The 63,126-nt window shown below is 34.5% G+C and overlaps 7 protein-coding genes across 12 annotated transcripts; 4 read left to right on the top strand and 3 right to left on the bottom strand.

The window, feature by feature from the left end:
• Positions 1-9,437: 9,437 nt before the first annotated feature.
• On the top strand, positions 9,438-10,455 carry LOC144564106 (uncharacterized). Its single transcript, XM_078313629.1, has 2 exons — positions 9,438-9,576; positions 9,911-10,455. Exons 1-2 carry the CDS (start codon positions 9,468-9,470, stop codon positions 10,330-10,332), a joined length of 531 nt encoding a protein of 176 aa, XP_078169755.1. The 5' UTR covers positions 9,438-9,467; the 3' UTR covers positions 10,333-10,455.
• Positions 10,456-10,977: 522 nt separating this feature from the next.
• On the bottom strand, positions 10,978-15,653 carry LOC144564105 (E3 ubiquitin-protein ligase RGLG1-like). The gene is made up of 11 exons (XM_078313628.1): positions 15,533-15,653; positions 14,434-14,518; positions 14,106-14,246; positions 13,716-13,829; positions 13,276-13,373; positions 13,062-13,111; positions 12,865-12,970; positions 12,477-12,604; positions 11,931-12,111; positions 11,456-11,512; positions 10,978-11,243 (listed from the first exon to the last, which is right to left on the bottom strand). Exons 1-11 carry the CDS (start codon positions 15,647-15,649, stop codon positions 11,163-11,165), a joined length of 1,158 nt encoding a protein of 385 aa, XP_078169754.1. The 5' UTR covers positions 15,650-15,653; the 3' UTR covers positions 10,978-11,162.
• A 7,985-nt stretch (positions 15,654-23,638) lies between these two features.
• LOC144564104 (integrator complex subunit) lies at positions 23,639-30,811 on the top strand. Of its 3 annotated transcripts, none has more exons than XM_078313625.1 (11): positions 23,639-23,764; positions 23,839-24,129; positions 24,327-24,544; positions 24,882-25,187; positions 26,245-26,449; positions 26,791-26,883; positions 27,600-27,691; positions 28,453-28,570; positions 28,801-28,879; positions 29,242-29,293; positions 30,056-30,811. In XM_078313625.1, the coding sequence occupies exons 1-10, from the start codon at positions 23,756-23,758 to the stop codon at positions 29,244-29,246; spliced, it is 1,416 nt and encodes a 471-aa protein (XP_078169751.1). In that variant the 5' UTR covers positions 23,639-23,755; the 3' UTR covers positions 29,247-29,293; positions 30,056-30,811. The 3 variants fall into 3 exon arrangements, with proteins under 3 accessions (XP_078169751.1, XP_078169750.1, XP_078169753.1); XM_078313624.1 differs by having other exon boundaries at positions 28,801-28,886; XM_078313627.1 differs by having other exon boundaries at positions 28,801-28,854; positions 30,056-30,196.
• A 2,564-nt stretch (positions 30,812-33,375) lies between these two features.
• Positions 33,376-40,043, top strand: LOC144564102 (uncharacterized). 3 transcript variants are annotated; one of them, XM_078313621.1, is made up of 15 exons: positions 33,376-33,702; positions 34,233-34,418; positions 34,938-35,046; positions 35,599-35,739; positions 36,091-36,195; positions 36,522-36,605; positions 36,987-37,102; positions 37,324-37,425; positions 37,511-37,624; positions 38,096-38,152; positions 38,576-38,642; positions 38,761-38,814; positions 39,113-39,187; positions 39,278-39,313; positions 39,818-40,043. In XM_078313621.1, exons 2-15 carry the CDS (start codon positions 34,387-34,389, stop codon positions 39,926-39,928), a joined length of 1,203 nt encoding a protein of 400 aa, XP_078169747.1. In that variant the 5' UTR covers positions 33,376-33,702; positions 34,233-34,386; the 3' UTR covers positions 39,929-40,043. The 3 variants fall into 3 exon arrangements, with proteins under 3 accessions (XP_078169747.1, XP_078169748.1, XP_078169749.1); XM_078313622.1 differs by lacking the exon at positions 37,324-37,425; XM_078313623.1 differs by lacking the exons at positions 39,113-39,187; positions 39,278-39,313; positions 39,818-40,043 and adding an exon at positions 39,003-39,094.
• A 1,356-nt stretch (positions 40,044-41,399) lies between these two features.
• Positions 41,400-42,633, top strand: LOC144564300 (DUF868 family protein (DUF868)). Its single transcript, XM_078313897.1, has one exon. The coding sequence runs from the start codon at positions 41,554-41,556 to the stop codon at positions 42,523-42,525; it is 972 nt and encodes a 323-aa protein (XP_078170023.1). The 5' UTR covers positions 41,400-41,553; the 3' UTR covers positions 42,526-42,633.
• Positions 42,634-43,673: 1,040 nt separating this feature from the next.
• LOC144564789 (NDR1/HIN1-like protein 13) lies at positions 43,674-44,559 on the bottom strand. The gene is made up of 2 exons (XM_078314390.1): positions 44,290-44,559; positions 43,674-44,128 (listed from the first exon to the last, which is right to left on the bottom strand). Exons 1-2 carry the CDS (start codon positions 44,533-44,535, stop codon positions 43,835-43,837), a joined length of 540 nt encoding a protein of 179 aa, XP_078170516.1. The 5' UTR covers positions 44,536-44,559; the 3' UTR covers positions 43,674-43,834.
• Positions 44,560-49,439: 4,880 nt separating this feature from the next.
• LOC144564101 (DEAD-box ATP-dependent RNA helicase 20-like) lies at positions 49,440-57,093 on the bottom strand. Of its 2 annotated transcripts, none has more exons than XR_013514552.1 (11): positions 56,904-57,093; positions 56,359-56,525; positions 55,827-56,123; positions 55,132-55,311; positions 54,814-54,975; positions 54,277-54,431; positions 53,934-54,026; positions 53,766-53,851; positions 53,080-53,456; positions 50,781-51,014; positions 49,440-49,685 (listed from the first exon to the last, which is right to left on the bottom strand). XR_013514552.1 is itself a non-coding variant. In XM_078313620.1 (11 exons), exons 1-11 carry the CDS (start codon positions 56,957-56,959, stop codon positions 49,618-49,620), a joined length of 1,725 nt encoding a protein of 574 aa, XP_078169746.1. In that variant the 5' UTR covers positions 56,960-57,093; the 3' UTR covers positions 49,440-49,617. The 2 variants fall into 2 exon arrangements, 1 of the variants encoding a protein (XP_078169746.1); XM_078313620.1 differs by having other exon boundaries at positions 53,230-53,456.
• Between the last annotated feature and the right edge of the window lie 6,033 nt (positions 57,094-63,126).

Raw genomic sequence — 63,126 nt, 5'->3', positions numbered from 1 at the left:
TAACCGACACTAATTCTTATTAGTCTCGGTTTTTAATTTAAAGACCGACACTAATACCTATTAGTGTCGGCTGTTTGATTGGACCGACACTAAATTTATAGTCTGACGCTTACCCTCATATTTAAGAATATATTAGTGTCGGCTATATGTTAATCAACCGACACTAATGATTATTAGTGTCGGCCAATTATTTATTAGCCGACACTAATAGGTATTAGTGTCGGATAAAGTATTATTAGCCGATACTAATACCTATTAGTGTCGGATAATTAATTAATAGCCGACACTATTTTTTTTTCTTTTTTAAAAAAATAAATTTTATTATGTGGCCAGCTGCCATATATTTTTACTGGCCTATAATATAAAGAGATCAAATAACACATCCTAAATTAGACATCTAAGTTAAGCTATGTTTAAATTACAACGTTCACCAAATAATACAAATTAAACAACACATCCTATATTGTCAGACTTTTCGCCCCTAACACTTCCTTCAAAAAATATTTACCCCACATTGTTCGCATGTATTCGATGTTTACTCCATTGTACTCTTTGGGAAAGTCCTACATTTTTTAAATGATAAAATATGAAAATTTCATATTTTTGGGGTATGATATATTAATTATGCATACTTTTGCAAAAACAAAATACGCATACCGTGAGGTTCGGAAAAATATCAAGGAATCGAGTTATTATGTCATACACGAATAACATGACATAGTATCCACATTCCCAATGTCCATCTTGTTGTGGGCACTGCATTAAAAAAAATTAAAATTAGGACACTATCCAAAAAGTCGAAAGATACAAACATATATGAAGTCGAAAGATACGAATTCACATCATCTCTTTTCCATTGAACAAATTTGTATTAATTACTATTACCTCAACATTTGAACGCTTCCACCTAGTTTTTCCAGGTCCTCCGGTACATGAATCCGTTATGAATGGGCTGTTAGAAAATAATTCAATTGTGAGAGCGCATAAATAGATTTAGAAAAGAATTACTATTACCTCAACATTCGATGCTTTGTGGGTTGCACTAGTGGAGAACATGTCTTATATATATGTGGTCCTCAGAAATAGATTTAAAGATACGGAATTCAAAATTTTTTTTTACTAAAACCAGACCTGAGGTTACATTGCTAGAAAGAAGGCAAAAAATAAAAAATAGAAAGATTAAACAAAGGAATAAAGAGATGAGAGAAGGAGAGACAGCATGCAGCTAGCCCACACCCTGCTTGAGGGCTTGATTTCTTAATCGATGTTTGCTGGTAAACTGCAGTTTTGCTATTCTGAAAGCCTGATTTGTTATTTTCACCGTGGGTAGACCACTACACCAAATTTCGGTTTATTTACATGGAGATGTTCATTATTAGATAAACTATATGCTTGATTTATTTGGTGGTCTTTGGGATTTTCTTTATCTGTCTGGTATGGAGTTTTATACCATGAACCATATGCAGCAGAAATGAAGAAACAAGAAAAGAAGAATATAAGAAAATTTGAGAGAAGCTGAGATTCAAAAATCCATAACAAATAGCAGAAAAATCGAATTCATACAAACTTTGGGTCTAAACTGTATGGTAGAGAATCCTCTACATGTCTGTGATCTTAGATTTGACATAATAAGAGTCTATATCCTCTGATTTGTCATTTCTTCACAGAAGGGTATTTTGGGCATATTCTTATGACAGAAGGGATCTACATGTCCTTTTCAGCTGTTTTACCATTGAACAAATTTGTATTTTTATGACAGAAGTGATCATCACAGCCTCAGTTTATGGTCATTTTGAGTTTGGACTTTGACATGATTTCACTTCCAAAGAAAACCTTATTTCCTTGCTGGATCACAGAGAAGGCTTCCATATAGCAGCCCCAAATTTAGATTAAAGGTTAAAAATATAACAAGTCCAGTCCTCTAATGCAAGAGAACATGATTTGCAAGTCCAAAACCTCATGGAATCAGAAAAAAGAAAAAAGAGTGCATGATTTACAATTAAACTTAGCGGTTGGAAAAACTTACCCCTCAAGCGCTTTGATGATCTTGTAACCTTTTCTCGGGCTACCCATGGAATCAAACACGTAAAACGTGCTCGCTCTTGGCATCAGCACAATCAACATCCAATGTACACTGCATATTTATGTAAAACATGCTATAATTTTTAATTTCTACAAAATGAAAGACAATACTTTAGCTCGATACCTACCAACTATACATACATTTAATTAACTACATACATTTATCATAATACACATCCATGCACAAAATTAGACATTAGTTTCATATTATACTTACAATTATTTTGGATGCCGGATCGAGTGACATAAAGAGATCGTCGCACCAAATCCCTCGAAATTGTTTGGTCCTATAACGACCAAATGTATTAAAAAGGATTAAAAAAGATTTTTCTACTATTTTTAATGAATTTTTTAAGTTCAATTTTATGAAAATCTGTGATTTTTTCCTTTTTTTTTCTCTTTTCTGTTCATGGTACACAACATTTGGTACTGAAAACCCCCTTACCAACACAAAGTAGGATGATCAGAAAAATACGAAATAAATCACACATGTAATATGGACTAATATGGACATTTTCATGAAAAGAAACCCAAAATACATGTAGCCAATTGCTGAGAATAAAATTCACAATTAAAATAATGAAAATGACCGGCTGATGCCCTTGCATAACAAATTCATGAATCTAAAATAGAAATAAAATCTGTAAAAATGTGAAATTTAACCCAAAAGTCAACATAGTTAAGTAAATGATTAATTATGTAATAAAAATACAAGATCATATTCAAAAATCAAGATTAAATTGATATTCAAAGAGAGGTTTCATTGATATTCAAAGAGCAGCTCCAATTTGATAAAATAATCAAGGTTTCATATGAAGAAATGAGCTCCAATTTGATAAAAAAGAGAGGTACCAAACCAAGAGTTAAGAACTCAAATCTAAACGAAAGACCAAATTGATGTTTCCCTCAAGTTCCCTTTGGTACCGGAGTATGACTTACAACATTACTATTGCAATTATTATAATTTCTTTGTAAAAATGGTTGAATTTAGAGAGAAAATTCTTACCCCGAGATATGGCTGAGAAAATGAGCAACTTGAGAGATATAGTAGCTCAAATGCAAGAGAGCCAAGTAGAAGAAGAGTAAGCCCCAGCCGATGTCTATAAATATGAAATCAAACCAAGAATATATAAATTCACTTTCAATTGCAAATGTGGTCAATTTGAATAGAGTAGAGTAAAGAATAGAATAGCACTTACGTCCAGAAAATGCAGAAAATACAGTGTTTTCGCGCAGAGCTCTCTCAGCGCGGCTGGTTAGAGTGAACCAAAAAACCTAGCTAGAATCGGATATTAATCAGCAAGGAGAAGAATTAGTTTCGGATAAGTAGATATAACCGACACAAATACTTAGTGTCAGCTAATTAACATGAACCGACACTAATAATCAACAATTAGTATCGGCTCTTTATAAATAACCGATACTAATTGTTGATTATTAGTGTCGGTTCAATTAACTTAGCCGACACTAAGTATTTGTGTCGGTTATCTCTTATTATCCGAAACTAATTCTTGATTATTAGTGTCGGTTCGAATTAATTAGCCGACACTAAGTATTTGTGTCGGTTATTTCTGACTATCCGAAACTAATTGTTGATTATTAGTAATGAACCGATACTAAAATATTAGTGTCGGTTTTTTAAGGCGACACTAATTGTATGTTCTCCACTAGTGTGTGTGTTTGTAATCTAGTGGTTAAATCTATATTTGTAATTGAGAGGTTTTGAGTTCAAATTCTACTAATTATAAATTAATAATTAAATTATGCATTGTAAGTTTGAGTCCTCCCTAACTAATTTTTTTTGTTCTATCTCTGACTGTACTCCTCATTTCTTAGATAGACGTACTAGTGATATAATTTTATATTTTTTTATCTCCCTAAAGGGTGGAGTTAGTGTGAACTTATTTTTATTAGGATGGTTGGTAGATACAACTTCAAACAATGAATATAAATCAGCCAATTTATTACACAAGTTGACACATTTACAGTTTGCATTCATAAATCTCCAAATTTAATTAGTACAAAAATTAATAGATGACGAAAATAAAAGTTTACAAGTTATACAATACATTCAATACATTTGATTTTTTTATTTTTTTTATTTTACAGATAAAATTAATAAATTTAGTATATCAATACATCTAAGTTTCAATAGTTTAGAGTTTAGAATTATCGTTCAAGACCTAATAAATTTTAAATTTAAGCTCATCAACCATTTTAGCAAGCTTAAGGCTTAAGCTTTCTTGAACTAATAATATATATATATATATATATATATATATATATATATATATATATATATATATATATATATATATATATATTTAAAGAACATTACCACATAAGATTACCGACAAATATTTTCTTCTCCGTGTCACCGAGGCAGCACAGTGACTCAGTGAGTCAGTGCACAGTGACCCTCTTTTTCCGGGAAATAAATCTACTGTTATTCGAAGAAATAACAGGAACATGTTATTGAGATATCAACCGTTGATATTTGGTAAGATTCGCGTATGAAGAAAAGATGCAAACATGCAGACACAGATGGCATTTAAAATGGTTGGGAGATGCGAACGTCAACTAGAGATGCGAACATGCAGACATGAACCGTCTGATAAAATTCTGCACGACTATTAAAGGGTCATGTACATTTTACTGTGAGGCCAGATTTTCTGATCGGACGGTGCAATCTAAACATGTGTTCCATTCCATGCTTCCATGTTCAAGAAATAAATATGTGATCTATTCCCAGTGCATCCACAATGACAACACGGTTATCTATACTATACAGGCACCGCAAGAGAAATAAATCGATGGAACCAGGCAACCATATAATATACCAGCGCCCAGCGGCATGAGAGAAATTTGTTCATTTTGAAATTTGAAACCCACTGTGCATGTCAGCTTCACTGGACTGGAGAGGAAAAACAAATTAATTGTTATTCAAAAAACTTGAATTCAAACCATTCTAAATTTTTAATTTTGTTAATTTTACTTGGTACTTGTAGAATAACAATAACAGAAGATAGAAAATATATAGTCATTAGTCATAACCAAGTTAACTAAAAAAATGCTTATTTGTACATAAATCATATTCATGTGATAAGTCAAAAGTCAAAGCTACCTTTCACATGCTCCATTATGTTAGGGGGAATTTCATATATCCCCTCAAAAACTTTAATATTACGTATTTCCCCCTCAAAAAACTATAATAACATATTTACCCTTCAAAAGATGAGAAACTCACATATTTACCCAAAATCACTAAACCAGTCAAATTTAATACTTAAAATTAAATAAACAATAGTAATTAATGAAATAGGACCATTTTACCCCTCTCTTCTTTCTATCTTCTCTCTACCCATTTGCTCCAATTTCTAGCGCCAAAACAATGCTTCAATTTCTAATGCCAAAACAGATGCGCCAAAACGAATTTTAATCAAAAAAGCTAGATGACGATGACTGAATATGCATGGCTTGTAAACTCAATGGAGTTGAGTCCGAGTCAACTCTGCCTATACAAATAGAATCTGAAAATGCTTGGGAAATAAATGCCTATACAAATAGTTGAGTTCGAGTCAACTCAGTGGCTTGTAAACTGAATATGCTTAGGAAATAAATCTGAAAATGGTTTTTTTTTTCAAGCTATACCAGTAAACAATATACATATAAAATACAACACAACACATTTCTTTTCAACATATATAAGTCAAAACAACCAATTTCTCATAATCTATATTTTAGTAGATTTCATATAACATTTCATATAACCAACCATAAGCTATTTCAAAGTAGCAAAAAGTAAAATAACCTAAAAATATCTACTACTACGTATGTTCCAAAAGCATCATTGCAATACCAGCAAGTTTTAAACATACAAAGTGCAAGTATTGGCAATTATAATCACAATCAAAATTAGTAGACATCACAACTATTAAACAATCAAACATCATCAACTCATGACATCACACGGCTTTGACTTCTTACTCCGACGTGCTTGTGAATTATTTCCTTGTCCCCTAATTAAAATAAATATTGTCAATATTTACAAAACTATAATAGCATCCATAAATATTGAGATTTAATTTCTAAAAATTAACCAAATGAGAATATAGACACGTTTGATAACCTTTTACTAGTTGATGGTTGAGATGTATTTTGAGAGTCACCAAATTCAGATACTTGAGATGTAGTCACGAGAGGTGCTGGGTTCTTATAGGTCTTTTGATGATGACCGTACATACCACAACGCCGACACTTGTGTTTTCTCTTCGGTTCGTCAGATGGAACAAATCTGCACTTTTTAGGCCGTCCAGGCGGACGTTTGATGGTAGGTGAATATATCTTCTCCTCCTCTGCTCCTCCATGCATCCATTGATCCTTTTCAGGCATTGGAGCAATTTCTATGGCATAAGCGGCTTTGCATTTCTCGATTGTGAAGTATGGATCCACATACTTCTCCCAATTAATATCCCTTGTGAAAGCAATAAAGGATGTTGCATGCGCACATGGAATACCTCTAACTTGCCAAACCTGACATGAGCATTTTTTTTCATCTAAAATAACCTCCCAACGTTTCCCCTTGTACTTGACTTCAGCTCGGTTGTCACTACTTCTACAAACTTCATATTCACCTAAGTTCTACATTAAAATAGAAAAAAAAATACAAATCTTAGAAGTGTTACTAAGATGCAGTTTAGTACTTCTAAACCCAACAATTGAAATTCTGGTACAAGCCCTTCTAAAGTGTAGTACTTTTTCTGGTCAATAGTTTCTGGTATAAGCCCTTCTAGTGCAAGGAGCATTCACATAACACTTATTGCCAAAATTGTACTTTTCTTTTACCAATTCTGTCTCTGAAACGTGTAATTATATCTATTTATATTAATTTCTGTCCTTCTAAATTGAATAAACTTTCGTTTTTCATGATTCTACCAACTTGATCAATATATATTTTTGTTGACATAAAAATTAAATCTACAACAAAGTTAGCATTAAAAATAGAAAGGGGAAACATTAAAGAAGATGACCCTGCTGGTACATGTAAAGCCTGATCAGCAATCTAGTATTTTTTTTTTGGTGCAAGCCTTTCTAAATTATGGTCAACAGTTTAGTATTTTGTTCGGGTACAGATCCTCATGCATTCTCTGTGCTCGACACTAGGATAAACTAATCTGATAGCTGCTTCTAAACTAATCCGATAAACTAATCCTCATGCATCCTCATGCATTCCCCCACTTACCATACATATCGGTATAAGCTTGCTCTTTTCCTCTAAAAACTCTCATGTAAGGCACGTCAACATTGTAATTCTTCATTAGCCATCTTTTGAGCTCGGCAACAGAGACATCCCCATCAGATTTTAACTTATCAACAGCTACACTAGCAATCCATCCTTGAGTGGCAAACTTATTACCACATTTGTTGCTTTGTGTACATGAATGTTTATCAATCAATCTTCTAACCTATGCAAATGAAAAACAAGAGATTGAAAAATAATATTAGTCACAAAAAAAAAAACATCCACAGTACAAAAACTATGAAAACTTGATACATTAAGTACTTACTTCAAAAGTAACACCATCTTGTAGGATAGAGGCATGAATCTGCCATTCACACTCTCTACTTGCACATCTTGCTGTAAATCGTGTCGGCTCACTTTTCTCAATAAAGTACTGGAACTCATTCATCAATGCATGATGATTTAGAACCCTTCTAAATGCAACCACATTTGAAAACTTTGAGTTTACTTCCATGGTTGAATTTTTCTTGCTATCTTCACAAGTTTCACCTTTGTAATTAGGCAACTCATTTTCACTATCAATACTATAACGGCTATGATAGCTTTCTTCAGAGGGGCAATAATCTGAATCGTCATCTCCATGTGTCTCGTTGAAAACTTCATGTTGTTCACTGTACAAAAAATATGCACTTACAATTTAGTAGTGCAACAAAATGCATAATTATATATATTGATTTCAGCCCTTACAAAAAATATGCACTTACCTTTGCAGTAATCCATTTCTATCGATATTTTTTTCAGCCCTCACATAAATGGTTACTTCTTTCTCCTCCTCGTACATGCTAAGCATCACCTTGAAGTTGTCATCAGAATCAAGTTCAATGAAAGATTGTTGGTTGGCATACTTGTCGACAAAAAGTGAGGTAAAAACCAGATTGCTCTTTGAAGGATAATGCTTCATCACCTCGTCAATTAGGTCATTCAAATTGTACGAACAACTCTCCATATATATGCTTTTTTGAGAGCCAAAACAATATCTTTTCCTACAAGAGTTCTTGATTGATCAAAAGAAACCTCCATATTTCAATTTTAGTTTATACTTCGATGAAATTTGCCTAAAAATAACCAAAAACAGTAAACATCAGAGTATATGGATTTAATAAACTTGAACCAACAACTAAATTTCAAAGAAGACAATAAACCTGTATATATAGGTATCTACGTTGATGAAAACCAGAAACTTGATAATTTGCAAGTGTATGGGAGAACTTGATAATTCGACCCCAAATTTCATGCATGTCAGGTTTCAACGGATACAAGGGATACAAGGAAAATAGATTAAATTACTTACTAAGTTTCAACGGCTACAAGGGAAATTGATGAAATTACTCAAATAACAAAAAAAATGCTGATATCAGAGAAGGACAGGGCGCTTATCAGAGAAATGAAAACCTAAATTAGTACTTACTCGATAGTAGGTGAATTAGGCATGTTCTCCCATCTAGGTCTCGAGGGATCGCTCGCAACCAAGTCTACATAATCGGCATTGTACGGAGCAAATAAAGATTGGCCGTTCAAGTCTGATGCTATATCATAGAGGCTCGGAACAAGCGAAGATTGGGGCGACGATGCCATATGCGAGAGGGGTGAGGCTCCAGATTTTCTTTGGAGAAAAAGTTTCTGTGAGAGGAGAAGAGAAATTTATAGCGAGAGAGAGGGGAAAGGATTTGGCGGCATAAATTTTGGGAGCATCTGTTTTGGCGCTAGAAATTGGAGCAGATGGGTAGAGAGAAGATAGAAAGAAGAGGGGTAAAATGGTCCTATTTCGTTAATTACTATTGTTTATTTAACTTTAAGTATTAAATTTGACTAGTTTAGTGATTTTGGATAAATATGTGAGTTTCTCATTTTTTGAAGGGTAAATATGTTATTATAGTTTTTTGAGGGGGAAATACGTAATATTGAAGTTTTTGAGGGGGATATATGAAATTCCCCCCATTATGTTATGTACTTATGTGGCGTTGCACTGTTGCCGTTGTTGAAAAGGGTCTTCCAAGGAAAGATTGCGCATGGGAAAGGAAAGGAAAGAGAAGGAAAAAAAAATAAAAAAAAAGTCGGATAAGGAAAAGGAAAAGGAAAAGAGATGAAGGCGTTGCTGATACCTCAGGTGGTGCTGCTCTGTTCTGGCTTCGCTCTCTCCGACGTGGCCTCTTCTTCGCCCCTTCTTTCCCTTTCCCGCTCCCAATCAACAGGTTATTTACTCACTTCACTTCAGCTCCTTTTATATTCATGCATTGTTAACCAACGCACACCCATTGCTGATCTAATTAGTAAGGCGATCGATGTCCAGCTACTTGTGCTCTGCAAAACTGACATTTGCTGCTGATCGGATTGCAGTTTTTAGTAAAACTCAACTTCCCACAAATATTACTGGTACATGCTGCTAATTTAATCAGTGTACTAAATCAAGCAATTCTTGGATTCAATCTGAGTATGACTCAGCAGTCACAACTTGATTCCTTGCCAATTCTTGAATCAACATATTGAGATAAACATTCCTAAAAAATAATCCTGTTACAACTACAGGTACAGTTCTCACCGCAAGGCGCCCATCCAATGTAATCTTCCATCCATCAACCGGCAACTGCGTGTTGCGTACAACCCTAACTGCACCACTCAAGCTTGGTCCTTGCAATGAATCTGATGCATGGGAATACACCCCGCAAAAATTTCTGACTGTGAAAGGCACTTACTACTGCTTACAAGCCACTGGATCTGACAAGCCAACCAGGCTAAGCATTAACAGCTCTGAATCTGATTCCCAGTGGGACATGAATTCGAGTTCAAATTCGGATACAAAAACTCATGTGTATACGAAATTAGAGAATGGTAATTCATTGTGCTTGGCCGTTGGACCTGAGGATGTGCTATTTGCAGGCCCGTGTCTGAACTCTGATGCGCAACTGTTCGAGTTCACTACTAGAGACAAGGTTCAAACTCTGGGATAAGGGGCTGCATGCAGGTGTGCTGAAATTTGTATTTTAATTACGAGACCTTCTGATGTTATATATATATATTGTATGATATGATATCATGATTGAGAGAATAAAATCGTTTGTATCAAATATATTATTTTGGGGGCCATTAAAGGTTATATTTACTTATTAAGCAAGCCAGTACACCGCGCTAGATTCGCTTATGTGAAACTATTTGGATCCTTGGGGGTGTTTGGTTGCAGAATAAAATTAGATCGGCACAAGTTGTTTATTCCAATTTAATAGAGAGAGAAAAGAGAAGGATTCTTTCACTGACAGCTAGCGGGTTCCAACGGAATAAATTAAATCACCAAATGGAAGGTTAAAACTTAAGCCGGTCTAAAATTGAACTTGCACTTAGCCGAACTAATTATTCTGCATTTCTAGTGACGAGCAGCTTCCTTTTAAGATAATTGGCATTTGTAGTGGCAAAAAGAGAGCATGTTCATTTTCACAATTATGCACTTCTCGAGTTGATTTGTATTACATCTAAAAAAAAAAAAATTCAAAAAAATCTACCAGTAGGGATATGCCTGCAACTAAAAAAAACTTTAAAACCACAAGGAGCTAGCCTTGGACCGAATAGATAAGAATCATAAGATATCCAGTTATTAACAGAAATAAAAACCTCAGTATTACCAGTCTACGAGGAAGATTTAACAAAGTAAATAAATATCCACATTACCCCAATTTCTGCATTGTTTTTCCAGTTTTCTACTCCAGGCTTGTATTTTCTACCTTACTAGCATTTCTTGTCTTCCAAAGTTGTCATTTTTCACAGATAGGTTTTCCATGTTATACATTTAGTATAGTTTAATCCTTGTTTGGATTGGGGTGCGACAAATAGGACAGGTTTGAAGGCTTGGCCCGCAGTCGTGACATGTCTGCATGATGAGAAGACAAGAAACATCGATCAACGCATGCATCTTCTAATGTTTGTGTTATTCAGTACAGCACAAGTACATAGAGAAATTTCTATATATAAAGCTACATCATTAGCACAAAGGACTACTGGGATAAAACTTAATTAGTATCTCACCACCCAAATCACATTTAATATTAAGAAAGCAACTAAATAATAGGAGAGAGAGCACACCTGATGACCACAACCAAAAGCCATATTCTTCAGGTTAACAAAGCAAATAGGGCAATTCTGTCCGCGATAAAACATCCAAATTATTCACCATTAATTGTTTCAAGGGGAAAAAAAAAAGGTTCAATCATTCCTTCAACAACATAATAATATATATGATTAATATCTAAATTACCAGACAACAGTACTTTGATAACAACAGGAAAATATTATAATGTTTGCCTGAAAACCTTTAGCTTGTCTCATGGGTTTGGTATCTGCCTGTATACATACTATACAGATTTTATGTTCCTTAGTAAATACATACTTAGCAGAAACTAGGAATAATAGAGTTAAACAGAATATTGGACAAACATCAGAGTGTAGACCATTGAATCCAACTTCTACCGGTACATACCAGCATGGGCCTGGCTAATGTAGTGGTATGATACAATGAGCAGGTATGATAATGCTTATTTAGTTATGAAAAAATGTGTACCTGATTATCATTGGTAGAACTGGATCCCAAGTCGGTGGAAACTGTTGAGGTGTCCGGATCAGTCATGGTGTAAGAAAGAGGTGGCAAAGTATTCCATTGTAATTTAGTAGATTCGCTGCTTCTAGAAGGACACCTTGGTGGTGGCAGAGCAACACTCTCTGGTGAATTTCCACGCCTACACCTGAGAGAGCAAAAGATAAAAAGAGTTTGAGATCATTACATAAGAGAGAAAAATGGCAACACTATAAATTAATTTTGCCAGTTAAAAAAAATGGAAATGGCTCGTCTTAAACATGAACAGTTTGCAACCCAAAACCAAATAGCACAGTTCCTGGATTGACCTGAACTAGACTGTACCATACCCCTGGTAAGACTATGAGACTACACAAAAAACCCAAGACCTCAAAATGAATGTAACCTAAAGTTGACTGGACCAAAATGAACTCAACCAAGTAGATCTGACCCAACCCCACCAGTGCACCACATCTAGCTACACATCAACATGAAAAGGAAAAAGAAAAGAAGAAAAAGAGACTACTATCTCACCCTAAGAGGCCCAATTCCAATGTCGCTTTGTACTGTACCGGTACTTCCATGAGAGCAGCAAGAGCAAAGGCTGCCTCTTTTCTCGACTGGGGCAAACTCTTCAACATTATCTCAGTGAAATTTACGAACTGTAATTAAAGATTGTATCAGATACATGAGCTGTGCATTTAAAGTTCAATTCCCAAATAACTTCCATTAATAATGAAATTAAAAAAAAAAAAAAGTTTACAGTCATTTCTCTAAAGGATAATGAAATAAATGAAAATTGATATTTGATACCCAATTGGTTAGTGATCATTGTCTTTTGTTAAAGGAATATTTGACTTCTATGTTTTTTCAGATTTATTCTTTCTAGTTATTACAAAAATCAGAAGAATAAAGAGCAAACCTGGAAGTTGTCAAAGCAACGGTTAGGGATGTTATCATCAAATTGCTTCATCGTCTCCCATGGCCCGTCCCCAACTCCAACCAGCACAATTGACAATGGATACTTGCTGCAAATCCAATTTATTTTTAATAACACTACTTGAAGTACCACATCGTATACATTTATTGCTAAAAGGCTTAGACTACAAGAAAAGGTACCTGGCTTCTACAATAGCTTTAATTGTCTTTTTCTCATGCTCACGGCTAACCTGTAAAACACATTGGGGAATATGTCATCATTTTTCCAAAAAATAATTCAAAAGCATGATCAGAAAAGGTAATTATATTAATTCATACCTGTCCATCAGCTATGATGAGTAGAAAAAAATAATTCAAAAGCATGATCAGAAAAAGTAATTATATTAATTCAAACCTGTCCATCAGCTATGATGAGTAGAACATGGTACTGCCCGCCACTCTGTTCGACTATAGTCATGGCCATTTTGATAATTGGCGCAAATGATGTTCGTCCTGAAGAAATAATAATAAGCTTAAGAGCTTTCGACTTCTATGGAATCTAATTTTGGATGTCATGCAGGTCAGCTATATAACAAGAACGTCCTTGGGTTTATTTGAAACTAGCTAATCAGTACACTAAATGCAGCTTTTCTACTAGTAAATTTTATTAGGATGCTCATTATTTTTCATCGAGTACTCGCTATTTTTCAATTCTTAGGTGCTCCTTCTGATTAAAGCGCTATTGTCATTGAACAGGTGGTGTCTTTCTAACATATCAAGTATATATCAAATGACCAACCTGTGATTTAACAAATGTACTGAAATTAAACAAAGTAGGGCAGGATAGTAAATTACCAGACAAGTTTAAGACTGGGAGAAGTTCTCTATATCGATATAGCACCTCCTCAAATCCATTGCATGGCCTCTGGTCAGGAAAAAAACCAAACACATGTTCATCACGCGTCGTTGCTGAAAGGAAAATGAAAAACCATTACAACAAAGAAGCACAAACAAAACCTCTTACTATTCTATAATAATCGGCACCCTGTGCCTAACTTAACAAACCCCAACAATAGAAGATGAAAAATTATCAAACTAAAATAGCTCAAAGAAAATATCTCTAGTAAAAAGAATCATATTATCTATAAATCTGGTACCAATTCACTGCCGTATTGGTTCAATGAGATAGAGTCATGGTCTAATTTTCCTAGAAAGATTAGCTTGAAGAAGGGTTAAGAACCTTACAATCGCCAAATCCAAAGCAAGGGATCAAATTATCATCATCAAATTTTCCTAAAGTTCTCCCAACAATTGAAATTGCAAGCTCATAAGGAGTTGGAGTGTCGCTGATGTGATGCAAGCAACGTCCATTAAATGACTTGTTACCTTTTCTCCAAAAGAAAAAACAGAAAAAAAGCTAAAACATTTAAACCCCTATGAAGTATACTTTGAAATTAACCTTACACTTCAATCAAGCCTCTGAAAATCTTAATAATCCCCAAATAAACAAAGAGAGTACACAATAATGCTGGTTTTTTCTCTCATATAACCTGAAATTGTATCAAATGGGTACCTGTCCATTCATTGCTTTTAGTGAAGTCGATTCCTACAATGAGATTGCAAGATTCTAGACCTGCATTTAATAGAGCTTCTGTAACCTGCAATACAAGGAAATTTTTTATAATATATAAGATACTAATCTTAATTATAAGTTTAAACCAAAAGAATATACTATATTTCTGTAACCAGCCAGGTCCAATTCAGTTTAATTTTATTTTTCAGGAAATCACAACAACTGTACATTTTTTTCCTTTTTTTTATTTTCATTACGCGCCTTACTTTTCCCTCTGTTTCATCAACACAAGAAAAGGTTCGAAAGAAAGTTGCACTGTAGATATAATTGATTCACAGGTGCTAATTTATGTCTTCAAAAAAGAATGACACATATTACATAAGATTAAAATGCATCGCTAGAGAAGCCATCCATAGATTAATTAGGGGCAGAAGAGGCAGGCATTAGTCTTCAAAGAGAGATGTGTAGGGAAAAAAGCAAAGTTTGAGCACCTTTTAAAGAAAATGAAGATGGTCTGTGGGGGATATTTTCATATTTTGTAAATGTTAAGAACAGAAATTTGTGGTTCTATAAGGGCATACATGAAATTGACTTATTTTCATGCATGTGGGACCATGTTTATGTTATTATTGGACTGACAATACCACCTTGGATCAAGGGTTTGGCATTGGCAGTATATCTGAAGAACTATCTATTACTTGACCCTTTTTACAGTTTGTGGGGTCAATTAGGATTTTTCTATTTCAAATTATTCCAAATAAAAGAACCAAAAAGTTGCAATTGATAGTGCAACAATTTGTAAGTTGATTATGTACGTAATAGAGTGTGTTTTAGATTTGTGTAAGAAAAAAAGCGCTAAATATCTTACTCCATCAACAATCAAATGTATAGTACTGTAAAACTGTAATTTGAGAATTTTCCATTGACTAGCTACTTCAAAAAAAGTACTCCAAAATAATAAGTGAACTTTGTTTGTTTTTGAGATAACATGATCCTGCCCTAGTCTGTTTAAATTTACAGAGTACGTAAACAGAAAAGAAACAAGTGTGAATTAATTAATTTAATTAGAATAAACAAGAAACAAGAAACAAGAAGAGACCTGTTCGAGGGAATCGTAGTTATCAGCTATTCTATAATACTTCCTATCCAGGTTCTTTCCCGGCCTAGAATTAGACGCCAAGTTATTTCTCCTCTTTGTAGAACCCCCGCCTCCCATCCTCGATTCTCTAAACAATTAATTAAACAAACCAAACTTGTGGATATATATATATCGGAATTGGGGATCTCTCGAGAGGGGTCGTTAAGTTGCGTTTTCATCAACTTTCTCTTTCATTTTTATTCCCAACGTATATAGCAATTTTGAGGAGGGTCTTGCTCTGCGAATAAAGGTTGCTTTCAAGTTGAGGTATATATCTTTACTTTAGCAATGGCGTTTTAATTAAAATGAAAAAAGCAACAAAAGGACTCGTAAATGCTTCAATTAAATCTATTTCGAGAGAAACACAAGACAAAAATAGGAAAAAAAATAATGCATCACGCTGTTACCGTGTTTGCTTCATAATAGAAATATATTAAAGATAGTACTAGATAGGGTTGCACAAAAAAATCACCATTCGAAACTCAGTTCCGAATCAATTCGGATTCAACTCGCTAATAACTCGAGTTAATACTGACTCGAGTTTGCTGACTCGGTTGATTTATGAGTCGAATTCAAGTTATCTCCAACTTGATTAGAAATCAACTCGGTTGGACTCGCACCAATCTCTAATCCATATATTCCTAATTTTCCCAAATCTTATAATTGTTTCCCACAATCTACTGTATTGATGCTTAAAACTAAAAAAAAAAATCGCCACTTCTCAAATTAATCATATTTGTTTGGTAATTTTTAATTATGTACTATTTTGATATTTTAGTATTTTCATAATTTTTAATGAGAAAAGGTCTTTGTCCACCATCTGTCCACATCCCTTATTCACTTCCGTTTAACTGATTTTAACAGACTCGGTTCCCACATTCCAACGGAAATTCAAAACCTTATCAGATTCCACGTATTTAAAACTTCCTTCCCGATTGTCTCTTTTCTTTTTAAATCTCATTTTCAAAAACTTCTTTTCCGATCAGATTATCTTCCTGCTGAGGCGATTTCCTTCCTCTTTTCTATTTCGTCGCGATTTCTAACTCCGATGAGAACACTAGCGACTGAAGTGCACCAAGTGGTCATAGTTTGTAACATCAATCAGATTTGGTCTTTGGACTCAAAAGATGAGTCGCCTTTGACGTAATATTGATCTACGTAGATATACATATTATTGGCGTATTATTGATCAATCAGATGCCTCTTGTTACTTTGATTCTCTCTCTCTTCGACCTATATTGATCTACGTAGAGAGAAAGAGAGATGGTGATTGAACAACGATATCTATGTTAATCTCTCTAGTTTGGTCTATGGATACTTTTGAATGATCTCCTCGCTTCGATTTTCTATTCAAATTTCGACGACGGCAGCGACAACTTTTGACGTCATCTCTCCACGCGAGACATCGTGCTCAACTCTACTGTGTGAGCAATATCGGATCTCACATTATTTCAATTTTACAATTTTACAATCAGATTTAAAGGTTATGTAGAGTATTTTACCGGATATAGTTTACAATTTTACATGATATATGCATCATTTTACAGTATTTATAATTATTGATGTTTAAAGGTTTACAATATATATATATATATATATATATAATTCACAATTTTACAGGATATAGTTTACAGTTTTACATTATATGTAGAGTGTTTTACAAGATACTAGTATCGTACCCGTGCGTTGCAACGGCTCCGACATATTATAAAAAACAAATATATCAATGAAAATAATAATTATCTAAAAATTAAAACACATGTTAATAGAAAATTTATATGATTTTGTATTTTTAATTAACTTTAATCGTGATCTCTGATAACAATTTGATGATGTGATGATTTTTTATTTTTAAGTACCAATGATATCAAAAAACATAAATAAAAAGTGTTATCGTGTGTATGTATAGGATATATACACACACACGTATTATAAGAAAAATATATATTCACACACACATTCCAATTTATATTCTTCTTTGTTTCTAATTTAGAACACACACACATTGATATATTCTATATCGGAAATATATTCTAAATTGCCCACACCAATATGTATAGAAACAAAGAAAGAGAAATAAGGAAATAAAAAAAAATGATTTTCATTGTGATCCGTATAGAAACGAAGAAGTAAGGAAACAATAAATAAGAAAATGGAAGGTGGAGTCTTCTCAATTGAAGAGGAGAAATATGGAAAAAAAAAAAGGAAACGGATAAATATATCACTAAATTTCAGAATTTATTCAATTGTAATTGTAACGTATCGTGTGGCAACATATGTGGTGGGTATGTTTTTAACTAAATTTAGACTTATATACATAAAACAGATGTATTTAATCAACAGAAGACAAAATATGTAATTGGAGAGCTGAGATCAAATCCGAAGTTTCATATCTCAATCGTAGCCGTTGGCGGATCGGACACCCAACGTGCTTAATAATAGAATAGAGATAGTTCACAGTTTTATAACCTTATTTATTTATTTTTATCTTTTTGCAGGATGGTATTTTGAAGAACGCTAGTTTTTTTTTTATGATATTCTGGATGTTGAATGATATAATTAGGTTTGCTATTTTGTGGTGAATATTATGGTTTGTGTTGAATAGATGTTGTGTGTAGTGAATATTGTTGTTTTGTTGAACAGATGATGTATATATGTTTAGATTCATAAATTTTACAGTACACATGGAATTGATTTATAGTTTAGATTTAGAAATTTTACAGTATTGATTGTTTGTAAGTTATATATTTTATGTTTATAGTTTAAGTTGAAATTTTGTATTTTTTTACAATTTATTTTATCCTTTTCATATGCTTATTTTAAATTATTGTAATTTTATAGTTTTTACGTTTTATTTTCACAGTTTACATTCACAATTTTACAGTATTGAAAATTTATGTTTTTTAATTTGTATTTTAATCGTTTTCATCTGCTAATTTTATATTATTTTAAATTTATAGTTTTTACTTTTTATTTTTACAGTTTAAGTTTACAATTTCACAGTATTGCAAATTGATATTTTTAAAAATTTATTTAATCTGCTAATTTTACAATTTTATAATTTTATAGTTTTTACCTTTTGATTTCACAGTTTAATTTGATAATTTTACAGTATTGAAAATTAATTTTTTTTAACATTTTATTTTATCATTTTCATCTGTGAATTTTGCATATATGTAATTTTATAGTTTGTACATTTTATTTTTATAGATAAAGTAGTCAATTTTACAGTATTCAATGTTTTGATGATTTTATTGTGTGTTCATTAAATCGAGAAAAAAAAAATAATTGGAAAATTTAATTTTGTCATTTTATCACGTTTTTTTGTCAAAATAACTATTAATAACTAACATTAACTGTCAATAACTTCCTATATAACTGCAATTTCTGAAAGTACAGTTTGAAAGTATAACTTTTTTGTCTTGTTGTGCAAGTTGCAATGTGTTTTTAACTATCATGTGACCACTTTAAATAGTTGCTGGATGTTTTGTTTTTAACTGATACATTTTATGTGATATATTGTATAATTATACAGCATGTAGAAGTAGTTTTACAGTATTCGCGCAAGTCAAAGCTGTGGACAAGTGGTGGACAAAAGTCTGTGGACAATTAGACACTTCCATAATTAAATTAGATTGTTTCACTATGTACTACATTATGAGTCACGAGTCGACTCCTCTCAACTTGAATTGCTCGCGAGCTGATTTCAAATTAGAGTTTCTAACTCATAATTGAATTAGCAATTCAAACTCAACTCGGTTTAAAAGTTTGCGAGTTGAATCTAAGTTGTTCTCAACTCGATTCAAGAGCAACTCTAGTACTGGATTTGTTAGGATTTTTCCACGATGGATGCACAGAACTTCCTTTCTTCCTTTCTTGCTTTTGAGCTGTATAGCCTGATTGTTCTGAGAAAATAACAAGTATTTTGCAAAGCTAAGAATTTCTGGAAATAAATAGCAAAAGCTCCAAATTAAGTCAGCAAATTATTAAGCGGAATACAAGAACGAACTGTCCTGGAAATTTCGTCGGCTCCTGGATTAGAATTTCTGAAAGTGAGCAAATTAAGAAAGCACAAAATTAATGGGAAAAAAAAAAGGTGGAGGTATTCAATTTCTATCTAATTTGGGGATAAAGATACTGACCGGTTATTTTGATTCTACATACTTTACTATCTTATTTTGACTATTTCTGAAGTGAGCTTTGGTTTCAAAAAAAAAAAAAAAAAAAAAAAAAAAATCAAAGTTAATTAGTTTATACATTTTGCTCAATTAATTTCCAGGTATTAATTCTATGGATTTTTATGCATGGTTTGATGTTACTTGTTAGATACTGTTTTCGAAACATCATTTACACTTTTAATCATCTAATTGAAATTTGCACAGAATAATTAAACCATTTGGAAAAATGTTTCTTTCAGCCATTTGAAAACTTTTGGCAATTTAATTAATTAACATGTTTGGTCTTTATACATTCGTCACAAATTTCTTCTATAAATATATATATCACTATATCATCCATTAATTCATGACAATTTAATTTACTACAATTCGTTATTAATATTTATTTTGTTGATCTATATATCTGTAAACATGACAAACTTTTGTTTTTTTTAATATTGATTTTTCTTCATTTTGGACAGGGCAAAAGTTGAGATCTGCAGTTAGGGGTGCACAAAAAATTCGAGATTCGTGATTCGATTCGAGTTCGATTCGAAAAAATTCGAAAAAAATTCGATTCGAAAGTAATTCGGTTCGAAATTAATTCAAACCGGTTCGATTCGAAATTAATTCAATTCGAATTCGAACCGGGGATGGTTCGATTCGATAGAATCGCGAATCTGGTAAGGTTCGAATCTCCGATATTAATCTGAACCGTCCATTTAATTTACGCTCTCACTCTCACTCTCCGATATTATTTCTCCCTCTCGCTCTCACTCTCAGTAGTCAGTTCCGATGTTAACCTAGCCTACTTCTCTCAATCTCCTCAGAGACATTCGGAGAGACGGCGGCTGACGCTACGTCTGAGGACGGCGGCGCTTCTCCGGAGGTGGATCGGTGCATCAACGCCTTGAATAGGCTGAGAGAGATCAAGGTCACCACCGCCGTACTCGTCTCTACTCAGGTAGGTTCGTTAATTCTAAAAAAAATTTACATTCTTTTGCCCTTTATGCCATTGTTTGCAATTTCTCAAAGTTTGATTTGAGTTCCAGATTCTAGCACTGAAATGTGACTATTTATTTTTCTTTTCTATTTGGGAATTTTAGGTCTTTAAGCAACAAGCAAGATTGTTCAAATCTCAATGGGAGTCCAACAAAGGTACTTTCGGTAAGTTCCAGTGATTTAATTGACGCTTCAACTTTTTTTTTTCAAGGTGTTTGCTGAATTGCCTGAACAGATACTGTCTTTGTTTTGGCCGCATTATAATGGCCTGAACAGATACTGAGTTGCTGGTTACGCCTCTCTGTTACGAAGCTGCTGGTTAGATATATTCACCAACTGCTGGTTAGGTACATTTTTCTTAAGTTTATGTATATTTATTTTATGTATCATTCCTGTGTAAATATAGTAGGTCTGTTATGTATCATTCCTGGTTAGATATCTTAGGTTTAGGGTTTGTTAATTTCATAAATTTCTTTCATATAGTAGGTCTGTTAAATATTGTTAAATACAAGATTTAATAGTATCATATTGTTACAAGTAGAAAAACTTAGCTTAGTTCCTCAAGTATTGTCAGATCTTCTTAATTATATATATCTAGCAATTTCATCTGCACCAATGAATAGTTTGTTTAAGTTCCCTTCACCAATGAATACTGATCAGGACACTCATTTATTGCAAACTACATTTTGGAACAGTATAATTTAGTTGCAGGTTTAGGGTTTAGGATTTTGATAGGCTGTTTTGAGAACATAAAATAAAGAACAAGGTTGTTTACCAAATTTGTGATAGGCTGATCTGAATTTGCTCCTTAAGATATAAAATAAAGAACAGGGTCTGATCTGAATTTTTATCAAATTTTTGATAGGTTGTTTTGAGAAGGCTGTTTTGAAGATTTCCGAGAAGGCTGTTTTGTAATATTTGGCAAGATTGTAATATTTGGGGGTCATTTTAATTATATTTGCAAGATTGTAATGTTTTGTAATATTTGCAAGATTATTATGTTTTCTGTGACTGGTACATTTCCATGTCGATCTTGTCATGTTTAGCATTTAATTATTTTGTTTTCTGTGTACATTTCCATATTTTAATTATATGATATATTTCCATGTGGACCATGTCGATCTTGTCATGTTTAACCAAATTACTGAAAATTGGAGAGAAATTACTTATATCTTAACCGGAAATTTTATTTTAACCGAAAATTACTGAAAATTGGTTGTCTCTGTCTCAATTTCGAACCAATATCGAATTCGAATCGAACCAGTTCGAATTTTACCGAATCGAATTCGAACCTGCCTTTCAGGTTTGAAATCATTTCAATTTCGAACCCAGTTCGATTCGAATTAATTTCGAATTCGAATTCGAACCTGGGCAGGTTCGGTTTGGTTCGGTTCGTTTGCAGGCCTATCTGCAGTCATGTGATTTAGCGAAAAAGAAATCGATCGAGATGCTTATATTATATTATATTATATTATATACATCAGATAGCAACAACATCGCATCGCTAAATGGGTGTCACGCTGTGCATGTGATGTGGCTAAAACGAACTTTCGTCTTCTCCCATTTTTTTTTTTTTTTTTTAATTTTTTTTTTTATTTAAAAAGCGACATTTTCCAATCGGTGCAGTAAAATTATTCATGCAACAAATATCAATTCAACATCTACATTGATATTAGTGTTAATGCATGTCCCATCATAAATTAATAAATTAATTAGTAGTATCTAAGTAGGAAAATTTCACATAATGTTCTTCTTTTTCAAAACATAGAATAAAATATTGTTCTTCCAAAATTCTTAACAAAATACTCTTGTGAGTCTCATGCCTTTCCTCTCTTCACCTCCCTATCACTCTTCCCTATTTACTCATCTCTGTTCTTTATTTAAATAAAAAAAATACAAATATGATGGCATTCACAATTTGAATCATTTTTTTTTATCTTTTATAACTGATTTAGAAATAACAAATTTAGTGTAAAATTTTATTTGCTAAAATTAGAAAGAAAGGTTATATGTCTTTTCTTTTGTTGCAGAGAATATAAATAACCAAAATTAATATTAGCATCCCCAATTATTTCGATATATATTCATCTTTTTTTTTATATAATTTTTTTATTTTTCTCCGATTTAACAAGTACAATGTCATTATAACATTTCTAGATTTACAATTCCTTTAACACTTACAGTGTACACGTCAATGTTTATCTATTACGTTTTATAATTGGACACATATTTCAAAATTTTACTCAATAGTTATGAAAATATTTTTTAGTTCCGTGTAACAAGAACAATGTAATTATAATTTTTATTAATGTAAAGTTCTTTTCAACAATTTGCTGCTAATTCTTTTACAACTAGACATGATCTATTTTCACTTTGAAAAAATGTGTTATGGAAGAAGGAGTGGGAGGGAGGTGAAAAGAGACAAAAATATGGGGCTCACATGTCATCTTATTAAAATCTAACAAATATAATCACATGTATTATTGGTGATGTGATTGATGTATTCGCATATCAATACATACGGTGTAATAACGCATCAAAGTATATAATTTGTATGATGTAATGTGTTGTATCATTTTTAGAATAGCCACATAAAATAAATAAAATAACACATATTGTAATACGCAAGTCATATCACACACATCATAATGTGATAAATGCAAGTGACGTCATGATATATTTATTTTTTGTTCTAAGGCTGAATCTAAAAATGAGCATAAATTTGTTGTAAACTAGGTGTAAATGAATTCGAGGTACAAAATTGGAAGAATCAAATGTACGGGCCGGGCCAACTTATGTAATAAAGAATCAAATGTACGGGCCGGGCCATCTTATGTAATAATTAGAAGGTTATAAGGTTTCGTTGGACTTGGTTGGTTCCTTCCTTCCTCCTTCCAAAATCCCTAAACCCTCTCCCCGCACAAGTCCCGACGAGGCGACGACCATCGTCCCTTCCCTTCCCTTCCCTTCCCTTCCCTTCCCTTCCCTCCCTTCCCTTCCCTTCCCTTCCCTTCCCTTCCCTTCCATGAAGCTGGTATTATCTCTCTCTCTCTCTCTCTCTCTCAGTCTCGCTCCCACGCCCATCTTATCTTACTTTTTATATGACAGACATGTCTGAGCCAAGGTGGTGGCTTCTACTTTCCGCCATGCCACATCATACAGTTGTGTGGTTTCTCTCTCCTCATGGAGTGCCCAGTCGATCTCTCTGCTCTGGCCCTCTTCTCCCCTCCTTTTTCTCACAACAATCACCTCATCAGAGCTGTCCCATGGTACAAGACAGTTGCGTCTATGCACCTCTGGGACCCATCTTCTTTCGACGCTGTCTTTATTTCTTCTCCTTGGGCGTTGCTAGGGCTTCCCTTTCTCACTAGGAAACCTGCCTTCTCTAAATCTACCAAGGTTCGTCCCCCTTTTGTTTGCTGTTCAATGTAATTTATCTATTTCAGTGGAATTCAATCTTCTATATGTGACGGTTGATTGACTTTTAATTATGCCCAAGTTGCTAATTTGCTTTCACGCTTCCGCTTGGTCCCTTGCTTTATTTTAATATAGGTGGTTGACAAATTATATTTTCTCATATTTTTGTCTTTCTGTAGATTTATGCTACTGAACCAACTGTCAGGCTTGGTCGTCTTATGATGGAAGAGCTGGTCTCCATGCACATGGAGTATGTGGGGTACTATGGATCAGATAAGAAATCAGGTTTGCCAGACTGGATGAACCGGACAGAGCTTGAGAGGCTTCAAATGGAGTGGAAGAAAATGGTCCTGGGAGAAGAAAAGGAGGAGCTAACTGGTTGGATGCCTCTTTACAGGTTTGCTTAGCCTCAAATTGAAACACGTTATACTTCAGGAGCAGTTTGACAGTTGTCATTGCCCAGCACAAATTTCAGGCTCACCAATTGTACCACAACTGCAAGCAGTACTGGTGCTAAGGGCTCCTTGGTTTCCTTTGTAGTTGTGAATTTCTGTTGCCAGTTTATTTTGTTTCATTATTTAAAATGTTAAAATATGGCTTTATTGAACAAGATGTTGAATTAAGCAATGTCTGCACTAACTAGTTGTAATAATCTTTCCTTCAATTGTATACATATTTTTCCTTTTGCAGTTTGTTAACAAATACGGTGTCATAACATATATATTACGTGACAGTGCAGGTGATATAAAAGACTGTATTGACAAAATACAGCCCCTGAGACTGGGCGAAGAAGCATGTTTCAATGGCATTTTGGTGATCAAGGCACTAAGTTCAGGCTTGGAAATTGGGAGTTGCAATTGGTTGATAAAGTGCCCCAAAGGAAGCCTTGTATATTTGTCAAGCTCGGTATTTGGATCAGCTCATGCAATGGAGTTTGACTACGTCTCACTAACGGGACAAGATATCGTCATATTTTCTGATTTCTCATCTCTTAGTAGCATGGATTTGGATGAAGAGAATATTAACAAATGTGCTTTGAGGTACTTTATATTTTTTATAATAGTTGGGTTGAGAAAAAGTGATTATATTCTTTTGAGGTTCTTATTGGCTTTCTACTTGCCAAAGTGGTGAATCATACCAGGATGTGGTAACTAACTAGGGTTAATTTTCTGTGTGCATACTGATATTTGGTCCAAACTCCAAATGGTAATTAAACGATTTCTATAGAGGAGTTTGTTGCCTTATGTTTACAAATAGTTCCTGGTAAATATAAGCTTGATTAAAATAATAGATGGCATATAGTTTTCCTTTTTCCCATTTTGGTGCCTGGATTTTCAAATTGTAACCACTTTTGTTTTCGAAAACTTTGGTTTCTGCCGCCATGATCCATAGAATCTTCATTCAGCCAAAATACAAATACAGAGTAAAAGTGCTTGTTGGCACTGATGAGAAATAAGCTTTCTTTTTTCCTGAAAGATATCAGTAGGAAATTGAATTACTCCATGCCAAAGACTTCTAAATTAATTTCGTCTGAAATAATGATAGCTTGACCAAATTATTCTTAGGGACAAAGTGGGAGAGAAGCTTTTGCAAATCATGCCCGCTCTTTATCACATTTGCAAAAAGTACTCTTATCATTCTCAGACAAAAGCCAACCTTTTTGGGTTTTCTAAAAAAATCAAACCTTTTGCTATAAAATGGTATGTTATAATGGTTGACTACATTACCCCATTCTTTGTCATCTTCTCCCTCTTATTCTTTCCTCATCAGAAAACAAAAACTCAGACCCACAGCATTAAAGCCCTCATTATTTGATTTTAGCTTAGTTAATGTTTTGAATAGATTATGGCTTGTTAGTGGGGCAAGAGTTATCAACATTCGATAAAATGCACCTATTTCATTACTCTCTTATGTCAGTTGCAAAAATGAGATAAATGAGTATTGTCTGCAAATGGTATGAACTAATGTCGTGGTCATTTGCAAAAGATTGAGCAGGAAATTTGTGATATGTTTGCAACCATTTTTTATAATTTACTGTACAAAAGTGTCAAAACCTCTTTGTGTAGCACAACTGAGATAAAAAAATTTGTGACCTAGCGGAGAGAGTGAAGATCTATCTGTGCCAAAGTTAATTGGTGCCGATGAAATTGAGGACGAGGCTGAGAAGATACATTTCATATTGTCATGCATTGTCGATTCAGTGAAAGAGGGTGGTTCGGTCCTAATTCCTTCAGGCCGATTTGGGGTGATTTTTGCCCTTTTGGAGCATATTGGTGACTTCCTCGGTTCTTTGAATTTGAAGGTACATATGGACCAAGTTTAATCACCTACTTGTAACCGCTTAGTCTTGATTGGGTTTATGCCAAGTTCAGCTGCATTGCCCATTAAGATTGATTGGACTAGGTAAGGGTGCAACACTGGCCGCAATTCTTTTACAGAAATTCTTACTTGGGAGTTGTTGATCTAAATGGATATGTAACCACAAAAATGTTTTTGAATTTGTTCATCATTTGTAATGTGCTGCACAATTTTTCGTAGAATTTGAAAAGTAGGCATGAACATCTTCATATGCTACTTATGCTTGCATTTTTATTTACTGCTTTTCTTTGGGGCTCCACAGTTTTAATTTTCTTGTAAAACTAGGTACCAATATATATCATTTCGGAAACAGCTCAAGAAACTTTAGCCTTGACAAATTCATTACCTGAATGGCTTTGTAAGCAGCGTCAAGAAAAGGCAAGTCATTTACATTAAAATGCATAGCCAAATAAACAAAGTCATAAAGTGCATATGCATAGTGATAAATAATGTTGATAATGATTCCTGTATATGTATTTTTTACACCATATTGGCATGAAACATGAACCTGCATGTAGTGGCCACATGGTATTTATTTATCTGGCTAACATCATTGACCACAAAAGGATGAAGTCCTAACATATAGAAGAAATTTTGTGCCTTTTATTATTCATTATATTTGACAATCGAAACACATGGAATAGATAGGTTATTGCACGCTATGTGATAAGTTGATGCTCATTATACTATATGTTGTACAAGATAATGATTTTATTGAATGTGTTTAATAGCATAACAAATACATAAACTTTTGTACACCATTGCTGAATATAGATTTTCCATCCACTAAAGAATTCAGAAAATTTTAGAACTAAAAAATGTTTAGTTACTCTTGGTTTGTAGTTCTCAGTCATTTCAGGTGCTTGTTCAGCTAGTAGTCTGACCAACTTTGTAGCTCCTTCAAATTGTACTTCTTTTGTATTTTTCTGATTTATTTCTGTGCTAAGTGAGATTTAGTTGGAAAATACCTAGTTGCTAATGCAACTTGGGTTAAACTATTAACTGAGGCTTAATAGCACATGTTGATCAGTTTAAACTTAACTGCCTATTTGGCAGTAAATGTTAATTAATACTTTAAGTTGTGTACCTTTCAGCTATTCTCTGGGGAGGCATTGTTTCGTCATGTGGAGCTAATTAAAGAGGGCATGGTTGCCGTATATCCCTTCTTATACTCCAGTGACTTGTTGTAAGTAATCCGGTATTTGACTTTTATTATTGCTACTTAAAATTTTTCTTATTGTATCCCATTTGTCCTCATACATTGGTTAATATATTCATCTAGGTCTCTAATGGTGGGAAGTCTCTAATATATTCATCAGTTTTCTGTATAGAGTATAGACTCTGATCAGACAATCAAAGAAAATCAATGCAGCAATATATCACTGCACACTAAATGTTTTGCCTCTTGTAAATGCTGTGTGAAGTTTTACATTTCGTTCACCAAAACGGACCCTTCTTGTTATGAATTAAGCACCTGACTTTATCGGCAGGAACTAAATACAACCTCCCAAAGTCCCCTACTGCAAAATAAGAAGTGAAAAATTAAAACACACAAATTTGTTAATTATGACCCCTCTTATAAGTGCTTCTTGCTTAATACCCCCTCCTTTATACCAATTTTTTTACTCCTCCCCTATGACAAGTGAAATTAAATGAACTTTACATAGAAAGAAATGCAAATTGTATGTTTTCTGTCAATTTTCCATCAGAAAATTAACAATGCTAACTGATACTAAGGAAAATTAGATTGGTCCTATGTTCGGGTCAAAAAAAAAATTTTGGAGGGAGTGCTCAGTGGGGTTGGAGCAGAAGGGTGGCTCAAGTCCAGAGATTAGCACAGCAGAAATAGTGCAATACAGTTGGCTAAGGATATCATTATCTCTGTTACTCGCTATCTTATTCTTAAATTTAGCAAATGACCTTAAGGCGTTAACTAATTTGTGATAGGGAGAAATGGAAAGAACCATGCATAGTAATATCGCCGCATTGGAGTCTTCGGCTTGGATCTTCAGTTCAGTTGCTCCGCCGTTGGCATGCTGATCCCAAATCTCTCCTTATTCTAGAAGTATGCTAATTTTAACTTTTTGCAATTTTCACCTACTAGCCCTATTTATAATTGCGACCAACCATATCTTCATTATTAATTAAGAGGCACTGTTTGTTGTCGAGTTTTATGTTCTTCAAATGGCCAATAGATACCACTCTTATTTGCAATAATTGTTAAACTACCAAACAGTTAAATTTCAGAAATTTGGGCACTTTACTAAAGTATTACTACATTATTATTATTTTCAGGAAGGGGTGCCTGCTGAGCTGGCACTAATGCCTTTCAAGCCGGTGAAAATGAAGGTGCTTCAGTGTTCTTTCCTTTCTGGTATTCAGTATGTCTATTTCTACTTTCCTCTGCTCTCTTTTTTCTCTGAAGAAAAAGTCTTTATACTAGTATAATAAAATTATAGTATTTGTAGAAGCTGCAGCTATATTTAATATGGATCTAGTGTCTGTAAGGGTTTCTTTGATTTGTTTTATCTGTTATCCCATGTGTGAATGCTAAATCTGTCCAAGTACACCACTAATTCTTTTGTTTTGTCAGTTTTTTTATCTCCCGTGTGTGTGTTCCATCTGATAGGTACAAACATAAAGGCTTATGATTATTTCCTTCCTTTTGTTTTAGTTCTTGTACCGCTTCCATTTTCTATTTTTATTATGAGTAAGAAAACAATATCTTTGTTTTAGGATGAAGAAGGTGAATCCATTGTTTGAAATGCTGCGACCAAAGCTTATCCTGGTACTTGCCGATTTGTTCCTGTTGTACTTATTTTCTTTCTTAATTAAAAAGGAAAAACAAATTCCATTCTTCTTTTGAAGTGAAAAAAAATACGAGTTTACCTTCCACAACATTGGAACATCTTATATTCTATTCCAAAGTGACTGATGGAAATTTGGCCATTGTAGTCCCTCGGTATAAAATCAGAAGGAAACAAATGCGAAGGGACTTCTTGTAGGGCTTGGTTTTTTTTTTATCTGTGGAACATCTTATATTCTCTACTATGAGGGGTGAAATCGATGCTTCAATGTTTTGGATGGGAAAAATGAACAGGTTGAATTAAAACAGGATTGCTATATGAGTGAGGTTACAGTACTTTCCAAAGCATATATCTGTCTGTGCTATGGATCCATATTTTCATTTTCAAAGTCCAAACACTCGATCCGAACCGCTCAACATGATCTGCATATGAAACGAAAATGTACTTGGAGACCAAATTTTACACATCTTATTTACATTTTTTAATAGATATATAGAAATTCACTTGGAATAAAGATTTTGGACCATTCAAAAATAATGATTTTTTACCTATTTAAAAAGATAGTAAAAAAATGTAAAAAATATGGTCTCCAGGTACATTTTCATATGGAGATCATGTTGAGCAATGTAGATTGACTGTTTGAACTTTAAAAATGAAGATGTGTGATTTGCAAAGTATCATAGCCTCACTCTGGATATATTGCTATTTAAACCTTTTGGGTCTCTCTTTTACCTATTTTGCAGTTGCCTGAAAATTTACGATGTCGGTGCCCAATAAAAGAGAGTGAGATATACAAGATCTTGTACTATTCCAAGAACAAAACCACACATATCCCTAGCTTGAAAGAGAAACTTGAGGCCTATTTAGCTAATGGCCTTGCATCGCAGCTGCAACCTACAATATTTCCAGAGAAGAACATTGCTGCTGCTCGATTGAAGGGAAAGCTTCTCCTTAGAAAAGGCGTATATTTCTTGGATTTACCTGATAAACCATTGAACATGTCAATTAAACCATCATTGCACTGGGGCAATGTGGACCCTACTTCCTTGCTTCAAGTCTTGAATGAGAAAAAAATTGATGGATCAATTTTGCACTATGAAAATTCTGATTTTTGTGTTGGCATCACAAAGCCAGCAGAGGCTTTGATTGAAGTAAAGAGTAATAAAATCATGATTTCTTGTAAAGATGAAATCTGTTCAGCCATAATTTATGAAGCCCTAAAGAGCATTTGTAATAGAATCTAAATTATTGAAAGGCTATATGTTGTCTTTTTGGATTAATTATTGGATTTAAGTGTTAAGCATGTAATATGATCTTCATTTCAAATTTTGTTGGGTGGTTAGATAAAAAAAAGAAAATAATAAACGATCATTTCGGTGGGCTTAGGTAGAAGCTCTCAAAATAATTGTGCACAATTGTGCAAGGCTTCGAAAAGATAAACTGTCCGTTTGTACCATTACCATTACATGAAATGGAGATGGGCAACTATTTAACTCTTACACTAATGCACATTTCATATTCGCTAAATCAAACATATTATATTGTGCATAAAATTCTGTCAGAATGTATACATATTTAAGGCCATCAAAACTGACATATACTCTGGTTTATTCTTGAAAATTATGGCATTGCTTTATAAACGACGCTGTGTCAGAACTCAGAAGTATCGTATCCATTCTTCTTCTTTTTTTATGAGAAGCCCGTTTGCTTTCCGTCTTCCAAACCCAGTACCCAGAAAGCCAGAGCCTGAAAAATTTCTCCTTTCAGTCTCTCACTTGCTTTTCTCCGCAATCCGCTCCGATCAATTCGCCTCACTATCCTTTTGAGATCCCTATTCCTCGTATACTTTTCCGAAGACCAAGTCACACGACCTTTTTTTTTCTTTAGTCTGCATCTTTTGAATTTAATGTGTCTCGGCCGTGTGATTCGAATCGGAGTCAATCCGATCCATGTAGGGATGTAAACGGAGAAGATTCGAAGCGGATAATGCTAATACCACATTCATATTCGTCTTTCAATGAGCGGATACAGATATAGATACGGATAGCAAATGGATATTAAAATTTAAAATTAAATTTGCTTTAAATGGATACGGATATAGAGCGAATAATCTACGAATATGGATTCGAATATGGGTACAAAACGAATAATTGTCAAATAATTGAGTTATATACTTTAAGATACAAAAGAATGTCTTATTGTTGCCTTAAAACAATGGCTAAAACCAATTTAACAAAGGCTAAAAGTATACTACATTTACGGGCTAAAGTCTATTGAGAGTAAATAAATGAAGGTAAAAATGAAATAAAATAGCACTATTGTAGCACTATCATCAGTGAAAAAAATATTAAATTGGAAACCAAATCATATTATCATTTATCACATAACTAAAACTGAAATGAATATGAAATAATTATATAACAACTTCTATTCGGAGCAGTAAAGTTGAAGCCAATTGGGACAATTTCGGATCCAAATAATTGCGAATACGGATATGGATATTCACTTTCATAAAATTATCCATACCCGTATCCGTCATTATTTCACCATATGCAAAAATATTTATATCCGTATCCGCAATTATTCATATATGTTTAATCTGGATTCGGATAATCTCCGAATACGAAGCCAATTATTTACACCCCTAGTTCCATGCCTATGAAGCACAGAGCCCTTTAATATTAGCGTAGATCTCAATTAGATGGTTCAGATTTATTAACGAACGTTCCGTTGATGCAGAGAATGCGAATTCCTTTTTTTAAGTCCATCCGGTAAGAGGATATTACATGATTTTACAAACAAATTGTCAGAATTTCTTGAGTTTTCAAATTCGGCCTTGAGAACCACAACTTTCATGCCGCACCGGAAAATGAGCCAGACTTACATGGTGAATTTTTTTTTCATGTAAGAAGTTTCTACTTACAGCTCAATTTGAAGGAACATACTGACAATCAGGGGCGGATTCAGGATTTCTGTCAGGGTATGGCACTAATTGGATTCAAACCTATTAACTTGTCGGGTATACAATTGCAACTCAATTTCTATAACTATGTTTATTATAAAATCTGTTATAATTATAAAATCGATTAGCACAGCATTGAAATATTTTTTGTAAGTCAATTAAAAATTTGATTGGCACAATTCAAAGTGGGACTATTTTTAGCCAATTAGCAAATCAAAGTCAAAGCTTAGATAAAAAAAAATCAACTGAAATATAAGTAACAAATAATAAAAGGCACAAAAATTCCGACCGACCCATCTCCTTAGAATTGTAATAATAAGTCTCACTATCAAATATTTCTTATTCTCTTGTTCTCTTTCATTCTATTTACAAAATAGAATATCGTAGATCCGAAAAAATAAAATACACAGAATTGATCAAAACTCAAAATGAATCGGTTCAAGAATTGAACTAACTCTGGTCAAGGATAGACACTACATCAAACTAGAGATATACACACTGAACAATTAGTACTAGATCAAAATTAAAAAAAAAAAAAATAATAATCTAGGAGTAGGCATATCTACCGCAATAAGCATGTGGATCCGCCAGAGCTGACAATCACTATTTTCTCAGCGCTTACCTTGCACAGGTAAGAGCATGAGAGCATTCACAACCTGTCAAAGAAATTGTACCTTCTTAATTAATAAAAGCTCAAATAAGTTATTATACAGAGATCTATTATATAATTTTCATTATATGTATGGTAACAATTTTACAGTACTTAATATTTTGCTGTAAACTTTATTAAAAATGATGTATAAGCATAGACATTTAAAAAAATGGATGAGGTCATCATTTACTAAATAATACTGAATCTGCCACTGTACCATACAGTTTATATACCGGGCACAACACAAGTGCTAGAGAGTAAAAGAATTTCAAAAAATGTAAAATTTGGTCTTCAAACACATATTAAGCTAGAGAGTAAAAGAATTTTAAAAAATATAAAATTTGATCTCCAAATACATATTATATTAATATGAAGAACAAGATGAATGATTCGGATATAGTACCGCAGACTCACTCGAGATGGAGAATGTATGTGACATTCCTTTTTGGAAACTTGGTTGGAAGATTCCAGCCGTCTCTTTTTTCCTTTTTTGTAATTTTTACTCCTTAGTCCTCACCTAAAAATAAAATTAAGAGAAACAGGAAAAAGGAAGTACCAAATCAGAACCTGTCAATAGCATATAAAAGCTGCGACTTGATCCCATTCCCAACAGAAACCCAACAAATTAAAATATATCGACTACATAATCAACATCGGAGAAGAGAGAAAAAGGGAAAAAGAAAAGGGGACTTCGTTTTCGCCGCTTGACTCCTCTTAAGATCTGTTTCCGCGTAGCTCGATAGACAAATTTCTAATTTCTAATTTCTTTTCTCAAGGTAGAATTTGCTTCCTTAATTCAGATCTTAGTCCAGGTTTACATGTTCTCGTCTAATTTTTTATTTTTCCTATTTACAATCGACCAATTGGCTGCTAGGGTTTAATTTATTTATTCCTATCGAGGATTGCTTCTTTTCAGTCGATAACCATAACTTTTAGGCTAGCTATTCTTCAGAAAGAGTGCTCTCCTTTCAATAAATACGCTTTCAGGTCACTTTGAAGTTGTCAGAAATTCTGGTAAACTAATGAATTTATGCATAAATGCCCAACCCACAACCCATTTATTGGCGTTAGACCAGTGGGGCTTCTCCCATGATATGCTGTTTTTCATGGCCTAGGTCATACACTCATATTCCATTTCAAATTGGTGCCAATTCTCTACTTTATTCTCAGTCATACAGTGCCAACTAGATTTTGAGATTGTTTAACAACTTAGTGCTTAGTGGTATGGGGTATGGGGATTGATCATTACAACATCAAAATCTAAAGCTGTTCTTTCTTCTCCTTCTTCTGTTTCTTTTATTCACAGATTGGGCAGCTACTGGCTTTGCACTTCTATTGAAAAAATCAGCGCAGGTACTATTTCGGCCCAACGAATTGAAATTAGCATAGTGGCTCCCTATGTGGAAGGCCTTGGTGCTAGAAAAGTCTGTCTATGTATGAAATTTTGAAACTGCAAACAAATGGCAAAACTCGGAGGAAATTTAGGCCGTAGGTACGTCATCTATCTTCTGTTTGTTAAGTGAGTTCTTTTACGTAAACAGAATCTCTGTTCTTGTTTGGGCCAAAATTTGCAATTTGGTTGGTTCTTGCCAGTACAGTTTCTCACCTAAAAAGGACTGTACCCTTCAAAAGTTTTCACCAAACTAGTAGTTAGGCCTGGCCTCAACTCGTTTACCTGTTTTTCAGGTATAATTAATTATGAATTATAGGATGCCCTTCACCTATTAGCTTCAAATAGATAAACAAAATAAGGAAGAGACCTGAGTTGAGCTAAATTTTTGTGATTATAATTTAATCAGAGCTTTTTCTAACTTCAATCTTCAATAGTGTAAAAATGCCTTAACAAGAACTCTCTCCTGTCTTCAATTCACCTATTTGATCCATTTTAACACAAATCAAACCAATGAGAATCCAAATTAAAATGAACATGGTACATGAACCACAAGTAATTTGCTTTTTTTATTGGATAACTGTCAGTCCTATATTTTCATTCTTTTTTTTGTTGTGGCAGTGGATTGATGAGACCAAATGAGACAATGAGGCTTATATTTTCTGCAGTAATTGGAGTCATGTTGGGCTACTTATTTGGCATCTCTTTTCCAACTGTTAGCATCACTAAGGTGAGAAGATTTACTTAACTGCTTCTTTTGAACCAGTTTTACCAGTACTGATTGGTGCATTTCACAGTTCTGAGTGGTTGCTGATATAGGTCTGGGGAAATTATTATTGAAAGACCAAATAAATAAGAGAAATAAAAGCAACAGGTCAAAAAAAAAATGCTCAATATGGGAGTTCTAAATAAACATAAAATACAACATTAGAAAACACAAACAAAAAAGAGCCAGTTCGTCTGATGAGTACATGTGAAGGAAAAGATTAAATCTGCTGGGGTGATGATCATGATATGTTACCATTTTGGAGTCACATTATTGTTATGTATCAACTATGATTTTGGTCAGTGGCTGGCAGATACTAATTGCGCCTGATCTGGTTACCAATTTATTTGCATCTTGTTGTGCAATTAGTAATTGAGACTCGTACGACAAGTTAGAATTAACATAAAGGAGTTGCAAATACATGATTGTTGTTACTACTGCTATTGTTATGATACGCATGATTGTGGTTACTACTGCTATTGTTATGATACGCTACTTTGTAATATGACATGGCAGCTTCACTTTCCTTCAAGTATTATTTCATACATAGAGGATAGGAATTCTGGCATCACAACGCAGACATTGCTAAACCATGCATGGAGTTCAGCGAATAATCACAAGCGAAACAATTCATCTGACCCAAATGAAATCCCAAAGGTTCTGTTCTCTTGCTTTTAATCTTTTAATGCATAATGCTTTCACATTTAGTTTCTTGTCTCAATCGTTATTATAACTGTATTGGTTTTAGCTGGGGTGGCAATGAAATGGATCAGTTCAGGTTGGCAATAATGAGTTCAAAAATATTGTTTGGACCAGCAAATACTGATCTGACCTGACCAGACCTGATCCGTTGACTTCTATTAATTTTTTTTTTTTTGTAATTTATATTTTCTCATTTTATTTTGTGTTTCCCTCCAATTTGGATTTCCACATTTTTTTTTTCTTCTTTGTGGTTTGTTGGGTGGGGCCGTGGGTAACCTTTAACTTTTTTTTTTTTTTCTAATACAGATATATGTTCCTACAAATCCTAGAGGTGCTGAGATGCTACCACCTGGCATTGTAGCCTCAGAATCAGATTTTTATCTACGCAGATTGTGGGGTGAGCCTACTGAGGTTTGTAAAGGAAAAACAGCTTTTCTTATGCAATAGTTTATCTTTGCAATGGAATATGTGACTATGTGAGCATGACGAAACACAGACCAAAAAGAGAAAGGAAAAGGAAAGAAAGAAAAAATTGAAGATGGTAAAGAAAAATGATCGAAGATGATGTGCAAATATATTTTGTACTAGGGATATGAAACGAACAAAATGACCGCAACATAAATCCTTAGATAGTTTAAAACAAAAACAAAAAAAATCATAGTATTTTTATTTTATTACCTTACTAACTGAAGTTCCCCTATTTTTATGCAAATGTTTCATAAACTATACCTGAACAGGACCTCACTATGAGGCAGAAGTACCTTGTGACATTCACAGTTGGTTATGGTCAGAAAGCCAATATTGATGCAGCTGTTAAAAAGGTAAGCTTGTCATTCTGCCTGGTGAATTATTTTTCTTGAATTATAATCGTAATACTGATCAAGTCGGTCCGTGAACTTTTATTCTGTTCAAGTTGACCATGAGAATACTTGAATTTTTAGTTGACTATACAAGTTTCTGGACCAATTGGAAAAAAGGTTAATGCCTGCACTGCAATTTTCTCCCATTCGAACTGCTTGCAGTAGCAGTTTCTACATGAATATTATAATTATCATATATTTATTAGCTTATAGTGCTGCTTAGAGTGCAGTGAGGAATCGATTACATTTGTTCCAAAGTTAATTATGCTTCTTCGTAAATGTTGTAGCATACTTTGATAATTCAATTTTTCATTGTCTAATTTTCCTCAAACCCTGGTGTAGTTTTCTGAGAACTTCACAATTATGTTGTTTCATTATGATGGCCGTGCTAGCGAATGGGATGACTTGGAATGGTCCAAAAGGGCCATACATGTCAGTGTCAGAAAGCAAACTAAATGGTGAGTTAGCATAATTTCAGGTACATGTAGCATACCTGGTCAGTAGTGAAAACATCTCCTTTGTTATCTTTAGCTATCATCATTCGTGCCGCCTTCTTTCTGGCTGGGTTTATCTGGTCTGCATTAATAAAGTGGAGCTTACTTTATGCATAACATAGTGTATTGACTTTTTTTCTTCTACTATGTTTACGTTTTAAGCCTTTTTATTCTCTTTTTTGAAGGTGGTATGCAAAGAGATTTTTGCATCCTGATATAATTGCTCCATATGATTATGTATTCATCTGGGATGAGGATTTAGGAGTTGAGCATTTTAATGCAGAGGAGTAAGAACCTTTGGTTTAGTCCTATTTTACCATTTACAAGATGTTTTATGGCCATGTTTTTTAGTTTGTACTGCTTTATTTCTAGGTACATTAAGCTTGTGAGGAAACACGGGCTTGAGATTTCACAGCCTGGATTGGAGCCCAACAGAGGCTTGACATGGCAGATGACTAAAAGAAGAGGTGATCGTGAGGTCCACAAGTGAGATGTTTAATTTTTATGGGTTTCTCTTGTTTGGATTACAAAATGTTATTTTTAACTTGTTAATTTTCCATGTGATTTTCCAAGGGTTTGTAGCAAATTACACCAAAAAGTGTCACATGGTTTGATGGAAACAAGATAATATGTTACCTGCGGATTGTTTTCCCCTAATTTTAATAAGACATTTTCTTATATTCTAAATTGAACTAAAATGCTGAAAAAAAAAATGAACCAAAATGAAGTCAAGAGGATGGGAAATGTCCACTCAGTATAAATTGTTCAAGAAGAGGTTAGTTGAGATTACGGTTGAAATTCCAGGGTTATGTGGTGATGTCTTTTGTTAGTATTAAAAGTGTGGTGCTAATACCAAGTGGGAAAATTAGAAAATTTGGGTGTTGTGCAGTGCAGTAAACCATCAGGTGAGTTTTGTGGCAAAGCCAAATTTTAATCGTTTATTTCTAATCTGTGTAGGGTAACAGAGGAGAGGCCAGGATGGTGCAGTGATCCACATAAACCACCTTGTGCTGCGTAATGCTGGAATTTATTATTATTTTTAAATGCTTGGGAAAGTTTAAAATAATTGTACTTGTAGGGACTCGAGTTAGTCTGTTGCATTTAAAAACATCTATGTTGATATAAAAGTTCAACCAGGCTTGTAAGCTGTTGGGGTTCCTAGGTTTCATATGCTCATTTTTTGGGACTTCGATAATCTCACAGGTTGTCAGTTTATTAAGTTGAAGCTTATTGCACATAGGTGGTTTAGCATTAGCTGCATTATTACAGTTATTCAATCTCAAACTGAACCAGTCAAAGTGTGTAATACTCATCTTCAAACTTAGTACTTCAAGCTTGTATTGTACTCGTTAATTTATTCTTGTTCATGTTGGTGGCTAATTATAAAATGAATTTGTAATGCTTGATTTTATTAATAAATCAAATCTCGGTATGCAGCTTTGTAGAGATAATGGCAACTGTTTTCTCAAGAGATGCGTGGCGTTGTGTCTGGCATTTGATCCAGGTTCCAACACATAATTTTATGTTTCTCTGAGGAAAATAGTTTTAGAATTTTTTTGCACATCTAATGTTTAAATATTTTGTTTTCTTTTTAATAATCTAAGTATATTTTCCTTGTGCAGAATGACCTGGTTCACGGGTGGGGTCTTGACTTTGCTCTTAGGAAGTGTGTTGAGGTACTTTTTCTTAAATTTTACTACTAAAAGGAATGTTCTCTTTTGCAATGGAAATTTAGATTGTGCAATGTCTTTGCAAGAAATTAGGCCATGTTCTGAGAAGGCTTTGTTATATACTAAAAAAAAATTTAGTTGATGCCCTCTGGTGTTTATATAAGCAAATAAGTAAACTGTGTTTTGCTTGACAGAGAAAGAGAGAAGGGGTTATTATTGGCTTTTGAAGTTGAAATTAAGTAAACAAAACTCATTACTGATCTGTATATTTTTCACTATTATTTACTTTTAAAAAAAAATGTAGCCTGCGCATGAGAAGATAGGAGTGGTGGATGCACAATGGATTGTTCATCAAGTGGTTCCTTCTCTTGGGAACCAGGTAATCTTACCTGAGGAGAATATTCTTATATCTCAGTTATTGAAGATTTATAAATTTTCTTACCGTTTCATTGTTCATTCATTTTTCTAGGGCCATGCTGAGAAAGGAAAAGCTGCATGGGAGGGGGTGAGTACTATTGTATTACTTGCGTTTTGACATCAAGGGGGCCCCTTAAAAGAGTGAAAATTCACTATAAAACCCTTCAATTTTTTTTTTTTCAAAATGACCCATGAGTTTTTGTGGTCTTGGAATTTTGGATGTTGTTCAATTGTACCCGTGCCAATTACTTCATCCTAATGCTGACAGTGCAGGAACGTAAATATAATATATTGAAATTACTTGGATCCCTTAAATTTAAGTTCTTATGGTTTCATGTGATTCAAGTTGCAAGCATTATTTAATTTAGAAAGCAGACCAGAATTTGTAGAGTGCGTTGAACTGCGGACCTCGTCAAACAATTACAATAGGTTGCATGCATTTGTGTAATTTTGAATTTCTTAATTATTTGTTGTGTTTACATGCAAACAAGGGTAAAAGCTGGGTTATCTTTGACCACATTTGTCAGTACTTGTATACTCAAATTCAATCAGGTGTTTATATTTCATTAAGGTAATTTGAATTTGAAAACAGGTGAGAGAGAGGTGCAGGAAGGAATGGAGTATGTTCCAGACAAGACTTGCAGATGCAGAGAAGCAATACTACATTGAGAAAGGCATCACCCCTCCCAATTCTACTGTTTAGATAGTACTTGTAGATTTCATTGTAGCAATATTTATCCTTGGAGAGTTGGCTCTTTGTATGTAGAAATTGCATTCACGTGCTGTACTTTGCTTCCAGTTCATATCTATTTATTTGCAACGAATCCAGCTGGGGCTGGGACCTATAGCCTATATTTTAGGTATCTTATATGATTAGATTGAAGTCAGGATAAATATTTTAGAGGAAATACAATACGGTGGTGCTCGGTAAATGGTAAGGCACAAGATAAAAGTTCTCTTGCGCTTGTGCTTCTAATATTAATTTTTGAGATTCGAGCAGCAGATTACAGCCCTTGAATGTAATTATTTTAAAACATAAAGATGTTGATTAAAATGTCAAAGCACTGGTAGTGTGATCATTTTAGATTGGTAATATTGTATAGGGGCGATTGTGTTTGAGTTTAACTGAGATGTCAAGGAAGTTAAATAAATTGAAACTATGGGTATGGGATAAATATGTTTGTTCTAGTTGTGGAGATACATGCATCATGCATGTGTCTTTTAAATGCGAGTTAAGTGAACTAAATTTCATCCATGTGCTAAAACTAAAAGCATCTGTTAGCACAATGAATTAGACACTCTCATCAAAATTAATTAAAACTATGAGCATGCATGATTTGTTTAACCAATTATGTCCTACAATCACCAACATTTATAACAAAGTGCTAAAACAAAAGTTAGCTTAATTAATTAATTTAAAACACTACTTGGCACTCATCAATACAGAGAAGACCAAAATAATGAGAAAATAAATTAAAACTTGTTAAGATAAATATCATAAATTAAAAACTTTTTTAAGTATTGTCAGAAAGCTTCCGATAAAACTTTCGGGTAATTTGCTCTGAGTTGGAATATTGTAGGAAATCCCTTTAATTTTCGTGATAAAGTAGATCAGACGGTCCGAATCTAAAAGCAATTAATATTTGAGATAATTTAGGTGATATAATATAATTCTGGAGACCCCTTGGCCATCTAGTTCCGCCTTTTGCACTATTAGTTACTCCGTGTTCCAACTTTTGGAGCTCTTAGGCTGTGCTGTGTTGTGTTGTGTTGTGTTGTCTAATTGAAGTATTAGTTTATTAATTATTTGCCATAAGATCACCCTGACCTGATACAGACATTTTAACTTATTGTACTGTTAAAACTTAAAAATAATAAATTAATAAACAGGTTAAAAATATAAACAAGGTTTTTTTTTTTTTTTTTTTTTAAAATGTGAAATGATAGTCAAATTTCTTCAACTTACCGGTACAAATAATTGACTGATCAATAATATCAAAAAAAAAGGACCAGAATGAAAAAAGGATCAGAGAATTCTCGTCGGCTTCACTATCATTAATGAATGTACAGCTCACTTCCCTTGGAGACCATCCTGTTCCTCTCTCTCTCTCTCTCTCTCTCTCTCTCTCTCTGCCCTCTTAATTTCCATGCAACAAAAAATAATGCTGTATCTGTTTGTTCCTCTAGAAAGATAAGCCACTAGGACTCAACCACACACAAACGCACAGAAATTACTGCATGCTTAATTGCTTATCCATCTCCCTGAGAAATAACTAGTTATAGCATATATTTTTTTTCAACTTTTGATTCATTTCTGGATTGATCAGGATGCAAGACATATTTTCTGTTCCTTCTTGTTTCTCTTCTCCGGGTGAGAAGCTGCCTGAGAACCCCACTAATTCACGTTCTGGTCAGAGCCTGGTGGCTCTAGTTTACCGAGTCGAGATCTTAGGAAGCTGCCGTCTTGTCACCATCACTTGGTGCAAGAATTTACTAGCACACGGTCTCTCGGTCTCTATTCAAGGCTCGAATACTGAATCTGATAGTGACGATGAAGAAGACAAGAAGTTCTACTGTGCCAACACGGCCACAACCAGCATGGGCGGTACCCTGAAGAACAACCCCACATGTAAGGTGGAGATGCGGCCGTGGCACTTCTGGCGGAGGTACGGGTCGAAACGTTTCCATGTGGATGGTACAGTAATCGATGTATTCTGGGACTTAAAGAACGCTAAGTTTTCTTCTTCTGATGACCCGGAGCCACTGTCGGGCTACTACATGGCAGTTGTTTCGACCGATGAGGTTGTGTTGCTTCTTGGTGATCTCAAAAAGGAGGCATTCAGGCGAAGCGGTGCCAGGCCGTCACTTGTCGATCCGGTATTGGTCTCAAAGAAGGAGCATGTGTTTGGTAAGAAGAGATTTAGCACAAGAGCAAAGTTCCATGAGAAGGAAAAGATGCACGAGATCATGGTCGAATGCAATTCATGCGGCAGGAATGATATAGACATGGCTATAAAGGTCGATGGCAGTGTAAGTGTTCTTGTGAGGCATCTCCAATGGAAATTCAGAGGCCATGAGACTATTTTTGTTAACAATTTGAGGGTGCAAGTTTACTGGGACGTGCACGATTGGCTGTTTAGCCCTGGCCCAAGGCACGCTCTGTTTATCTTCAAACCGGAACCGATACTGATCGAATGTTCATCAAGCAGTGGTGAACAAGCAGATCACACATACACATTTGGAGATGATGATGGAAATTGTGATTTTTGCTTGTTTCTCTATGCATGGAGAGTTGAGTAAAACAATAAACAAGGTTCAGTTTAGTGATAATAAATCAAGTTCAAATTTAAGTTCTTAATTAATTGTACATGTATATATACATATATATTAATTTTTCAGGTGTGGCAATTGGTTATTATTGCATTTTTTTAATTTTTATCTGCCTTGCAAGACAAAAGTTCTTAATATATAGTTGGTTCTCTTTGATTTAACACTATATATATCTAGTTGTGTTGGGAATTGCAAGCAAGTACATTTGAATGCAAATTTAGTTGCCTTTTTTTTTGTGTGCATGGGAGGATGGGAGGATGGGAGGATGGTGAGTATGCTTGGGCATTGCAAGAGGATGCGGTGGCATGCACATGCAAGAGAGAGCGAAGGTGGGGTTAGCAAAATCACTTATGGATGGTTGGTCCCCATATCAAGAGACATCTGTTGTGAGAGACAGGAGGGATTTGCTTTAATTTGTTTGCTCAATTATTAATTCACTAACTGGCACTGACACCTACACTTATTCTCCCCTAATTGGCTGATCTGATTCATATGATCATATCCCATCACCACTTGTTTGGTAGCGTCTTGGAGAAAATACTCGGCTGCCGAGGCCAGACTAAATAATTATGGGCCTTAATACTCGGCTGCCGAGGCCAGACTAAATAATTATGGGCCTTAATACTCGGCTGCCGAGGCCAGACTAAATAATTATGGGCCTTAATACTCGGCTGCCGAGGCCAGACTAAATAATTATGGGCCTTAATACTCGGCTGCCGAGGCCAGACTAAATAATTATGGGCCTTAATACTCGGCTGCCGAGGCCAGACTAAATAATTTCGGCCCTCTTTTCTCTTGCCAGAGCTACTTTAGTTTCATGCAGCCCACGATCAATAGACACGAAACTGGTGAGCTGCAAGAAGCCTAATAAGCTCTGTACATATCTTAATCCAGTATGGGTCTAGAGAAGAAATGTAAATGTACCAGTTGTAATTAACTCAGTTTTTTTTTTTTTTTTTTTTATTAGATACCGAGTGTTTCAAAGTCGAACTGTTCCGGGATCCTTGTCTTGGTTGATATGTCAAATGTCAATGTCATGCTCAAAATCAAAGATAACTTGACACTATTGATATGATTAAATTAAATTATGCCATTGAAAGAAAAAAAAAAAAAAAAAAGCAACTGCTTTGGTAAAACATAACCAAAGAATACTGAATATATATGTCCATGCAAATTGTAATTGTAATTGCAATTCTAAGACAGTAAAGAAAGTTGTAGACTTGTAACCATATGTTCAAAAGATAAAATTAAACAACAAAATAACTATAACAATGGCGGATTAGCATTGCTTCCTTAAGAGCACGCCATTAGGCGGGGGGCCGACAAGGATCTCGCAGGACGGGTTAAGCCAGTTGGTGAAACGCAACCACCTGCCAAAGAGCCACCGCGTCCTGAATCTACCGCTCAAATGCAATGTCACCCCTCCTCCCCCTGCTTGCGTTCCATTGCCCCATTCTTGCGCCACTTGGAACGGCAATGGCACGGCACTCGTGATCATTTTGAGGTTTCTCAGAGCCTCCATTTGCCTTGGTTCGTAGAATGCATCTATTACCTGAGTCCCAATCATGATGCCCTGTATCCAATTAATTAATTTGTCAAAACTTAAAACCTCATGTCATGTGACTATGTGAGTCATATCCAATCTGGCCCGATTAATTAATTTAACATCTGAAGCTAGCTGAAAACTAATTATCTTATTAGTTAGCCAGGTTTTTAAATTGAGTAGTGTTATACCTGAAAATACATATCCAGCTGCAAAGAGGAGAAGTAGATGTTGACCTTGGTATTAGGATTAATTACATGTGCCAGTAGAGTGATGTCAGCATTAAGCAAGTTGCCGGTATCAATGTTCCCGGCATTCAGTGAGGCGGCGGCAATGTCGAATTGAGGGCTTCTGGGCCGGTAATAAAGGTACACAATCAGCACACTGAGCCCGAGTAGAATCACCGCCACCCAAAAGACAGTGCAAACTGCCACCATACACCATGCTAGTACGCCCGTACGCTTTCTTTCTATGAGGGGTTTGCTGGAACGACCGTGTTGCGCATCTTGATTTTGATCATGTCTATGGTTGTGGTTCTGATGCGATAAATTCTGTTTTTGTTGGTCTGAACTAGAGTGTACAGAATAAATTTCTGGCCGTTGATGCGAATTATTTGCCATGATTTTTTTCTCTCTGGAATTTTTTGAGGAAGAGGCAGCGATAATGGTGAATTGTTGTATGAAGAGAAGGTATCAGAGGAGAGAGCAAGGGAAGGGAAGGGGGGAAGGAATAATTTGGTGAGATTGTATGTGGGATATATATGTCTTTTGTAATTTGCGAAATTCAGGGACCACTGTCCACTGGAGTGGTGATCCTCACTTACTAACCCGCAATACAAATGACTACACTGTGATTTACTGGGAATTCTAGATCTATAATTTGAGTGCATGACCAACCAAGGAATACTCGAACTCGCCTAGTCTCCCCTCTTCTCCCGCGACGGGAAATAGATAAAGTTACAGGGACCAATCACCAATGTTACAATACTTAATTATTTTCAGAATCTCACAACTTACAAGTAATTGATAATTTATAAGTTTTATTTTAGTTAAGATTAGTGTTCATTGTGATTAATTACAACGACCATTTATTTTGCTACAAAGGACTGCTGTTTTTATGTTTAAATTTTCAAGACAGCCGGTGTTCGTTTGCATTTAAATGAATGTTTATTTTTATTCATCAAATTTTACATTTTCAATTATTTGATTGAATAATAACTCTGAAATTTCATGATAGTTATTAATAATTGTTCAAGGATATTTTACCTGCTCTTGCTTGGAATAAGAACATTTATTTTTAGAGGGAATTTCATGTATCTCCTCCACAGACCATTATTTTTTAACTTTCCATAGTATCTTTTATTATGTAAATATGTAATATATCAAGAACATAAATTATGTTTTTTCACTGTTATGCCACTAAAATTATTAATGCGAATGCTGCATAATCTCTGTAAGTCGAACAATTTTAAAATATTTGTAAAAACTGTGAAAGTCAAATTTTCTTTTGGAACAACAGTCATTTAGGCAGGGGTGAAAACGGAGCAGACAGTGGTAAAATCATATCTATATTTTTTTTTTCTATTTTTCAGATACGGAGCAGATAACAGACAGATACAAATACGGGTTAGGATCAGATCAAATATTTATTAAAATAATATAAAAAATATTAAAGTTCATATATTTATCTAATTATAATGGTTAATAATATAAATTTTTCATGATATATATTAAAATATATGGTATATATCTACAATTCAGATACAGATAATTGAAATGTAAAATCATATCAGTATCCTTATCCACACGAATATTCAGATATCGGATATCCACATCTAAGTTTTCGAATACGGATAGGATATTATTCATACCGTTTTCACCCCTACATTTAGGTCATATTTAAATGAAAATTTACTCAGTTAAATAATAATAAAATTTTGATTTCTCAAAGAATACACATGCATGGCTCATATTTTTAATCCAAATATCAGAAGATGAACTTAAAATATCCAATTATATAATATTTACATTATTTTAGCATGCTTAATTACTTAATTAGGTAAGCGGTTCTCTTTAATAAAAGAAACTATTATAAGTTATGATTTTTTTCTTTCCATATGGCAGCTAAAAGTTTAAAATATTTATCCGTCTATTTTTCTTTTACTTTTCTTTTATACAAACACCATTAAGAACTTTCAAACAATTACAACATTGCTTTATAAAAAATTAATTAATCCAAATAATTTTAGTTCGGAAGTCTTCTTTGCAACATACCTACACTATTTTGACTAAAAAAAATCATAATGTTTTAAATCTTCTCTATTGCTTGTCAACAAAAAAAAAACATACAATGACCACTACATACAAAAGGCAGAGAAACTTTCCATAGAGTTAAATATTATTGACTTCTCTTGAGTTTGCAATTTAAATCAAGAAAAAATACAATTGTGAGATAATAAAAGAAGAGGAGGGTTCTAATGCCTCATTTTTTCCATATCTCATCATATCTCATATTTTATATTTTCGTTTTCAAAGTCCAAATTGTCGATCCGAACCGTTCAACAAAATATTTATACTAAATAAGTATGGAGATGAAATTTTATATTTTTTGGAATTTTTTTGCTATTTTTTAAGATAGATACAAAATCACTGTTTTTTAACCGTTCAAAAAACAGTGATTTTCTATCCATCTTAAAAAATAGTAAAAAAATTCCAAAAATTATAAAATTTCATCTCTAACTATATTTTAGTATGGATATCATGCTGAACGGTTCGGATCGACAATTTAGACTTTGAATATGAAGAAAATAAAGATATAAAATATGAGGTATGACGATGTATAAAAAAAATGAGACATTGGAACCCTCCTTATAAAAGAAATATATGAAAATGAGGGCATGAGCAGTGCTCCAGCAAATAAAACAAACGTTGAAAAGAAAGATTTTAAGAAGATAAAGAGAATGATGGAATCACCTATCACATATTGAAAAACAGCCCATGAACTGACAGCTGCGGTGTCGCCCTGGCAGAGAAGGCAACATAGATCATTGGCTCTCATTTTCATGGCCAGTCAGAGGCAAGGGAGGATCTACTGTAGCACAGGGGGCAGCTGCCCACCTGGATTTTGAGTTTTAGTAGTGATCTATTGGTATCGATCGACTTTGTCTCTCTCTGGAAATTTTTTTGCCCCCCTCTAAATATTTAATTTGTAATTCGAGTTAAATTTAGTGTTAAAATCAAAATAAATTTTTTGAATTATGATTAGTAATATTAATTATAAGTTATAAGATCATAAATTATAAGTCAGTGTATTGGAAAATATAAGTCAAAACATTTTTTTTTATCGAGTACCCAATTAGTTAATGGGTTTAAATCCGATAAGCTATTTAAACCCGATTCGATATTTTTTTAACCCCCGATGAAAATCCTGGGTCCGCCCTTGGTCGGAGGTTGTGCATACCAGGAAGCCATCATGGCTGTTGTGGAAGTACAAGAGCGAGCAAAAGGGTACCATGCGGAAAATAGTTCAACCAAAATGCAACAAAATGAAAATATCATCAGAATATTCTGAGACATAACAGAAGTAATATAGTTATAATATAGAAACTAGTGCAATTTAAAATAGTTATAAACAACTAGTTGGTAGTGCAGCTAGAAGCATCAACATCGTCTTTTGTCGGCTGATACATCACCATTTGAGTGTCTGCTGGATCCCAAACTTGGTGAGGAATTTCATCAATGTCTGATGGCATCCACCTTAGGACCAGCTCCCTAGCCTGCCTCTTGATCATGCTTGCCCAGTAATTAATTAAAGCCACAATTATTAGTACAATATATCTAATTAAAAGTTTTCTTATTAGTATGTTGAAAACAAGATTCATTTCTTAGTTTTAGACTACAAGAAAATCAATTTGAGATTGTTATCTAAGGTGAAAGAGAAATTTATTATATCAGTGATGTTATTCCATTTGTAATAATATTGTTGGCTAAGTCCTATTCAAAACCAAATATGTTGAGCCAATTTGCATTTCAAAAATAGATGGTTAACTGTCTCTTCAGCATGGGCAGAACTGACACTGTGTACATCCTGACCAACCTTTACTACTAAGCTTATCTTCTGTGTTTTTTTTTGTTACTAAGCAGCCACATGAAAATCTTGATCTTATGAGGGATAGGTAAAGGCCAGCACAAGAGAGATCTGGGAAGTTGGATACCCCCAATGTTAAGAAACCTGTATAATGATTTGACTGAATATATTGCTTGTTTTCCTTACTTATTGCAGCACAAAATACCACCACAAGTACAACTATAGTTCATCAACATACATTCTAAAGCATCTCTGAAATATTGGAACATCAACAGATAGATGCCACACTTAATGCGGGTTTATGTTATATCAAGTAGCTAATACTCTAATTAGAACTTGAAATGAGGGACCACCTACTGCACCACTGCAACTTCGCGGCTCAGCTGGGGGGTGGGGGGCTCAAACTTAATCACATCAGAGACAACCTGGTGGGAGCATCGAGCAGCCAATGACCCGAATATCAGAGCACGTTGGGAGACAACACGGGCACCAGGTAAATGGGCTATTTGGTGGGAGAGAAATAGGACGATCTTCTCTAATACCGCAAAACTGGGACAAAGTACAGACTATATGATGCAGCTTGGGATATGCACCAGTGGAATACATACTGTTAGAGTGCTACCAAGAACCACTAACCAGAGAATGGGGCTGGACCAGGCACGTTGGTACAGTGCGCTAATTCCAGTTCTTTGTAAGCTGTGATTTGACTACATTGTTAAAACTTTTTATTTATTTTTAATACAAATGTCAGTATGGCTACTTTCCAACTGACCTTCACAAAAAAAAATAATAAAATAAAATAAAAGAGAGAATGTACAGCCCTTCTGATACGTCTAAGAATTTTAGATAGGTTGCTTGCGGCAAAGATTAGTCTCTCCTGGACTGGAAGTATACAAAATGCGCTAGTGCGGACTCCAATTTACAAAATGATAAACTGTACAAAATTCACATTGTATTAAAAGTATATTTTACATTTTTACTCTAACAATATTTGCACAATTCACACCAACAGAAAAAGCGAGAGTTACACTCAATATATCATCAAATGTGGCATCATGCACACTTTTGATTATATCGCACATCAATGCCATAGCCAGGCTTCATAATGTTTGAGCTGACAAAATCAAGTTTAAATAGGAAGTTTATAGGCGGCAGATAGTGTGACGGTGCCATCTATAAACGCATACTATTTTCAATGATTTATTTTTATTTGCCCATTATCTTAATGCCAACACACGCATGAAAACACAGATGAAAATAAAATCTTCAATACATTTAAGTGCTTAAAATAACCACTACAAATATAATCTTATCAAATTATCACTATCATTGAACATTGCCGGATAATCACCCAACGATTGTATCATAAGCTTACTATTGAGTAACAACCATAAAATCCAGTGTAAAAAAAATAACTAATGAGACATTGTCAGTCAATAATAGGGCCGCGAAGCAGCAAAAGATCGGTTGCCATACCCACCTCGACCTTTTGACCTTCCTCCTGTTGGGTAAAAACTTGTCAATACCTGATTGATATAAATAAAACACCTACAACGTATGCTTGTTCACTTTTCTTTTGTTTTGTTTTCTGTTGCAAAATATTTTGCAGAACTTGACTAATATATACTAGAAATTGTGACTAGGAACTTCGAAGTTCCCCATGGGTATAAGATTGCAACAGCCCACTAGAACTAGCTCTAAGCAATAGTAATACACGGTAAAGGAACTTGCTAGGTTGCTTTGAGGAATCTAATTTACAAGTCTCAAAGTGCTGCATCTTAGATGCATTATGCACACAGGAAAGTTTAAAAAAGTTCCCATAGCACTTTGAAGTTTGAACATGAAAATTTCTCCTTGACCTGCTTCTTCAAAATATGCTCACCCTATGTTTGCTGGTTTGGAATATTTTTGTAGTATATAGGTAGACCCAAAAAAAAATTTCCCATGTTTGACACTAAAAGCATCTTGTCAGAAAATAATTAAGAGTAAATTTCACAAATATTCCTTTAAATATTATTTTGGTCCTCAAAAATTTGTTTCGTACCAAATCAGTCCTACTGTAATCATCAGTCAAAAAAATAGACGGAAACATAGCATCTAGGTTGTCATAATATCACAGATATGTAGAACAGAACGGTTTCCTGTTTATCGAAACTCTTTCAAAAGCTCGTTTCTCCAACATCAGTAAAAAAATAGATGGAAACATAGCATCTAGGTCGTCATGATATCACCGATACGTATTATGGGAAGTAATATCACCGATACGTATTGTGAAAAATAATATCACCGATATATCAACATTTACACAATGTGATATGGTAAAATAATGTTGAAATGCATGAAAATATTATCATTATTCTTTTCAAAGGTAAAATAATGTTTGGGACTAAAGGCATGGTTGTTGTTGTTGTATTCTTTTGAAAGGTAGGACCACCTTCACACAATAAAAGAAACTTTAAGAAATCAAAATGGTACTTTTGAAACTTTCAAGAACAGAAAGGAACAATAAGTGATACTTATGGACCATTTGTGTGCAATTTACTAAAATAATTTATACAGATAAAAATTCTCCAAACAAAAAAACTACAACACATACCTCCATTATTACCACGAACGGAGATGCCCATGGATTCCAGTGCAGGAATGACACTCTGATTAGCCTCCCTTAGTATCTTTACTAGTTCTTTGGCGAACCTTGCATTTGCTACCGTGAAGAAAGTGAAGGCAGTGCCTTTGGCACCAGCACGGCCAGTACGACCAATCCTGTGCACATAATCCTCTAGATTTGTCGGGAAATCATAATTTATCACGCATTTTATGTCCTTTACATCTGTGTCATTTGCATACATCCAAGAATTAACTTCCAAAGCATGCATTATATATCAAATAACTAAAGAAGTGAAACATCAACACTAAATCAATTTATGTCGAATCAGCATGCCAGACCATCCATGCAACACAAGTATATATGTCAATTGCATGCTTTGATGTCTGATGCTACCAACTATGATGCATGAAAGGGAACATTAGGAACATGCTAGCAATATCATAACAGCTACATATGAATTATCCTCTTTAATTTAAGAAACACTTGGCAAAGAGAGAATTTAAAGGCTCCTCTGCTTAATTCTGCAGTACTAACACCAAATTATTACAACAGGTAACCACTAATCTGATACGAGAATCCTGCCAAACCCACAAGACGAAAACCTGACCAAAAATTCTTTGAAGTCAGAAACCTAAACCTAAACCCAAATCAACAAAACTGATGTAGGCCTGAACCTGATCAACCAGTAAATTGAGTTATTTGAATAAAACTGACCCTTAATCTGAATCAACCAGACCTCAAACCCCAACCCATCTGATCCTCTCCTGCACCTAGTTCCCAAAATGAATAAATAAGCAAAAATCAATTTTTCTATCCCACCGGACCCAACCCCTGACCAGGTGTACCTAGATCAACCCAAAGTTCAAGCTAACCTGAAACAACTGAAACCTGACTGGAGAGATGAGACCAGAAATTAATAGATATTAAAAAAAAAAAATCCAAAATGGCTAATCCCCACTTAGCCAGACCTGGACCTTAATTTGAACCAACCTGGAACCTCAATAAAATTGTTCTTCAAAGAAATGCTATACTTTTTCTGTACTTATCTCAAGGATCGGATGCACGTTACGGCTTACAACCATGAACATGACAAATACTTATGAGCCAATCACATTATAATTAGAAATTCTTATTTAACAAGTGAAGAAAGCATCTTATAGTTATCTACCATCTAAAATAGGAAGTTACAACTAAACATCAAAACATATAACTATTTTTCCTGAAATGCTAACAGTCAAAAGTTATTTTGCCATTAAATTACCAGTACGCAAATATGGAGTTAATGATTTCGCCATTAATACATTATAGTAACCAAGATGCAGCAACAAGAACTAAAGCATGCCAGATGGGAGCCAACAAGGAACATAAACTGAACCAGCTTCAGTAACATTGATGGGTTGTGTTTTAACTTTCAACTGAGCTTTGATATCCGCAAAGGACAAAAAAGTCCTCAAAAAGTTACCAATTCAGAATCCATTTATTAAGCAAGCCAGGAAGATGGAGCAACAGGAGTCAAATTTAAGGTGCCAAAGCCAAATCAAAGGTCAACGACTATACTTTAATGACAGTGGTTCCAGTAAAATTAGGCACAAGAGGTCAAAAAAGTAGTTCTGCATGCTAACTATGCAGACCAGGCCAGAATATTTAAAAAAATGAAATGTCTGAAACCTACAGATCCAAGTCTGCACCTGGCCGAACTCAATGCAACTCAATACGACCAAACAAAAATTCATTCAAAGCCATAAAAATTTACTCAAGTGTTGCACAATTATCAGGAGTAACCCAAACACCAAATGTAACCAAACCCAGACAAGTGGTCTGACAACCAAACACACCCAATAACTGACAATGACCCTCTGAAATGACCTACAAACCGAAAGCAACCAAAACCCACAACAACACAAGATACTCTGACCTTCCATTGACTGAACCCAACCATAACAACAGCCCGAGATTTTGATAGCTAGTAACAGAACCATTAAACATATAATGACCTATTCTTTTATTATACACACCAAAACTGGAATGATAGTTTCTTAGCAGATTGACCGAACAACCAGAAAAAATCATCATGATAATAGAATTTATCATATCTTAAAAACAAACCAAAATTGATTGATACATGCTGAATCAAGTGCAACACTGCTTAAAAGATTGAAATTCATGCTATTCATGGAAAAACAGAACTCCTTACTGCCAAAACAGCTACAAATAAATAAAAAAATTGACCAAATGTGCCTTGTTACCACTGCCAATGAATAAAGAAAAGGGTATACTTTGTTCCTACCTTTGACATAATGGCACCTTGAGCAACACTGACCACAGGGTTTTAGCTCCACTTTTGTTCAGAAGCTGGTCAAATGCCCCAGGCAGACTCATCATTTCAATATGTATTACTTTTATTTTTCTTAAGAGGTCAGACAAAAGGTGGTCCTACCAAGACCACGTGCTGCTACATCAGTAGCAGTCATTATGGGACTCTTGCCACTCTTGAACTCTCCCAAAACCCAATCCCTCTCAGATTGGGCCTTATCACCATGTATTGATAGAGCGGGCCATCCATCCATCCTCAGTTGCCTTGTCACCCGGTCACATCCCTTTTTTGTCTCGACAAAAATCAGGATCCGGCTTCCATCCATAACTTCTGCCAAGAGCTTTATTAACCTAAATAGAAGGACGGTAGAAGATAAAGAAAGCAGATTACATAAGAGCACATTAGACAACTCTTCTGACTTCTTCTAATCATAGTTTCATGTGTATAAATAAGTTTCACATATATAGTGTATGAGCTCTTTTTCAAAATATTGAAGACTTATTCCTGCCACTTTACACCCAAATAGCCAAATACAAAGACTAAGAAACAGAAGTAAATTTTGGAAAATGCTACTCATTGCAATGCACTTCTAGAGAACAAGCACATTCTTTTTTCAAATACAATGGAACAAAAAGATACAAAAAAATGCATTTACATACCTGGCGTACTTCTCACTTTCTGGAACAACTTCAACAATTTGGTTTATGGATTGGTTGGCTTTCAGATCAGAAGACCCGATGATTATCTTCAAGTCATACATTTACGAAAATATTAAAAACTATCTTCAGAAAAGGTTCAGCGAATTTATGAAAGAATAAATCACTAACCTTATAAGGATCATGCACAAAACGTCGGGCTAAGGCCTCCACTTCTTTTGGCCATGTGGCACTCCAATATAACGTCTGTCTGTCAGGACGGATCTGGCAAATGGACAAAAAGCACCAAATTGTTTGTATCATTGAATGACCGACATAAAAATAAAAAATTATTAATGCACGGATTGCAGTATTTAGTGTAAATACAGAAACACCATTGGTCTTTACTGTACACCTTAATATAACCAAAATTGTTAACACAGCAAATGTTCTTTATGGCACAATTATACACCAATCAACATATAAGTTAACCAGCAGAGTATCATTTGCTTTATTAGACATCATAAACTGCTACCTGTGTTAAAATCTTTCTGATCTGAGGCTCAAAGCCCATATCCAACATCCGATCTGCCTCATCCAAGACTAGGTATGTGACACGCCGCAGGTTTGTAGTGCCCGCTTCTAGCATATCAATTAAACGACCGGGTGTTGCAATTACAATTTCAACTCCTACAAGGAGAAACATAGCACATAGAATGTTAAATACAGAAATTATATGCCAGCCTGCACATATGGCTATATAAATTCCGGCCCTACAACCATTTTTTATCACTTTAAAATTAGTTACAAGGAACTTGAAAAAAAAAACATTTGAATGGAAATGTCAAATATAGGTTCCAAGAATCTTAATGCAGACAGACCCATAAAAGCCTATAAATTATAGTCAATACCATAATTAATGGGGAGCAGGAAAACTATGAATTTATCAATAAAATTGGGAAAAAAAAAATTGATTATGTCCACAGGAGACACAGCAGCATCTGATAAAACACATGGCAGTATATGGGGAGACAAAATAGATAGGGAATAATAACACAAAGTCAGAAAAAACCTCGTCTAAGGACAGCTACTTGAGGTCCTTTAGGCGCACCACCATATATGCATGTGCTTCTGACAAGGGACTCCGATCCAAATTTCTTTGCTTCTGCTTGTATCTGAACTGCAAGCTCTCTTGTAGGTGCCAAAACAAGAACTACTGGCCCATCACCTTGTGCTGTACAGATAGAAACCAAAAGAAACCTCTGTAGTCAGTACAGAATTGACTAATGCAAAGTACAAAAGCAAGACATTGAATAGAAAAGTTGTGGGAGATCTAACAGTGGAAAGGGGCTCAACCATGCTGTTTTTAATATACAAAAGTTGCACTAACCTAGGCGAGGCTGTGCGCTGACATGGACTAAAGCAGGGAGCAAATAAGCAAGTGTCTTGCCAGAACCAGTCTCCGCAATACCAATGAGATCTCTGCCTTTCAAGGCCATGGGCCAGCCTTGAGATTGTATCGCTGTCGGCTCCACAAAACCGGACCTCGTTATCACTTGCAAGCAGAACTCTGTGTATATTTAAAATACAACCACAAAAAATTAGCCAATAAACTCGCACACAATAAAAAATAGCCTGCTACCACGGTCTGAGATTCTATTAACTAAATTGTCCAAATTCTGCTATTGCATGTAAAAGTTTGATAAAAATTCAGTATCATTATATAGGGAACAGATAAATTGACATTACAATTTACTTGACAACAGTGACTCCTGAAAAAATGATTAACAAAATAATAAAAAAGTAAAACTGTAGATATGTTTATTGTAGTTGAGATTAATTAAAACTCTGTGCAGTTTGGGAGTCATGTGCACAAATTCTACAAATAAATTTTCCATGATTGACCCATTTCCATTATGTAACCATGCAGGTCAGGGTTCCTCATGATGCTATCAGGTGACCTGCAGTGCACAAATTGATCATGCTTACATCCAAACTGGGACAAAGGAAACAGTTTGAACACACAATACATAGTATTGAGACATCTATCATAAGATTTGAAAAGAAAACTTGGCTTAATTGTACCTGGAAAGTTGGCCTCATGAAAGAAGCGAACAGGCTTTGGCACATCTCGGCCTTCTACTGTGATTTCCCTTCTGGCACGGTAAACGGTGACCTCCTGCTCAGACATGGCCTGTACCTCAGGCCCTTCCACATAGAAGTTCTTCTCAAATGGTACAAGGTTCTTAAAATCCTGTTTCGGCAGCATAAGGTTATCAAGGTCATCTTTTGATTTGCTGCCACGGCCACCTCGTCCACGGCCTCCACCACTAGAGCCTCCGCGACCACCTCTACCAGAGAAAGGTCGTGCATCACGGTCACCTGGCAAAGTACAATATTATATGGTTTCCTACTGTATTATGGTTTCTGCATTACAGTCACCTGGCACAGTACAATATCCACCTCTACTTAATACCACAGACAACTATTAACTAGGATGGTGCTGACATATGGTTAACAAATTCATTGCTTTTTGGCCCCACAAAAGTCTTAGTTTTAAATCCAATATCACAACAGCATGAAAGTTTTAAGGAAAGCATGATTTTGCGATGATAACCTTTCCTGCCTCCATAGCCACCTCTTCCACCACCAGAGTACGAATATGATGTGCCAGAACCTGATACAGCGCTGTATGCAGCTTGTGGATACCCACTGCCGTAGTTTGCAGTTGGAGGCCCTGTAGGTGGGGCTGAGTAAGTCGATTGTGGTGGCCTCATAAAATCACTACAAAAGAAGAAAGAGAAATTAAGATCAATGTCGAAATTAATAGCAAGTGATGCAAAGTCTCACAGAAAAGGGAAACAAAAAGAGCAGGCAGACAAAATAATCCTGAAGTTGGATTTTAGAGATTATCTATACAGAAAAAATTCAACTCTTTATTCCCAGCTTCCACAAGAAGCCCAAATTTGTACGACTGCTTGTGTTATAATTCGCTAGAAGCCGGAGATTTTTTGTATACCCCAGATCTGGACAAATAAGCTAATTTAACAAAGAGAATACTGCCTAATCGGATTATCAGAAGCCATATAATCTAAAAAAAATTAGCAAAAATTGAAATACAAATTTAGATCGGGATCGGAAGTGAGGAGATTCATCTCTTACCTCCGCCTCTCCCTGTAAGAACTTGGATCGGCGTATCTCGAATCGTAAGAATGCATTCTCCTTGTCGGTTTTGGCCTTGCTTGAGAGAGGAGCGGCTAGGTTAAGTTACGTGCCGGAATCAATGTCTCGGGGGAAGAGGAACAAAATATCTACTCAAATCAACGACTAAGATAACTCCCCGACTCCCTTCGTGGATTGCGGATTACAATCCTTTTATAATAACCCTGATGCAAGTCGGTGACGGATGGAATTCATATCCCCTAAAGTAACTCAAATTTTGAGTTTAGATCAAGACCGTCCGATCTGCACAAGCACGAATATTAAAAATATCGGTGCATTCCACTTATAGTCGGATTGGCTGGATTCTTATTGGACGGTCAGATTAAAACTAAAAATTTGAGTTACTTCAGATGATCAAGAGTCGGACGATGAGAATTATGGACCCAAAAAGACACCTCCAAAATTTGTGAACTCATTTAATTCGGCCCATTATTATTCAGACAGGCCCAAGTGGGCGTAGTTTTACAGGTAATATACACAATAATTAGACACACCCCTAATAATCACAGTTTGGTATCTAATTTTACTTAATAAAGTTTGGAGCGCTTCTCTCAAGTGTCTCGCCCACTGTTGAGTGTTGACCAATGCCAGCATTAGGATCGATCGTCTTTGATTTGTCATTGAAGATCTTGTTATTTCTTTCTCTCCAAACAGTCCATAGTCCTGCCGCCCAAGCTATTTTCTGTGCGAGTATACAGTAGTTGTAAAAAACCCACTTACCTCCCAGACCATCTGAGGCTAGTGCGGTTGTGTCACAGACTCACAGTGGAGGTTAATTGTGTAGAAAGGTCTTTTAAGAAGAAGGATTGATCTTTTGAATTGGCCAGTCGGGAGCCGCTATTTATCTCATACAGTAAATACAGTGTTTGAGCCCAATTAATCTGTGGTTTGTTTTGCAAGATCCAAATCCATTTCGTCAAAAAAGCAATGAGTCGACGAAACACACACAGGGATGCTAATGAGTCGAGCCAGTTCGTGAACCAATGAGTTGAACAACTTAATATTTCATATGAAGTCCGAACCTAAACATAAAAAAAGTCCGAACTCGACTCGACTCAAATTTTGATTTAGAAGAGGGCCGAATCCCGAGCCGAGCTGAGCCGAGTCGGCTCATGAGCCCATCGAATCGTCTCCTCCTCTTTCAAAGTAATAAATTTAGAAGTTAACGTGGTATCCATTTTATAACTAAGAACTAAGAATAATTTGTGATTTTAATTTATAGTTTATCTAATAGGGCTATTTTTGCCCTCATATGGCTTCAATGTACGTAGCTCAAACACAATATTACTAGTATGTAGCTAGTTTAGACTTGGTAAAGATCGGTACAGAGAGAGATGTACCTAGAGCTTCTTGTCAACTTTGGCTATTATATATAATAGAAAAACTTTTAATAAAGATTAGTACATAGCTAGTTTATAAATTCAGAATTCAGTACAATTTTTATAATAGAAAAGCTTACATGAAGAAACTGGTACAACCCAACCCTTTCATAATTACACATAATTACACACATTCAGTTCAATTATGTAGTTGTAAACAGCTGTAGTATAAATTTGGTGAGTTACTCTATTTGTTGTATAAATTACTTTGTACATGTATTTCAGCTGGACTCAAATATAGTATGAGCCGGGCTGAGCTGGGCCTAATTGAACCAAGTGTTACATGAGTCGAGTTGAACCGAGCTTTTTCTTTCAAAATTGAGCTGCGTTAGAGCCAAGTCGTTTTACTTCTCTCATTGAGCCGAGCCGAGTTTGAGCCGAATCTTGATCAATAGCAACTCTAAACAACATGTAGTGGATCAGGGTCGAGAATTTTTCATTTATAGTAATATAAAATTCAGATTTAGAGTACCTCGTTTTCAACCAATATAATAAGATTGTCAGCACAGATCACAATCCAACTTTTTATGAATCGTGAGCATTGACAATGATCCATTTTTTTTTTTTTTTAAAAAAAAAAAACTTAGACTGCAGCTTTAAAGCGTTTTACAAAAAAAGAAAAAAAATAAAAGATAGATCGTTGTCAATATCTACAATCTACAAAAAGTTGAATTATAATCCGTACTGACAATCTTACTATATTAATTGAAAACGAGATACTCCATACATCTCTTTTTTATAAGAATAATTATATTGATCCCCTCACCTTTGTCCCCCCATTTAACCCCGCACTCTCTCTCTCCAAATCAACTCCCTAAACTGCCTTTTATCCCCGCATTAATTACTGCCCTTTAATAACAATCCCCGCATTAATTAACAATCCCCACATTAATTATACTGTCCTCTAATAACAATTCCCGCATTAATTATACTATCATTTAATAACAATTACCGCTAATAAATATTTATCTGTTTATTGATGTTCATGAAAGTATTTATCATTGTTCTGACAAGTATTTATCCTTATGTCTGAGAAGTATTTATCATTGTCCCTGACATGATAATACTTTGATTTGATTAAACATTACTTATTGACAAGTTCAAGAACAAACTCCTCTTAAAATTGCTGCCGATGTCTATGAAACTGGAAAATTAAAGATATTTTATATGATAATTGTAGCTCAACAAGTGAATTGCAATGATCCGCTTTTTTTTTTTAAAAAAAGAAGGAGGAGGACTAGAATAAGAATGACACAGGCTCTTCAATATGATTACATTAGAAATTATGCACCTGCGTGCTTTTATAGATTGAAACAGATTACCTGTCGCTTCTCATTTTGTTTTCACTTATTATTATGTTTATTTACATTTTTTTATGTATTTGTGTCTCAACTATAATCTTGTAATACAAATGCAGTAATTCCTCAAAAAAACTTATGTTTGCAAGTACTGGGATTTAATTTGCCGGATAAAAGGATTCATTAAAGAATTAAACCATTTTACTTGCTACATGATTGAATTGCCTTTATTCAACTAGAATTAATCGCTTATTCTGAATAAAGTAAACTTTGATTGTAATACAAAATTAGGATAAATTTGAGAAAAATTCTGAACAAATAATTGCTAGGACGTCGTTCTCCAAGAACTCTAGCAAAAAAAAAAATTAAAATTAATAATATTGCTATTTTCTGTCTATGCTGTCGCACAATATATACATCAATCGATCAGATAGAATCTCCGATGGCAATTAATAATAATAAAAAATCCAAGCAGTTCTATATTATATAATATAAGAGCAATAATGCTAAGAATCGAATGTAACTTTACACTTGCAGTCATGCACCCGATTGACCCGTGGGATTATCATTATCGTACTCGTACCTTTAAACATGAACGTATTTCAATGTACCGAGCATAAATCATTTTTATGAATCTACTCTACTACTAGATCTGCTACATTTGTTGAGGAGAAAAATTGAGAGTTACATAAACTCCAGGCGCATTCAAAATAGAATTTTATAGAATGCCCGACTTGTTAAAAACATCAAATAAAATACCCCCTCTCAAATTTATTGATAAAATGCCTCTGTGGGACCCCCTTTCCCTTCTCTCTAATCTCCTCCCTCGCATTTCCTCCCACTGCTGTCTCAATTGATTATTGACTCTTTCTATGCATTAATTAAACCTCTTTTGCATCTGCTTTTTAACAATACTGACATCCCATCCCTCTGTTACATTTTGTAATCAAAGTTTTTCATAGACAAATTTTCAGTCTTGGTTTGACATTATTGAAATTCAATTTTCAGGGACAAGTTCCTCCAGAGAGTATCAACGGCATTCATCTCCCAGCCCCAATACAGTTTCATAATCGTAGCCCCTTTAATTTGTCTGTCCAGCACCTCATCCTGCTCATCCTCCATATCTGTACCACCTTCATCTCCACGATCGGTCCTGGCGAGCGAGCATCTGGAAAAATATTCTGAGCGGTCCGATGTTACAGAAACATCAATTGACAAGCTACGAAAAATGCTTGGTATTACTCTTGGAAATCCTTCAGATATAATTAAGCTGCATCATGAGTTAGTTCTCTGTTTGATGTGGGAGCAGAACTGACTGAAGATTTGACTGCTAAGAAGAAGTAGATCGATAAGCTAATATCTCTGATGCAGCTCCCCTTTTTCTCTCACAAAACTAGATTAATTCTATAGAGCTTTTCTTTTTAGTTAATTATGACTGTGATATTTATGAGTTCTTTTGGGCCATCTTTGTTTTGTGTAGAGAACATATTTGTGTAGAGTTCTTTTGGACCATATTTCTCACAAATATTATAGGGGGAATTTCATGTATCCCCCTCTAAAACTTCAATATTACGTATTTCCCCCTCAAAAGTTCATAATTACATATTTACCCTTTAAAATGATAGAAACTCACATATTTATCAAAAAATAATATAACAATAAAATTGAACACTTAAAATATATTAAACAATATCAATTATTAAAATATGACCATTATGCCCCTCCATTCTTTCTCTCCTCTCTCTCTGTTCGATTCAAATGAATTATCTCCTTTCTCTCTCTCTCTCTCTCTTCGCTTCAAATGAATTAGCGCCAAAATAAATTGTCAAAATAAACACCATTCTTTATCTCCTCTCTCTCTTTCTCTCTTCACTCCATTGTTTTCGTTTTTTCCAGTAAAATCAGTAATTAATAGTGAACTTGAAAAATTACGTCATCAATTAATCATAAATATTTGATTAAATAAGATAGCACTTATAATGGAAAATGTGAAACCCTTGTACCACCCGTACCAGTTTTATCCCAATATGCAATACAGTGGACAAATAATTTTGTACGTATTACACCATTAAATCATCAAGCTTAATAATAAATCATCTTCCAAACTGATGATCAAATTGACAAGCTTACAAATAAAGCATCTTTCAAACTGAAGATCAAATTGACAAACTATACATATTACACCATGTAAAGGCATCTTTCAAACTGTACCAGTGAATTAATCTACAAATCGTATTAGTGAAGACATCTTCCAAACCATTCAAATCGTACCAGTAAACAATATACAACACAATAATTTCTATTCAACATATATAAGTCGAAACAAGCAATTTCATATAAACTATATTTTAGTAGATTTCATATAACTTTTCATGTAACCAACCAATCACCATAAGCTATTTCAAAGTAGCAAAAAGTAAAATAACCTTAAAATGTCTACTTCTATGTTCCAAAAACACCATGCAGTAGCAATAAGTTTTAAACATACAAAATGCAAGCATGGGCAATCATAATCACAACCAAAAATTAGTAGACATCACAACTATTAGAAAATTAAATGTATCAACTCATGGCATCCCACGGCTTTGACTTCTTACTTCTATGTGCTTGTGACTTCTTTCCTCACACCCTGGACAATTGTCATTAAATTTATACTTACACACAATGGTCAGATTGCCTTTTTTTTTTTAAACATGTTATAGTTGTTGCTTAACTAAATTGCACAATGATCTGGCATTGTATCGGCTTGAATGTGCTGGTAACGGACCCATTCGGGCTAGGCACTGGTTGAATATCAGTTAGTTTATATTAAAAAAAAAATCCTCCTTTTTTGTATTTTTATAGCTTGAGAACTAATCTCTGCAAAATTGAGTATAAATAGAAATTTATGTATATTTCCAATGAAAGAAAAAGGTAAAATTCAACACCAACTTCAAAAACCAAACCTATCTATTGGACACAATTAAAAGGGCACTGCAATATAAATTTTACCCTACTGGTTTTGCAATCATGAAGTTTGCTTGTCGCAGAACAAATTACTATCAATAAGCGTGCCAGGTTGAAGAAAACAACCAAAAAAAAAAAATCTCTTTGTTCATTTCATATCATGAGCAACCAGTACAGTAAGTACTGCTAGTGCACTGGTAGTCTGGTACTTGACACGGGGGGGGGGAAAAAAAAGCCTTACACGTCAATGGACTTGTGATGCTTACTGTGATTAAGTACTTACTTGATATGCAATTTCATCCTATCAAGTACTTAATTGAAATCAGAGAATACGAACCTTTCAATATTTAGTTGAAATTAAAAAATCACTAACTTTACCTACTAGGTCTTGACTGATATTGGAGAAATCGTTGAAGTTACTCGAATTTTAAAAAATAGTTGAAAACCAAGTCCACGGAATCGACTCTGGTATGTTCTCCCATTTAGGTCTCGAGAGATCACTGACAACCAAGTCCACGGAATCGACACTGTGCTGAGCAA

This window comes from Carex rostrata, chromosome 13 (genome assembly GCF_964058835.1).
Source record: "Carex rostrata chromosome 13, lpCarRost1.2, whole genome shotgun sequence".
In the NCBI taxonomy this organism is placed as follows: Eukaryota; Viridiplantae; Streptophyta; class Magnoliopsida; order Poales; family Cyperaceae; genus Carex; species Carex rostrata.
The sequence above is the reverse complement of the archived record's forward strand: the minus strand, read 5'-3'. Positions and strand labels throughout refer to the sequence as shown.

Bases quoted from the DNA above. Each gene is read 5' to 3' on its own strand.
- LOC144564106 (XM_078313629.1), top strand. From the start codon at position 9,468: ATGAAGGCGTTGCTGATACCTCAGGTGGTGCTGCTCTGTTCTGGCTTC. The intron at 9,577-9,910 runs GTTATTTACTCA...TTACAACTACAG, and splicing joins TTCCCGCTCCCAATCAACAG to GTACAGTTCTCACCGCAAGG.
- LOC144564104 (XM_078313624.1), top strand. The intron at 28,571-28,800 runs GTATGCTAATTT...TATTATTTTCAG, and splicing joins AATCTCTCCTTATTCTAGAA to GAAGGGGTGCCTGCTGAGCT. The intron at 29,294-30,055 runs GTACTTGCCGAT...CCTATTTTGCAG, and splicing joins TGCGACCAAAGCTTATCCTG to TTGCCTGAAAATTTACGATG.
- LOC144564789 (XM_078314390.1), bottom strand. From the start codon at position 44,535: ATGGTGGCAGTTTGCACTGTCTTTTGGGTGGCGGTGATTCTACTCGGG. The intron at 44,129-44,289 runs GTATAACACTAC...AATTGGATACAG, and splicing joins AGCTGGATATGTATTTTCAG to GGCATCATGATTGGGACTCA.
- LOC144564300 (XM_078313897.1), top strand. From the start codon at position 41,554: ATGCAAGACATATTTTCTGTTCCTTCTTGTTTCTCTTCTCCGGGTGAG.
- LOC144564101 (XM_078313620.1), bottom strand. From the start codon at position 56,959: ATGCATTCTTACGATTCGAGATACGCCGATCCAAGTTCTTACAGGGAG. The intron at 54,976-55,131 runs GTTAGTGCAACT...CTATCTGTACAG, and splicing joins CAGCGCACAGCCTCGCCTAG to CACAAGGTGATGGGCCAGTA. The intron at 54,432-54,813 runs GTTTTTTCTGAC...TTCTCCTTGTAG, and splicing joins AGTAGCTGTCCTTAGACGAG to GAGTTGAAATTGTAATTGCA.
- LOC144564102 (XM_078313621.1), top strand. From the start codon at position 34,387: ATGGCAAAACTCGGAGGAAATTTAGGCCGTAG. The intron at 37,426-37,510 runs GTAAGAACCTTT...CTTTATTTCTAG, and splicing joins GAGCATTTTAATGCAGAGGA to GTACATTAAGCTTGTGAGGA. The intron at 38,643-38,760 runs GTTCCAACACAT...TTCCTTGTGCAG, and splicing joins GTGTCTGGCATTTGATCCAG to AATGACCTGGTTCACGGGTG.
- LOC144564105 (XM_078313628.1), bottom strand. From the start codon at position 15,649: ATGGGAGGCGGGGGTTCTACAAAGAGGAGAAATAACTTGGCGTCTAAT. The intron at 13,830-14,105 runs GTAAGGTTCTTA...TTTTCCTTTCAG, and splicing joins TTGCTTTGGATTTGGCGATT to CAACGACGCGTGATGAACAT. The intron at 11,244-11,455 runs GTGTGCTCTCTC...CTCATCATGCAG, and splicing joins CTTTTGGTTGTGGTCATCAG to ACATGTCACGACTGCGGGCC.